Here is a 72,089-nt window from a genome sequence, read left to right as displayed (position 1 = left end):
CAATGCGGTCATAGATCTTTCACCGTTTGTGAAAACGTTTCCAACAAGTTTTCGATGTATTGAAACTTTAAATTAAACTGGACTGGTCGTAATACCGATCTTTTAAAATAGATCGGGAAAAAACAGTTTCAATATTAAGAAGGAAACCTCGAACAAACAACCAATCATGATAAACGTACGCGCACGGCCAATCAGTCTGTTAGGAAAGGAAGAGCTTGCCAAAGTGGAGAAGAACGAAAAATCACTTCCAAGAGAACAATAATGTTTGGAACATGATCCCCTTAATCTTTTCGGCTGAGTTCTACCATCGCTCGCCTGGGAGAAGCTTTTTTTTTATTTGCTGTTCCACAGTTTTGCTTTACGTTTTGGTGTACTTTTGCAATCTCGAGGTGAATCACATCATTTTCAATTCATCCAAAACTTTATGCAAAAGACATTGTACGAACGAGTGCTTTTTTGTTGTTTGGCGTTGTGTTACGGCGCACCCTGTGTTCTCGGTCGTATGTAACATTGATTGATGGATTTCTTTTTGGGCTTAAAGATATTATGTTGTTTGGTTGTTGATTGAATGTTTTTAATCTCATTGCTGTGCTGCCAGCACTCACCGGTAAGCCGAGATGAAATTGTTTCCCTAAACGTGGCGTAAAGACTCTTTCGCAAATGGGTTTGGAGAGCTTTGCTTTGCAACCGCCTCGATGTATGCAAACAGCATGACAAAACCATGGTTAAGCTGCAGCACGTTTGTATGTTTTGCTCGATTAAATATGTAATCGATGCAGCTCCGGGGAAAGGTGATAGTGATTTACACTGCTTGGTTTTATCGAAGCGAGAATGTCGCTAGGAAAAGCGTCTTACCATTAAGAAGTCAGCAGGCAGGTTAGGGCAGGCTTTGCAAAACTACTACGTGCCGGGTAGGGTTGCTTGTTTTTCCCGGCCTGTTCTCTATTCAAACGCGAAACAAACAAGCCTGCGGCGAAGTGGCTTCGTGTACATGCTGAATGATTCATCAAGTGCAAACTACTCGCAACGATGGATCCCCGATAGCAAAACGGGTCGTAAATAGATTATGCTTCGGTCCATACCGGCGGCTGCGACGGAAACGTACCCAACCAGCAGCGCTACCGCTGCGGAGTAAATTCAATTAGGATAAAATAATCAAGTACGCAAGGTGAATTTAATGCTACGGATAAAACAAACGTCAAACGAGCTGTGGAAGTCGAGATACCTGTTAAGTAGAGTTTTGACTCAGAACTCCAACACTCCAAGAATACGCTTCGCATTTATTTATTCGGTAGCAGTTAAGCTTTATTTTTGTGAGTCGACCCGACTACTCGGCCTACCTTTTTGCCCTGTTCGAGATGCGAATAATGTAGGAGCGTGTGCTCGCTCTGTCCTGCGTGGAGACATCTTACGATTTCCGATAAGAAATCACTCCGCCCCAAGTTTGCTCCCCAAAGGCAGGGCCAACTACGAAGGGTGAAGGACGTAGATACGATTTATGGTGTTTCTGCTAGGTGTCGCCCAAGCGATGAGGTTGAAGTTACAATTTTACGGCAAACCAATGCATACACCTACGTCCTTCTATTCTCCTCAGTCCAGCCGACATGTTGAACCGGAAGCAGCTGCAGCTCCACGACAAACCCGCCACGTAGAAGCGCATTTACCAGCTGCCCTTGCGCTGGTGATGCTGGTAGCACATTTGTTCTGCTATGGGAGTTTTATGTTAATGCTGTCAGCAGAACAACAATTCTTGCCTCGTCTTCGACGTCTGCGTTGCGTCCTACTACGGCAATTTCCATTGCCAAGCCCAGCACCATCTGTGTTCGCCCTTCGGCTAGAGTCCTGAGCGTGAGCGTGAGGTGATGTGTGTTCTTTGCTCCTAGTTCGATTTTTACACTCCACACTGCTGGGACAATCTTTAGCACCGGCCTGGAAGCTCGTAATCCAGTCGGTTCCTCGACTGGCCTTCCACCGGTCTCGGCACCCAGACAGCTCTCGGACATCCACAATTTAGGTAATGGCTATCGATGTCACCGTTTTATTTCGCAAATCGACTACTAAAAAGTCCCCGGAATCAATGAACTGTGATAACGGTTTCTGGGAGAGGAAAGACCAGGAACGGTGTGCTGGAGTCGCGGACGGGCTTTTCTTATCGGTACCTTTTCGGGGTGTTTTTTGTTGCGTGAAACGACACCGGAAGCTCTCGTCCGCATCGGGGCGCCTTTTTTCCTTTCTTACTCTTCCTCGTGGAAACTCATGTGGGTTAAGAAAATCGTTCAGTCGTTATATTTTTGCATAACAGATTCAGCCGCACCATGTTTTCTGCTTTCCCCAAACACCCGTCCCAACATCATCCAACGCCCATCTCCCGATCGCAGCTTGCAGGAAATGGCGCTCGCTTGGTGTTGAAAGGGTAGCTTTAGTGCTTTTTGAAAGACGTGTAACATTTAGCATACAAACATCACCACACCACCACGAAGGCACACATGCACACATACACACATGAACAATGAAAAACCGGAGGTTCGTGTGAGGGGTGTCCGAAATGCGATACCGGTCCAGGGTTTTGGGGCTTTATGGTTCACCGTGTGGTGGCTATGGTTTTGCATAACTATCATTAGGGAGTTCCGGCCCTGTTATACACCTTTCCTACTGCTCCACTATGTTTTACACAATGTGGATGATTCTTGAAAAAAAAGGTACGTTACCAACACACAAATCAGGCGCCTGCAAGGTATGCAATGTTTACGTAAAAGATACATTTTAATGCATACGTGTTGTTTCGATTGCATAGATGTAGGCGAAAAATGTTTGAATTTTAAGTTCAAGAGCTATGTCAAAACGATATCGAAATTACCAAATAAATAAATTATTCGATACAAAGCATGTATACACAAGTACGGTTCTATTAAAAATGATTTAGTTAAGAACCATTAAAGCTCATTTAAAATTTAGAAATGCATTAAAAACATATATTTAACTTTAAATACTGGCTAGCTCGGAATGTTACCAAACATTATATTATGCTAATTTTTTTGTATATATTCAATCCTTCTAACCAAATTAGCAAGGCAACATAAACAGGAATAAAAGCATTGATAATTGTCTAAATTCAGGCGTGAAATCACAATGTGTTATTGGCATGCAGCTGGTTCGAGTAAATCAATTTCTTACTACCATGTAGCATACTGTTTCGAGGCTAAGTTGTATCTTTTGCATGAATTGACACCATCCAATAAAATAACCATTTTCGGGTTTTAGTAAAGGAAAGAAAATACAACAGGAAAGGAAACTATGAACGCATTACGCTCGAGTGAAGCGATGTGCAATTGGAAAATGGAACAATGATAGCATGTTTAAAACCCCTACCCGTAGCTAACCATTCCATCTTCGCGGGAGAGAAGTTTCTTAACCTTCGTAAGGCGCCTTGCAACCAGCACGTGCATATAGTGCCCGCTTCGGCGCTGAATAGAACACTCATTACGCTGCATTTACTGCTCGCTCGTCAAACTATTATCGACGCGCGCGCGTGCAATCAAATGCATTGAAGCCGAAACGTGAAAAAACTTTTTAACCAAACAGTTCAGTTCATTTTACGACTGATGCGCACGCTATGCGGGATGCCACCGTTCGGTAGGTGGGGTGCGATTGAGTGCACTTGATGCTTGGTCGAATGGCCGTTGCCGTGAAAGGCAGTAAAATATATCTTCTCCCTTTACCATGCAACAACAACGACAAAATGGCGCAAACACGTAGATAACACAGGGACCCGTAATAGTGGGAAAAGGGTATGTGTAACTTTTTTACTCTCCCATTCATAGTAATAAACACTATGGAAAGAAATAAAACAACAGCAACATAGCGACCGCTCCATACTGTGCTCGAACGCAAAATGTTAAACGTCCGTTTGAAAAGGCAGTAAAGCCAACAATCTAACCGTTGTCCACCAGCCATACAAACACACACACACACGCAAGTACAGAGCAACGCACGGTAATGAGCGTCAAGCTTGGAGGTTCAATTTAATTCCATTTAATAGCTGCCGGGCGGGCTGCATAACTTGCGGCGCAAATAACAATCGCAATCGCTTATCGTACCGTACACGGCGCTCGGCTCTAAAACCCATGTTGGGCATGCAATGGCTAGCAATACGAAGGGTAGAATGGGGGAGGGGGATGAAATGTCCCGTGGGGGTGGGATGAAGTTTGGTGAAATGTGAAAAAAAACCCCGTCTCTGGGCATCGCGTATTGAGGTTTCGTTACGGGCACGGTGCAGTATGTTTGTCCATTTTATTTCCTATCAGCGGTAGGATAGGAAACACATAAACCGTGTGAAACAATACCGTGTGCACACACGCACACACGCTAAAAGGTTCTCGTCACCGAGCGTGTGGGGGTGCAGGGTGAAAGTGCTGTCCCGAGTGCTTTCCTATCGGTTGGCATCAGTCGGCGCAATGGAATCGATTTAAAACTTTATCGTACTCGATGCAGGTTGTGCACAAATTGAAACACCGCTAGGATGTGCCTGCCGGTAGATAGAATTGGCGAACACTGAGGTGACTAAATGAGGGTGTGGTGAGAGATGAAGGCAGAGACTGGGATCGATCCTTCCGAGTGGGCAAAGTTTCCAGCTGGCAAACATTTCCTTGGAGCAATTGTACGACACGGGAAGAGAAGCAAAAAAAAAAACCACCCTCAGCTCGTGGGAAAATGTGTTCACAGATTTCACACTTTTCCCTCCCTATTTTTCACTTCCTGTCCCAACCCCCACCTGGTGTCCTGGTGTAGATTTGCACGTTTGACGACAAATCCACTACGTCGCCTTGTGGTTGTATGGAGTGCGGTAATAAAAAAAAACTTCCAGCAGCAACTCGAAGGCACGAAACGGCAAGGTGTGGTGGGGTGGAGGGGGACCAGGCAAGGCACAAATTAAGTGCAGCTAATTATTCTGCAGTTGTTTTCCCACCCTCGCAACCACCGCCCAATCCTGCCCACGCGAACTAGAGTCGAAGTAATTATTCAACCGGTGTAACAATAAACATTCAACCAACCCCGCGAGTGGGCGGAAGGATTTTTTTTTATTCCACTCCTATCTCAACCACAGCTGTTTAAAAGGGGCTGAAGAACTACATTGTGCGTATGGTGCTTCTCGAGCAAATTAAAGCCCGCGAAGGAACGAATCGATCAAATGTCGAATGTGCGACCCGAAGATTGTTTTTCTGGTGTAGCAAAAGGATGCTTCGGTAAAACCCACGTACCGTCAATCGTGATAAAGAAGCGAAATAAGTGTGGTTTGCCTACAAAACTCTACGGGCAAATGGCAAGTGCATTGCAGCACGTAAATTGAGCGGTGAGCATCGAACACGCAACAGCCGAGCAAGGACGATTTATGAGCGAGTGAAGGAAACTGGAAGCGGCGATGAAAAAGCGTCTGTTAATGCTCATTTTCAACCCCGCCTATGCCCTGCACATCTGTGTTGCACCTTCCACACCCGCGGACACACGGGGGTTTTAACCGGTCACCTTTATTCCGCTACATAACACCAGCGCGTGACTAAGCTTAATCGTGCTCAACTGCTTTTAATTTCTTGATGCTTTATCAGGGACTCGCTTCTACTTGCGCTTGTGCCGTTGTTTTTATTTTGCTTCTAATACCGTCACATCGTCCCGGTAACACCATCTTCGTCTTGGACGGTTGGACTTCGAAATTCACCACCAGTGCGGGAAGACATACAGTGCGAAGAAGAAGCTTTTATCATTATCTGTCCCCCTCGCCCAAGTTGATTGTCTTGGCAGCAGAAGGAAGCCGCTTGTGGACGCTTCTAATGTATTATTGCTTTTTGTGTGTGTGTCTTGTGTTATGAATAGCATAACTTCTGTTCGCTTTACGTGTCAAGATGTCTCGTAAAGTGTATAGTTCGTTTCGGTTGAAAAAAAAACGCCTACATGTATGCAATGCACATGACAAAATTATCTAATGGAGTATTTTTTCATCCTCTATTCCTTTTTAGCAGCAACTGTCATGGGATGCAATCGACCCTCCGATGCTGGGGGTTGTGTGTTCACTGTCCCCTCCCCTCTCCCCCCTCCTTGGGGAGACATTATGCTAAACCCACTTCCCAACAGATGAACGGTGAAATATCCTCTAATGGATAGAAAATAAAACATCACTGCCAAATGAATAGCTTCGAATCAGGTGCGCTGTGGACAACAAAAAGGCCCAGGTTTTGTTACTTCTTTTACTGCGGGTATGTTGTCCACGAAACAGCCCATTGAACAAAAAAAAAACCCCCCGTTATCCTTTATAGCCTCGATCGAAACCTGAATGTCCTCTTTTTTTGTCGGGTAACGACACCCCCACTAAATGTTGATGGGTAGACCCCGAATGTGGACGCGAAGGCAAGCAAAACAAAACACGACACACGGGGAACTACAACCGGAGGGGAAAGACTGAGGAAGAATCAAGAAGAAAAAAAAACCGGGCTAAAAATGCCCCATTCAACCCTACACGCATAATAATGGAAAATAAACATAACCTCACATTTGCCTGCTTCCCCCGCGTGTCGAGGTGTTTCCCTGCGTGGACTGCTACTGTTTTGCTACCGTTGGGTGTACGCTGCCACATCCACAAACGGCTCTCACCAACCCTCATCGGTCAATATTGAACGTTGGTCAGCGTTTCCGATCCGAAAATCCGGCGCTTCTCCAGCAATAGTGCGTATGTGTGTGTGGGTGGATGGTATGTACAGTGGTACCTTGAGATATGCTTTACGAGCAAGGTTTCAGGTACAAGCAATCACTGCCAAGGGCACACTAATCGAAATATGGATTATAGCAGAACATTGAAATATCATTCAGTTGATCAGTTGATTTCATCATATTTATGGAGCCTGTGTATAGACTGTCTTTGATATCTTCAACCTCAGATTACACCTCAGTCTTTGTGCTTGTTTTCTTCGTTTCGCTGTTTGGGAGTTCTGAAAGGATATCTTCAACCTCAAGAGAAGCCTAAGATGGGATGTGAAGATGCCTGAGGCTGTAGCTAAGAGGGCCTCTGAAATTTTGAAACTCAAAGTCTCAGTGCTAGAAAAGATTTCTTCTCTGAGATCTCCGATTCCGAGGGTTTGAAGGTGCATCAGAGGGACGTTGTGTGTACTTGAAGTGGAAGAGTCTCAGGACCTGACAAACCGAGGAGTTACTTCATACCTCAAGGATATACTTCAAGCTATAAAGGGATAATAATAAATCTTAGGAAAATATGCTTTCATCTTTTTATACATTTAGCTCCGATTTTGTTGATCAATTAAACACGTATCTCAAGGTACCACTGCATGTATTTGTGTTATACCATCCGGTTCGAGGAACCTTACGTTGGGGTTAAGATCAGATGGGACCGTTCGTTTAGTGTTTTACTTCCTTTCTTTCCATGGTGTAAGTTTTGCTGCTGTCTATATCGAGATCGGGTTCAAGTTCGAAAATTGATGGGGTCAGCCCGTAACACAACGCACACTGAACCCATGTGTGTGTGTGACAAAATAAAAATAAAGAAAAAGAGCTCAAACAACAACAAAAAAGAAATACATTAAGAGAAAACCTGATCCTGACCCACTTTGGCCTAGATGGGGTTTGAAGTTTTATTATTTTTTCCACTCCTTTTAGCCCCTTTCTTTCCATTTCAGTACGAGAAACCCGAAGAGAGAAAGAGAGAGAAAGAGGGAGAGGGAGAAGGAAAAAAACACTATGAAACGGTATATAACACACACATTATTTCTTCTCCCCTTTTGTTTCGACGAGATTGACAGTGCCCTGGCTATCGGCTGTGGGCGGGCGGGCGTTGGTGGATGTCGCCGGACGCCCGCATCAACTGTGGTCAAACGTCAGTGCCACGGATGCGACATCGATTTGCAAACAAAAGCGTATCGGGGGCGGTCACGGGGCGGAAACGGGCCGTGCGGCAAATGGCAAATCGACCATCAAATAACCGCCGGAAATGTCAACCTGGGTGTGGGTTGGAAAACCGGTCCATTTCCACGTGTGTGTGGGTGTGGGTGCGTGTTCCCGGGCGGGGCATGGGTGTAGAGTTTGAAATAGCTTCGTTTCAGGGCATTCTTTCCAGCAAAGGGAATGTATTTTTGTGTGGGATCTTGGTGCGTTTAGCTCGCGTGTGGCTTCATCCCTTTTCGCTACGAGGATTTTCGTCTAACAGTGCGAGAAAACATGAATTCTCTTACAGGGATTGTGATGCAACCATGATAAAATCACCGTTTTTTTTTTTGGTAAAGAATACCCCTTGCAGAAGCTTCACAAGTTTGCTACACGTAAGCAGTGAATTAAGCCCTTTTATTGGTGACGGAAAGCACATTTCAATCGTACCTATCAGAAATTCCACCCCAAAGTTGCGGTCCGAAGTGTATCAGGGATCTTCAACAGAATTGTTGCGAGAAGCACTGAGTGAGCAAATCTTTCACCGTAAAAGACTCGGAGCGATTTCTGTAAACGCTCCGCGCGCCATTCGCCAGGTTGGTCGATTGGTGTTTGAACAAAAACGTTCCCGTACCAGACCACCTTTAGGGGGATTGGGGGGACTGAGCTAAGCGAAATATAGAAAGGTGAGTTTTATTTTTTACGGAGAACACATTCAAGAATCACCAGTTGCACGGACGGATGTACGCCTCCCAGGGCCGACGGTTTCCCTCCAACGCTTACAAAATGGTTCTGGTTCGCTCGTGCTGAATTGGACGTTATTTTATTTGCCTGCCTGGTTTTGATCGGTAAAAGAGTGGCTGGAGATGGAAAGAGATTAAATTCCAGCAAACGACAACACACCGCACCGGTATAGATTGAATGGTCAGGGAGTGGGCGCAGTGTTTGGGGGAACGGGAGTACGGGAAGAGGTCACAAAAGCGTCACCCAACCACATCGGACGCAATGCGATCAGGCATGGACATCATGGAAGAAATGGACTCTTGAGTGCTTGCGTCCTGTTAGTGGTAGTCATCATTTTTGTGTTTCCCTATTTGGACTTTTTTTGTTCGTCCTTCCCATCGTCATTTCCTTAACCCCCCCATAGCCTTACTTTCGCTCCACGGGACAAAACTGTACCGCAACACACCGGTGAAATTACGAGAAAAAGGGATAAAGCCGAGAGTGTCTCCTGCCAGCAGCAGATGATAAAGACCTACAGTAAGGGTGAAAACGGCAGAGGGGGGAGGGGTTGCAAACAACTTGGAGGCTGGTGTCCGCTCCGCTCGTCTCCAATTCTTTTCAGACCGCTCAAAAAAAAAACCCCCAGTTTTCGGCAAAGGCACAGTGTGTGGCTTGTTTCAGAACTTTTAACCTTCGACCGATCTCCATTTTGGTTTGTCCAGTGTTTTTCCAGCGTTTCCCACTCTTCACTCGCTTCGGTGTTCGTTTGCTGTTTTGTTTCTCGGTTTCCCCCGTGCCGTCAGATGACATCCGCCAGTAGCATATATTTTTCAAATCCCTCCCCTAGCTGTCGGTCAGTTTTGCTTTCCTATTTCTTTTTTTCTCCCTCTCTCTCTCTCTCTCGTCGGGAAACCATAATGCTTTTGGGCAATAAGTTTTTCTCGTTCGACAAGCACCGACCTTTGTCCTTGAAAAAATCGGTTTCGGAAAACTCCTCGCGTGGAACCAGGTGCGTTCGGTGGAAAAGCGAACGGAATTGTTGCTATCCGTACAGGGATGAAATAAATACAAGGGAGCACAAGAAAGGGGGTGAGGGTGGGTGGTCAGAAGGGAAAAGTAGGTGGTTTGTTACAAGATGAAGCCACGTTTGATGCTGCGGTTCACAAAGAAGAAGCGAACGGAAAAAAGAAAATCCACCATCCCAGCAAGGAAAATCATTACGCTTTTTTCCAATTTTTCTTTCCCCTCTGCTCCCTAAATTAATCACTTATCTGTGGACCACAACGAACACAACGAGATGAATTTGCTGGTTCGCCCGGTCCGGGCACACCATTTCGGATGGAAATTGTAATTATTTCATCGTCAGTCCGAGATGAAATGCAAACAAAACGAGCTGCTGCCCAGCGGGAGGAAAAATCGGTGGTGCGGCACAGCCCAGCTGCCGAACTGCCATTTTGTCCGTGTAACAGGTTTGGCATAACGGCGAGCGTGTCCTTACGTAAGGATCCTGCAGTGGGCGGATTCCATGTGTCCTCCGCATTACCTGAACCAGGTCCAGGGTTCTATTGTTTCAAGACATATTACTTTTTATTCGGGATGGTTCTTCTATTCCTCCGTAGTTCGATCTATGCCGCACTCACGTTGGAATGGGTCCTGTCACAACGGTGACAGTCCTTATTTGTCGCACCATATCTATGGTTGAGGGGCGGTATTATTTATTTTAGATTTTCAATTTTCGTGCAGAGTTTGTCCTGTGCTTCTCCGGTGTTGTGGGATCAGTAACGAATTTAGGTTGCTTTATCCTTCCCGATGGACACTGGCTATGGTGTGGTTTATAATCCATATATGATGGTTTATTGGAGTGGATAGCGTAACGCTTCGCTTTCCACTTGAGTCATTGCAACAAGAAGTGGATTTACCCTCCAATATAGTGTAATGTTCGAAGCAGCTTCTGAACCTTACACTTGGTTTTAGTTCTTAAAATAAAGAAAACTCAATCAAACAGTAAGAGTTCTGGAAAATGACTCACCTCATGACTTGCTCCAGTATAGAAGCAAGAGGAGAGGAAGATGCGATTGTAGACAACATTAATTTCCAGAAAATGGTGCGGTGCTGGTCATGTCATGAGAATGATACCGGACGACCCAGCTTATAAAGTCAATTTAGGTCACCCGCATGGACAGAGTTGGTTGGTTGTGTCTGAGAGGTGAGCAAGTAAATAAAATAAATAGTAGACTTAGACCATACGTGGCCATTAGAACATGGCAGAATGACATTGGATGAGTTAGAACGCCTCTGCGAAACTAGTATGTAACAGCCTCAATAGTGCCTCCATGTCTCCATCTGAATAATGTCTCACAGTCCTGTATGCTGCCTGTAAGATCCTATCCCGAATACTCTTCTGCAGACTTGCGCCCCTTGGGAAGCTGGACTATGGACAGGGTGCAGTGCAATTTCACCCGATCTCTCCAACTCCAGGCTTCGCGGATGACATCAACCTCATCGGACGGACATCTGCGGCGGTATGCGAGACGTACCACACGACTGAAACGCGAGGCGGCAAAGCATTATTCAGGGAAATCGTGCCTACTACGGGCTGCACAAACTCCTGCGATGCAGAAGACTTCAGCAACACAGCGAGTTCGTTGGCTGGATCAGGTGGAGTCGAACCTGAACCTGAGGAATGCAGCCCTGGAACGAGTTTCCTGGAAGCGGATTGGCGACCAGGCCATGTCACCACGATGAGCTCAACCCTGAACAGGCCAAGAAGAAGAAGAAGAAAAAGTAGAAGAAGAAGAAAACCTCCATGTCTAAAACATTGATTCTGTTAATAATTGAATAAAACATCACTTCGGGTTGAGAGGAAAAGGTCTTTCTATTTCCATGTCCTCGAAAGGGCATCGTCTACTACGCAGAGTGTCTAGCATAACTTCAAGACATTCAGCTAGCTATGTAGTCACAATGGAACTGGATATGAAGACATCTACCAGATGTTCAGATTACTCTGCTCAATCGCGTTTGACTGACTCACTCATCCTCCTTTATAATGATTTTGACATCTCGTCTATATTCTTCAAGGTATTCGTCCAGGCTGATCAGTCATCTTTCATAGACACCTTTAGACTTCTCTTATATAAATTTGAGAAAGTTGCTGGTCAGTTACAGTGAAAAAATCCAGTCATAAAGTCCTCAATATTCTTCTTAAAAAGAATTTCTTTGATTACTTCAACCTCCTGCTCAAGAGGACTTTGAGCCCTCCATCCATTTGCCACTGCGAGTATCTAATAAATATGTAATTACAATATATTGGGTGCCTTCAAAACCTTCAAACAAAGCTCTTATTGTATCGCTGCCTATGGAAGAAGGATGTATATTTCATTCGCTTTAAATATTGGGATGTTATAGAAGCGCATTCCTCTGGGTACAGCTCAGGTCCACAATGCTTTAACGATGGGGTTTTGCAACAGCAACAACAACAGAAAGAAATCGGGACGGAAACCGCCGCCGGTAAAGCTGGTTCCCCGGACCGGCTTGCTCTTTTCACCAGGACGTTCGGCTTGCGTGCTTTGGCAACCGGTGGCCCAGACTATCCGCCCGAGCATGGCGACCGCAACGGCGCACGATTGCAATGACTACAGATTAGTTCCACGCTTACAGCTGCTGCGCACACGATTCACCGTGGTGAAATTGCCCGCGGGGAAATTAACTCGCGGCTCGGAAGCGACGGCATAACAAAAAAAAAAAAACCAACCACTCAACATCATCCCGCCGGTTCGCTGTTGCTCGAGACGATACTAATTTCAGCATACGCGGCATAGCGCATCGGCGGAATGGTACCGAGCGGGAGAGCAAATAAATATAAACCCAAGTATGACGTTTGATGTAAGGTTTTTTTTTTTGGTCGCTGGTGATTTTGTTCTTCGTTCCTTGCTGCTACCTTCTTGGTTACGATGAAGACATTGGGAGAAGTTGTTGATCGTTGCTCAAATGGTCCACTTCCGGTGTCGGTAGATGGAACACGGTCAGGAGACCCGGTACCACAACTACCCATCCCTTTACGGTTCCGGTACCAAGGGCACATCAGTCAGCACGCCTAATGAGCCTTCGGGGCGGACAAAGGATAAAGACAAAGCTCACCACCAGCAACAAACGCCCGGTGACACCCCAGGGGGACCCATGGTAAAGCCCGTGAGATCCGGTACCAGTGTCCAGAGATGCAGACGGGCGGGAAAATCGGGAAGCGTTTCGGTCCCGGTGATGGTGAAGCTACAAGCGAAAACGTAGTTTTCCGGCGCCCTATGGACAGAACAACGACAAAAAAGCCTCAACGTGGGAGAGGGTTATTCCTAGCTTTACGGATGGTGTGTTTTTTTTACGCACTCCTCAAGAAATGCTCTGAAACGTAACGTACACCATCTTTCTACCCGGATGCCAATCACGAAGGAAGACGGATTTGTATTTGTCAGTAACCTTTGTCTGTATTTACGGCTCAGTTTCGTTTGGGGCTCGCAGTTGTTTTACAACTTGAATGAATGAATGAATATTGTTTAAATATTCAACTTATTTTGTTTAAATTTCCACGGAATATAGCACCGTAGAATGTATGTCGTCCCTGTTCTTTACTTTATTTCATCATCAATGCAACATCCGACATTTTGTATTCAAAAGAGAATTTTCCAACAAAAAATGGAACCTTCCTACAATGTTTTCCATTATTTCATCTACGCAAAAAAGGGACTTTGCTGGGTGACATTTCTTCTGCCATTGGGCTGCTTCCCGCTCCCCCCCATCCCCCACCCTTCTTTCCCCATCAAGTTCTAAACACCAGCTGGTGTGTTGAAATTTCATCGTGCAGTAGAAAAACAAACCGTTTAAAGCGAGCAACAACGCACGCATAAGCGCGTAAATGAAGGCAAGAAAAACTCGACTGCCCGTAGCCAACCGTTTCGCCGTTGCGATCCGCCACCAAACGAAAATGGTGCGATACTGCCGACCGGTCGAAACGGTCCAGTTCCGGTTCGGCGGCTCGGGTCGAATCTGCCGACCATACCGAAAGAGCGCGGTGAAAACTCTCCCGAAAGCTCCGACGTGTGGCCCGAACCCGAATCGGAATTGCGGGGAGAGCGTGACAGGATTATGATTCTTCCGCTCTCGCTCTTCCATCTCGTTTCTTTTCGGTGTCGGTGGTTTACGCGCAACGATGCACGGGCGTGGGACAGAGAGAAAAACTGGGACGAATTTCCATCCCGAGAGCTGTGTGTGTGTGTGCTCTCACGATGCTACGAGGGGCACGCGTATGGTGCGCTAGGGTGAAAATATTCGGAAAATTTCGTTTCATCGATTTTCAAGCGAAGGATGCGTAGCGGAGACACAAACCACTTCGCAGTGGCTAACAAGAAAAGGGGAATTTTAGGCCCAGTACTAATACCGAGCAACAGAGGGCGCTTCACAATGCAGGATCCTTTCGGTATCGGTAACGATTACTGTTATACAGATGAGTTTCCTCGAGCGTTACTTCATTCAAGACAACAGGAAATATTTCAATATTGCAACAGGATTCAGAGCAAGTATCGCGTCCCAGTGAAACGAAGGAAATTCATCGACAAAAAATTAAAAAAGCGTTACAGATTTTTTTCCTAGTTTTAGTTTAGTCATAACTGCTTTAAATTAAAGCTAATACAGGCAGTCTCTGTAATACGCTATTGTAACGGACTAGTATAATCCAGGAATGATTCGCGTATGTCGAATCCTGGTGCTTTTTCGTTCATACTTCAAAATTACGGAGCCGCCTTCCTTCTCTGCACTTTAATTATTCATCAGATCAGGCGACTTCTTGAATGAAAACATTTACAGAAAAGTTAAAACGATTGTTTCATAGGAAAACTGAAGGTACAGGCAGTCCCCGAGATACGCGGTTTCGGAGAAACGCAATTTTTTGGAAAATTGACAGCAAAGTTAGTTGTTTATAGCACAACATCTAAGCAACAAGGTGTAACATAAGTCTTAAATAGCTTCCTTTGCCATATAAAACATTTGTTTGTAGTTTATTTTAATCTATTCTAGCAAAAAGAAGCCTAGTTTGCTGAATAAATTAAGTGCAGGGAAGGAAGCCAACTATCTAACTCTGAAGTAAGAAACGATTTTACTCCCGGTTTTGACTTACGCGAATTTTTCCCCGGGTTATAGCGGTCTGCTATAAAGCGTTCATGGATTCCGCTGGTCATGGATTCATTGCGCAACAGTTGCCCGAGTGCAAATAGCTACGTACAGATCATTTGCACCCGAACAACTGTCAACCGCACTAGGAATTGCTAGCCCTTTTATAGTGAACAAAGGTGTGCTACACATACACTAACTTCCTCCCCTTTGACCTTATTGATTAGTCATACAATATATGGTCGGAAATGCCCACCGAGTTCGTGGAATTGAACTTATTTTATTACCACATTTTATTGTGCAGGAACAGAACGCAAGACAATGCAGCGTCCATGCTGTGATGCACTCGCGCCGAGTATAAAAGCGCCCGAACGGCACAGCTCGGCCTCATTGCCATCACCATCGTCAACACGCATCGGTTTTGAGGTGGTGATGGTGATGTAATATAAAAACTAAATGGTAAATTATGTTACAGCACGTCACATCATTTACGCTTTTCTATCCATCTGCCCAATATCTGTGTAATATGTGTGCTCCGCATAATTCCTCGCATAATTGTACTAAACTTGAAGATTCGTCATCCGGATGCTTAGATCTACTCTGTGGCTGAGGCAAAGCTTTCCTCAAAATCAAGGAAAGTTACCATGAAGATTTTCAGTTTGAAATTGATACTTGAGCACAAAGCTTCAAGCTTCCCTAAGTATGATCCGGAGTTTGATCAGTTGTATCACATATCCATGTCCATGTCGACTCCGATCGACATCCATTTGGAAAATTCAATCGGTTCTGATGAATTTTGGCAGATCGTAGACGGTTCAGAAATTGTATCAAGATGTCCAATTCCTCATTTCAGTTGAAGTGACACAGTGGGGAGGAGCGGTGGCGTATTTGGTAGCTTTACGTGACAGAGGAGGTCCAAAATCCCATCCGGAATAAACTCCCGGTAACTTACCAATAACTATAAAGCCAAAATTGTCAGGTTTTAGCCCTCTTGAGGGTGTTGTTGCCGCTAAATACGATAAAGACACCAAACTAAACTACGCTGACCGTCTTACTAACATAATTTTTGATGGCGAACATCACCCTTGCTGCAACTTTCACCAGTTTTGCAACTGATGTCAGCTCAGACTTGGAGCGTAAGTGATTTGGGATATCAGCTACGACGTTTTTTAGAGCCCTGTATGGCTCTAAAAACCCATCTAACTGACGAGCTAATCCGCCCTCTGCTTGTTCTTTTATACTCCGTGGTAGCGGGCGTCCACGTCTATGGTAGCAGGCGCAATGATGAGCAAGAGGTCGTAAAACAAATGTGCAATCGATTCCAGGAAATAATGCGCTGGGTGCTTGGCATCGATGAATGGAAGCAGTGGAGTGGAGCGCTATTTTTTATGACCCTTCTCCTTTTATGAGCTTTTTTTCCCAAGAAGTCATGATTCATGATTTATTTTTAGACCGGACGTTGTTGTTAATTTAAAACATCAAGGGGTTTCCAGGGTATTTCAGTATGCATGAGAAGCAATTATTAAATGAAAGTAATATCATAAGAGTTACTGAATGTTCGAGGAGGGACCCCGAGTTTCAAGAGGTCGGGAATATCTAAAAGTTGTCGTTTTAAACTAAGTCTACTGAACATAATCAAAACCATCTCATTGTCACTTTAAACAAATATAAAGCGCCTGCTACTTCATTTCAAGTTTCTTTGCTGGCTGTTCTTCTTTTACGAAGAGCTTTGCATAACAACTGTCAATTGTTCTAGGAAATTCTTGAACCTTAGTGAGCCACCAATAAATGCAGCCATTGTGTGGCTCCCTTCCGCGCGCATTGATTAGTCATACAACGGATGCACGGAAATGCCAATCCCACTGAGTCAGGGTCATGGCATTTGCACTTATTTTATTACCTTATTTTATTGCCTTTTAATTAACTGGCGGTCCACTCTTCGATTGCGCAACAATGCAGTGTCTATGCATCGCTAGACACGGTTGCGACGGGTATAAAAGCGCCCGGACAACATAGCTTCGGTTCTTCTTCATTACTGTCGTTGCAAGTGATACATGGACTGCAAGATAGTAATGATGAAGAACCCAATCACTGAAACAGTGGAGACTAATAAAGCGGTCATGGTAGATACAGTCAAATCTCTCTAAGATGAACATTTTTGACAGTCCCTTCAATACATTTTATGTCTGTCAAAGCTGCAAAGTCTTCCTAACATGGCATTCTCCAAGCTGCACATGATGTTCACCAATTGCAATTTACCAATGTCGCTCTAAGGAAGCCGTGTTTTGGGGTTTACTAAAGACAGCTCGTGATGGCTGCGTTTACAGAGTATGGTTGAAGACTTTAGCCATACATAAATCGTATACCAATCAATTGTTTTTTGTTTCCCAAAGCTGCAAGTCTCTCTAAGATATCGGTCCCTTGAGCTTGCAGCTTAGAGAGACTTGACTTGAGAGAGAGAGAGAATATTGACGTCCATCCATCTTTGATCGCTTTCTCTCATGTCTCAATTGGGAACCTACAATCTGTCTGAACCTGTCTGAAGCTCAAATCTACATCATCACTTCGTTGAAAGCTACCTCAAAGACTTTCACTTTGAACTCAATAATTGAACGCAAAACTTTCAGGAAATTCTCCCGGAGGAGCTTCTGGAACAGTAATAAAGGGAGATAGTATGTATACTGTAAAAGTCTCATAAAGAGTGAGTTTCAAACAGATCATCTACGGTAATAAGGTTGAAATCAGAATTTTTACTACCATGTACAAGGTTTGAAGTAGCTTACTGTAGAATACATCCCTTTAAGATGTTTGAATATTTTGAATAGCTATGAGTCATAGTCTCTGTGAACTAAACAAGAGGAGTTTAAGCTTATTTGGTCTAAAATATGAACAGGAGTGAAAGGAAAGCATCAAGCCAATATGGATGAGAAAATACAACACCACCTGTTGGAGAGAAAGAAGAAAAGTTTATCAGAAGTTCCAGTTTTGTGGGGTTCTTACAAGCTATTTCCAAACTTGTTCATTTCACACAAAATTCGCATGCAATTTGAACAGCTTCAACGCAGTCATCAACACTGGGCCGATTCGAAAATCTAAATATAATTTAGAATTCGACCACCGGAAGTCGACAAAGGTGAAAGTTCCTGAAAATTATAGGGAAGTACTGCGATGGGAGGGCGACAGAGGCTGTTGGTTAGTAAACTGGAAGTCCTTGTAGATTATAGGAAGCTGCGATGTATTTTCCCATAAAAAAGCTTACCACTCCTCAGGATATTCTACATATCCTTGAACCCTTACCATTTCTTTCTGTAGTCACCAATATAATGTCGTTTCTTTCACGCGTCTTACAACACAGGCACACGCACCACTACCGTTTCGCGTTCAAAGATTACAAATTAGTTGAATACTTTATTGTCTCGCCAGCACCGTCGCAAACATAAAATGCGATGGCGAATAAATACAATAGAACATGGGCCCCGCCACAAACCGGACGGTAGGTACCCTACTGGACCCTCTTACCAATTGGAAGTATTAAGAGTAAAATCTTACATGGACACAGTTACAGGCTAGCTGGGTTTTTTTTGTTGATTTTGTTGTTTTTCAAACGTTCTGCACCAATTCTGCTGCACGCGTCTACTCGCGTGCGGAGGAAAATATACCGCGTCCTTAAAATACATGTACGCTGCCACCGACAAAGGCAACCACGCTACTCGCGGTGGAACAGGGAATGGGAAATGATTGAAATCGTGCCGTTCCAGCGTGCAAGTGAGGCGTTATGAGGGGTACGGTGACATTGATGAACGGCGAGTAGAAGGTACCTTACGCTGACTTACACACGCGCAACAAAACTGTATCACGATCATCCACCTGGCGATGCACTGCATGAGTATTCAGTGTGATACGGAAAAACCAATACTGCTAACTACAGGTAGTACGTAGATAGGAAAATTATAAATGGTGGAGATGAAGAATACAGCTGGATGATCGAGAAGTTCCACCGTTACAAATGCTGCGTAGTGTGCTTAGCCGACGACGATCTTGCTGTAGTCGGAGTCTGTGAAAGAGAGAGAAAGATAGAAATAGTTAAAGCAACTCAACATCAATACGGCGCTAAAGCGAGATGCACGGGAACTGTCTACGAATAGAGCGACTACGAGACGGGTATTAGCGACAGTGAGAGTCGAACGCCTGAGTTAGTGACAGTTGCAACGGTACAGTTTGACATGCGTGGATTGAAGGTGAGAGCGGAGTGTGTAGAGCGAGTAGTAAGATACAGACGTGGTGAACTGTCAGGCGTCGTATAGGGTGAGCGAGTAGTGTCACGGCGTTTAGTTTAGTTACCTGTGTCATGCGAATTACCTGAGTATCGACGAACGTTCGCTTGCGCACGGTTAAGGCACAAGCTTTAAAGCACAAAAAACAAACACACGCGCACACACACACACACGCACAAACCCACACACACACGTGTACAGTTGCGGTTGTTTGTGTTTCTACTAATGTTCTAAGTCTTTTCTAGATGCTAGAGAACGTGACTAAGTTTGAGATGGCGTGTTGCAGCACTGGAATGCTTCCTCATCACCAACACGTATGTATGTGTGCGTGTGTTTCTGGGTGTGTGTGGGTGCACGTGATTGCAAACATTGGGTCTCTGTCGTCTCTCTCTCTCTTTCACTCTCTCTCTCTCTATCTTTCTCTAGGAAATCGTCGGGTTCGGGTGCCCTGCGCGTGTCTAGCGTGTCTACGTGTTGGTACTCTGCGGCTTGGCATCGTCCTGGTCGGTTGTCGTGTCCGTCGTTTCATCGGAGCGTCGCTTGTGGTGCTGGTGCGTCGCGGATGGGTCTGCGATCTCGTACGCAAGCGACTTCTGCACCTCGATCCCATTGCCGAGATGTTTGGTGAGGTCGCGCAACTGCTGCTCGTGCACCAGCTCCCCGGACGTGGACTTGGGTGGCAACAGCTCGTACGACACACCGCCCGCACTGTGGCCGATCTCGCGCGAGCGTGGGTTGAGCAGCGTGTCGTGATGCTTGTCACCACCAGGACCGTGCTTGAGCGACATCGAGCGGTAGATGTCGTACGAGCTGGGCAGTCCCGGGTCGCTCTCGACGTGTGTCGCCGAGAGCAGCTTCGGGTAGCCGCCCGCCCCGAACGAGGTGGTGATCGAGTGCGAATGCGTGACCGAGTCGATTGGACCGGCCGGCACGCCGTAGATCGCCGGTGGCAGATAGCCACCCTTGATCGGTTTGAACGGCGGTGGGTTCGAGTCGGACGGGATCTCGTATTGGGCAATGACCTTCTTCGGGAACCCGTCCGCATGGTGCGGTATCTTCTGGTTCAGTATCTGTCGCAGTACGTCCGACGCTTCGACCACGTTCGACTGGCCCTTACCGTACGCGGTCGGGAAGTGATCGTGATGGTGTTCCTCCTGATGATGATGTGACGTTACTGTAGGAAAAGGGATAACAGTGATGGAGACTTCCGCTGGGTTAGAGTTATCAAAAACACCGTCGTCTTTGGGAGAGATCCGAAACAAGCTTACGAAGAAGCGCACAGGCAATAGTTGTTTCCCCACGGCATCAAAAGCCCCGTCATCCCAACATTATTGCACATACCCGGTAGATGGACGGGAAGGCTCATCCCTGCACAATAAATGCATGAACGCCCATTCGTTCTAAACCTCACATGTTGTTCACGCCATAATGGTGTGAATTTTGTGTGAAATTAATTTTGTGGCTCATACGCAAAGTTCGGCAAAACTGTTCGTTACGGTAGTGAGTAGTACCAGGCGGAACAAACGGTTGGCAGACGAGGATGTGGTTCCGCTGACACAATGTTCCCCACTGCCCTATCTTCCCCGGGTATAGGGCAGAGTAGAGCACATCAAACTTGTGATGAAGTTCAGCATGCATCAACCGCTCACAGCCAGTAGTTTGAGGTTTCGGAGTGGAAATGTGGGTTTCATATTGGAGCATAGAATATGGTTGTTTGTGGTCCTGCTGCTAGACGTACGAATCATCGCCCGACATTTCGGGAGTTCTGAAACAAGCGTCCTAGTCAACCCGATAAGCCAAATTCTGCCCTGCAAATAAGTTACCCTTTGCGTTGCGAGTTGGCACCCAGCGGCCGGCATTCCCACAGCGGTAAAGGTTTATTGATCGATGATCCGTACCAAGCGAGTAATTAATGCTCGATTTCCGGGCCTTATCGGCTCGTTAGCGCAAAGTTGGACACTCTCGACAGCGAACGACCTAATCTGCCCTCGTTCCGCAGAAGGCGCTGTAACGGGGGCCGAGTGCTCTATCCGCTTTTGTCGGCCGAAAAAGGGGTCGTGGACTGTACCAGCACGCGTGCGATTCGCTACACGGTGCGTGTACAGTCCGACATCAGGCCTCCGACCTTCGGAGCCGAAAGGATGTAATCATTTAAATTATACCCTTCGCATCATGCGTTTGCGTCGCCAGCGTGCCGTTCCCCTGCTCGTGGCAGAAGTCGGTTGACTGTGCGTCATGTGCCATCAGCCAAATGCTCCGCACCGTGGCGTTTGGTGTGGCTTTCGAAAGCAAACACAGACTGCGCTAGACTTTCTTCTACCGTTCCCACTGCCCGCCCTGCCTTAATGGTTGCCGGTCTAGCGACGCGAGGAAAGTGAACCGTTGGTGTACCCAATCACTATCGTTTCAAGAGCACCACACACCACGAACCGTGAGCGTGCCGTGATGATGGGTATAGGCGAAACACGTCGACCACATCGGGGCTTAGCTTTGGTACGCAAACGTGAGTGTGATCCATACCAAGAAAGATTCTCCCACTTGGAGCGATGTTGGATGGTTCTTTTCCATCAAAACCGCTTGTTACCACCCGAGTGTCAGGCTCCCTTTAAAGATGTGTGATAAATATTTCAGCAGGTCGAGTTCACTGTTCCAGCGCGTGTCACCAGTGTTCGCTTGTTCGTGATAGTCGCGCATTGCCGAAACACCTCTTGGCGTGTTTACCCACCAGAAATGCAACACCAGACACGCTATTCGGTGCCATTGCACCGGTTTCCGGTGAGGGCAAGAGCCGGTACCTCGTCACGACCTCGGCGGTGTACCGCGAACGATATATAATTGAACCCGTCACCCGTGTGCCGCTGCACCACTCGCCCCAACCGGTGGACTCGTTGGGCCGAAAAAGCAGAAGTTGGCATGGAGCAACAAAAAAACAACAAAACACCCAGCCTCCCCACCCCAACATTATGCAAGCGATGTTTGCATTATCGAGTTACGGTTTTGCGTGCATTGGGACGCTCATTAGTTACGACATCGATATGATAAATCGCATCAAAATTCGGTACCCTGTACAGATATTGTCGCAGATTCAATTACAAACTCTACGCTGACCCCCTAGTCCGCTGTTTGGCATCCTCACTCGCGACCAACCCGGTTTGTTAGTGCCTGCGGGGTTGCATCAATATAGATAAAATCCACCAACGGACGGGACCGGACGGTTACCGGCAACCGGGCGGTACACCACAAAATGTTTAATAGTGTTTAACGAGCGCTAGTTTCATAACTGTTGACTCGATTTATCGGCTGAGCGGGTTTGGCTTTGGTCAACAGCCGATTATGGGGTTACGGTGGGCGACGGTGGTTGGGGAGGTCCTGCAGACCATCCACAGGTGCTACAGATGGATGCAGAGTTCTCCGTACTGGTGGAATGTTCGACGTATCGGCACATGCACTCCTGCATTGGAATTGTACCCAAAATTCCAATAAAGAGAATCGTAGGAGTTCTGGAATTTATTGGAGTAAATACTCCATTTGAGGCTCACCACATTAAAGGTCTATTGTACGTACCAGTGATAAATTGAGTTTTTTAGAACTAATTCAACATCTGATTGCTATTTAGCTACTTCTACCACTTCTGGAGCTATATCTGAAGAGGCAATTTTGACCATTATCTTCGTCTATGCATTCTCCAGAGCTCCAGAGGGTCACGGCAGCTGTTTCAATGTTCCAATCGAAGAAAAGATCTTGTAGATTGTAGATTGGTTATAAACGTCAGACATCAAGTGCCTTACGGTATGATACTTCTTCGCCTTGAAGTTGACAGTTTGACGAAATCTTTCTATCGTAGTGGCCCAATTGTAATGATTGTGACAGATCACCTTCTAATTGTATCTAAATACAACAGGCAACGCATGACGACGTCTTGCTTAAAATCAATAACAGATGGCAGAGAACTCGAGAGACGTTATGAGACGTTGTACTCTCTTGGTTAGGCAAGGGTGATCATGTCATTAAGGCCAATGGATTAGTCGTTACAATGACGAGCTCTATGAGCTGTACGGCGAACTCACTGTCGTACAGCGAATTAGACTGGCTCCGATGGGCTGGTTACGTCATGAGAATGACACCGGACAACCCAACCCGTAAAGTCCTTTTAGGTCGTCCACATGGACAGACAAACGGAGGCGTGGTAGGCCCAAATTTAGATGGAGTGATGGCGTTGATGCGATTGGCTGACGACGGCACTCGACCCGGTGAGCGGTTAAGAGGACTCCTGAAGCAAGCTAAGACCGGCAGGTTGTAGTAGTGCCCGATAAGTAAATAAGTCAGTACGGTCATGTCATTAAAATAACACCGAACAATCTAGCGCTAAACGATCTTGGTTATAACTAAGTGTATCAAAATAAAACAATCATCTAGTTTTGATAAATACGGTGCAACAATGCACATTATTCTGCTAAATTGTTCAACTTTAAGTAAACAACTATAAAGTATAGACATTCAAAAAGTTTTTTTAATAATTAAGTAAAATTAACATAGCATAATAATCGATAGCAATATTCAGCTAGAGTACAGAAGCTGAAAAAGGTCTTCTTAATGGCAATTAATTGCTATAAATAAATAATCTCAACGCAGTGCAGTGGCGTTGATGCACAACTGTAGGCAAAATGTTACTCACTAGCGCATACCAATCGCTTCCGGTGAATATAATTTATTTAACACAAATAAATTAATTTATCATTTCGAACCATTCAGCACCATTGCGAAGTTCATAAGTCAGCCGGTGGTAGCACACACGGTTGCATATGTCCACTAGCGTACCACCAGCATGGGCCACTATGTAACAGATGATAATTCGGCTAATTGAGATGTAATTCTTATCGGTTTTTCAATAAAACGGTACGCAAACGAGCGTTGCGTGGGGTGTTTTTTGTGTGTGCCAGCAACATTTGCATTCATTGGTTGCACTGAAATCGCCAGCACCACCCACATGAGGTTCCACCTTTCTTGCATGCAGCGTTATATTGGCTTTTATTAAATCGTTTACCCACCTCACCAGATCGTGGGACGGTCGGTGGTATCGCGTACGGCAAACAGTCCAACATTTCCTATTAAAACATTGCCATGCCTTGCCGTCCTATCCTTCGAAACGTCCCAAAATCGTGCGTGTGAATTGGTGCAGTAGAATATATTTTATCACCAACCAACTTATCGCTTTTTGTACCTTACTCTCAACAAATTTTACCACCACAGCAACTAAAATGCCGGTAGACGCACGAAATGGTTTACGTCTTGTTGGGTAAAAAGGTAGCAAAAGGAACGTTTTGCGTGTTAATTTCTTCCACACTATTAAATGGTTGTTACACTACGCGCTCGTCCACCATCTGAAGCTGCACTGGACAAGCCATATCTGCAGATAAAAAATGGAAAACTCCCTTCCTACGCATTTTAAAACATTTCAATCGATGGAAAATCGGTTTCGTAAATCGACTATCTTTGCTTTCAGTGTAAATCCATGTTACCGATGTGCCATAAAAATGCATTTCATTCAATTGCACTTCCATTTTAATTCACCACACCACAAGTAAAGGCCCACGCGTGCAGCTTTCCGGCCCCATCCCTCCCTGGGGGAAAATAAAACCGCCCGAAGCAGATGAACGATAAAACAAAAAAAACCGCTAGCAGCCGGAAACCGAACACATACACCCACCCAAACACAAAAGGGAACATTATTGCGCGGTGCCAATAGTGGACAATTTTTCTGCATTGTTGCGTTACACGTACCGGTTACCGCATCCGCATGTCAACCCATTTCATTTGCCACCCCGAACACGGGCCCGGGCGGGAAATTTATTTCATTAACGATCTATTTTTCATCTCCCACTCCCATTTCGCAGCTCAAAGCAGTAAAGCGAAAAAAAACATCCCCCCTTCCCCACCGCCCCCCGCCCTGCCTGGCACACGCATAAACGCGGGTAAATGATGCGCAAATAATTACATTCCCTTGTGCCGTTCGTAGTCGTATGCAAAAACGTAACCCCCAAACACAAAACCCCGTCACGCAAAACATATCGATTACCAAACCAATAATCTTCCCTAAACGGTGTGTATGTGTGTGTTTTTTTTCTTCTTTGTGTCGTATCATTTTCATTCGTGTCGTCGTATGACGTCGTCTATCTTATGCTTAATGCCACAGCGGACACATGTAAGGGGGTAGAAAGGAAAACCCCCTTCAGCGGTGAGCAATGTAGTGGTACGTTTCGTGATGCGCGGTTGTTATTGTGAGTAGACCGAAGAAAGCCAAACCAAAAATAAAAAAAACAACACCAAAACGACAACACAAAAGCCTTAGCACGGTTGTCTTGCTGATAAGGTATGCGGTTTGAGATGGTTTGGCTGTTTGCTGTGGCTCCTCTGCCCCATCTGCAGCTGCTTCAAATCCGCAAAAGGTAGTACTTACCGTCGGACGAGTGACCGTACTTGCCGGCGGACACATAGCTGCCACCGTGGTGATGGTGGTCATCCAGGTCCGCACCGTACGAGTTGTGCGAGGGCGCCTTGTGGGAGCTCTTCGACGGTGGTATGTAGGACGGACCGGACGGACCGCTCAGAGCGCTGTGGGAGGAGTCGTGTCCGTAGCTGGTTGGTCCCTCGTAGCTGGTGAAGCCTAAAACGAGCGATAAGGATGAGATACAACGGTTAAGTGTACGAATGGGTTTGGGAAAATCGGGTTGCTGAGCACTTTGTGAAGGACAAGCCATATAGGGATAGTTTTCATATGCGAATTGCATACTGTAAGGCGTATTGCTTTATTTAAATTGTAAAAATACTCCCCTATGATCATTGTGATGGAGGACCACGAAAATCCTTGCAGATCTTAATTTGATTTGACAGTTACAACGTGAAGGTGTGTAGAAAATTTGGTTCAAGGTTATTAAATCCATATCTGAGGATTTAATTGAAATAGTGAAACACTAAATACTGTTGATGTTTATTTTATGTTGATTATCAAAATTGTTACGGAAAAAAAGCTATCGTTTTGTTGAAATACTTTCCCAAAAGAGGCACTGAAATCACACCCGACCAGTATCCCCTGTATCTTTGAAATAGATAAATAAAAAGGAAAACCTCCTAAATGTATGCAATCTGCCCAACGAAAGAATGCTTTATAAGGTCTTGGCAAACGACAAATTTGCCTTTGTTGTCTGGTGCACCATTCTAATGGTTGAAAATTTCACAACCGATACCATCTAACCACCGACTTGAAGTTATTGAGGTGCATTTGATGCTTAATCCAACAAGCTAACCTCATACTCGAAAATAACAAAGCAAAACGAATAAAAAAAACTAACATTTCTAAAACTAGTGGCCCTTTTTTCAACCGTCCCGTTCCTGTTGAAAATCAATCGATTTCCTTTTTATCTGCTACGACCCATCAACACGCCAGATATACATGCAGACAGAATCAGAAACACTTCCAGGCCAAAAAAGGGACCGCAACCGTACCGCCAACCTACCAGTGCTAGTGGCAACAAATTTACGACCCAATGGCAGGACGGCGAACAGTCCGAACGATACCTTAATCGAAAATTTTCACCCACAAAATGGGATGGAAAAAACGAGGGGAGGGGAGAGGGGGGGTGGTTTTGCAAACGCAACAGATTAGTTGACCCACGCGTACGGGTAAGATGGTGGCGCGGTAAAATGGAAACCTTCTCGTCCCCCCCCCCCCGGCGACACCCGCACAGTCGAATCGGTGGACACATTTATCTTTATCCTTTCTTGCGGTTTTTGCCCCGCTGGCAAGCAAGGCTTTTTACTCTGCTGCTGCTGCTGCTGTTTGTTTGTGGCTGAAAAAAGGCTCCGCCAGGAAGTGTCTTTGGAGAAGACCAACAAAAAATATATATACATTGCTCAGAAATCCTGCAAGAAGTTGAAGGAACGAAGGTGAAGAATGCGGCGGGGAAAAAAGGGTGGCAATGTGGTGCAACACAAATACAAACGGAAATATCGGAAGCGGGAAATAAAGCACACGGTTCGTTGCTGCCAGTTGCTGCGCTTGTTTGATACATCCTGGGTAGGCCATTCATTTTTTGTGTGTGTGCGTGCTTCGCTTTAGCTGTTGCTTTGTTGTTCATTGCTATTTGCTTCTTTCCTTTTGACCACTTCCGGCGCTTGTTTCCGAATGCTGGACGCATGGGGTGTGCAGATAAACGGAAACTCGGCAAATATCGCCATCATCACGCAACGCGGGCAACGCTGGGACGGTCGGGAAACGGTCGGAGTAAAAGGCAACCGAACCGAACACGACGAGAAGTCGTGAATGGAAATCGGAAATAGTTGACGTTGCTGGTGTGATGGGTTGGGAGCATGAAAGAGACAGTATGTAACTTCCTTGCTTACTCCACTTTAGATTAGTCTCCTTTCGCCGACGCACACCATCTTCTTCCTGGTGGGGGTGGTACCGTTTTTGACAGGGATTTATTTTGTGGTGCCTTTGGTCCTCCATCGACAACGGACGTCGTGGGTGGGTGGGTCGAGATGAAAATTGCGAATTTATTTCGATGCTTGAGTGCTGGCGCTAGTCTACGGAATAGCTTTGTCTTGTTGCGAACCATCCTTAAAACTATAAACAATCAGTCATAGATGATGGGTTTACGAATTCGTATCGTGCGTGCGTGTGATTGGATTTGTTGCGTTCCGGGAATTTGTTCCCATCACGTTTCCGGCAGGCGCTAAATTGTCAAGATGGGTGTCGAATATTGTTCGGGCAGTTCCCGCTGTGCGTTCAGCCACCAACCATTAGCTTCCAATTAATTAGCTAATTAATTATCGCTTTGCTTCACCGCGGAGTACCACGGAGATATTGTTCCTCGAGGGGTCTTTTTTTCTACATCCCCCCCCACCCCCCCCCCCCCCCCCTAATTTTCATTTCCATTCGGCTTAATGTCGCCAGAACAAGCTGAACCAGCAGCGTGAAAGATGGGTTAGGAGTTTGTTCCACCGTGTTCCGCGGAGTGTCAACCGAGATCACATGGAGGGCAATTCAGTCAGGAAGTAGTGGATCAAATTTTCCCGACAAGAAGCGAGGCTTAACTCCGCGTCCAACTGTATCAACCCCCGTGGACGGAGATGCGCCCTCCGACACGTCCCACAATAAACCGATGTGCAGGGCAGGGTGGCTTGTACGGCATTCAAACTAACAGCCAGAACAATCCAACCGGGGGAGGAAGTTTGTAATAATTTGCATCGCTTGTCGCCCAGATCCATCCAGCCGGAAGACGATAGGAGCTTCCGGTTGGATGAGAAATGGCACGAAGAATTCACCATTTGTTTGTTACCCACCCCCCTCACGCCAAAGGGGGGACCGGTATGTGGCGGCCTGGGCATAAAATATTACTTCCCACGGCGGGAAAACCGTGCCGCACGTTTCAGCATTTTCACATTCGATTTTACGTCCAATTAAAGGACATGGTAAGTCGTACGCAAGACAATACTTTCATTACGGTTTGCTGCGGCATGGCTTGGGACCCGGGAGCGCACGGTTGCGGTGCAGCGGTTTGGGTTTTACCCCGGAATGATTCAAACGCCGCAGAAATATCGCGTCCCGTTGAGCAGTTTGTCGTGCGCGATGGGCTGAAAATGTATAATGGTCGACCGGTCGGCTGGGTTTCACTTACTTTCACCGGACGAGTCACCGTGGTGGTGACCGGATGACGAGGACGACGAGGACGACGAGCCGGACAGACCGGAAAGGCCAGACGACGAGGACGACAGGATGCCGCTCAGCTTGGCGAACGGGTGGGACGCGTGCTTCGGTGGGATGAGATGGGCGGAGAGGGCGATCTTTTTGCCGACACCGGTGACGGCGTCGCCGCCGGAGGCGATCAGCTTACCCGCGCCGCTCACCAGATAGCCGGAGCCCTTGATCAGCTGGCCCTTGATCGCCGTCACGCCGCCGGTGATGGCTTTGACCGCCTGGAACAGTGTGTTCAGGATCGACTTTTTCAGCGACCAACCGTCGAAGTGTGTGTCCTCCTGTTGGGCGAGAAGATACAGTCAGCCAATTAGCATCGGAATCGTGCCTGATGTCTCGGGTCGCATTTGCACAGGAATGTAAGCTTTATGTGTTTTTCGGGTGGCTGGGTTGCCATGATAAGTCGCCGATCCGAATTTGTGCGCGGTTCTTGAAGCGAATGAAATGCTTTTGTAAACAAAAACATAAAATAAATTCATAGCTCATTTCACGACACATCGAATGCTTGCTGAGCAGATCGGGGGATGTAACATAAATCAAATGGAAGTAATGGAGGGATTTACAATATTCTAAGCGTTATTGTGGAGAGAGAGAGAGTTTTCATCCATCAATAAAGATTGAAGGACCAGGGTTGTTTGTTTGATTCATGCAGAAGGGATTGAAGTTACATTTAATTGTTAACAGAAAATGTTGCTAAGTTATGGAAATTCTTGGTGTCTAATAATGCAAACCCTACTGAAGCAGAGAGTTGGTAGAAGATGACAGTTGTTGGAAAAATAGTGACAGTAAGCCTTAGAAATGGAACCACTATCAGAAGTTTGAAGTGAATGTCTGAACAGAATTGAATCGATGAGTAGCCAGGAAATGGGTTACTTCATCCAATTAGACCGCGTCGAGAGTAGGACGTGAATGCGCGCAGTCCACGAAAGAAATGCAAACACGGTTAAAAATGCGAGAAATGAAGGATGATTATTATGATATAACTGAAATGCTGGACACGAATTGATGGTTGAAAAGGATTTGCCTTCCAAGCGAAGCTAGCACGGCCGAGCGGTATGGAGTCATGGAGTTATCAAGGAACGGTAGAGTATGCAAAGCAAAAGGAGTAAAAAGCTTTTGGGCCGTTGACTCAAGCTAATGCTTGAACTAACCAGATTACGTTGGTTTATTCTCCTCGTCTAGCTAATAGCCAGTGAAGCTGTAAAGGGTCTCTTAAAGCATTTTTGATTGATAAAGTTCAACCAGAAGATCTTCACCAGCACAGACTCTAACTAGCTGTGTGCAATAAAGATGAGTGAAAAAAATCAAACGATACCGATTGAACATCTATCAAGAAGACTAGTAAAGGATTTGCACTAAAACTACCAATTCTTTTCACCATTTATAATTCGAGAGTACGTTGACAAAGATAGTAAAATATAAGAGCTGGATTAAGTTTTAATAATTTTAACAATTTATACTTCATGACATTTAAGTAATTAACTATTAGAAAGTCAAGAAGACTAGCAATTTATTACATGCATTTTTTTTTAAGCGAAGAAAAATAGTTTCGAGAGAATATTAATTTCCATGGAGACGCCCAGTACTTTATACATTTTGGATTGAATTATGGCTAGTTTTAAAGTTATTATTATTATTTATTATTATTATTAAAATTATTATTATTATTTAAAAAAAATAAATTTCATAAATTCTTTATAAAGCGAAGCAATTTTTTCTTTCCTAATTGTGGCGTTTAAAAAAGATTTAATATTATGTTGTATTCGTTACTTTAACTCGTCTTTAAAATTCATTTTCAACGTGTGTCTTTATCCCTTTTGATGATGCTTTTTCTTTTTCGTTTGTACTCGCGTGTCGGTAAATTCGGGAGGGTGGAGAGGGTAACATACCCCGCTAACGATACATCGACGGTTTACATTTATAGTTGACACGCGACATCGCATTTACTTCCGACCCGGCGCTATTATCTTGTCAATTTTTTAACGCGCCCGCGCGCACTTCGGCAGGTAGGCGCGTGTCACCTTTCACCAGGTTTCGGTGGTAATCATAACTTATTTAGGCGGGCGCCTTCGTTGTGTTTGCACTGCGCCAACCGACCGTATGCTTGATGAGCCAGTTCCCGGTCCGGGACACGCCACCGTTCAGAGGCGTTCAACACGAAACGAAAAAATAAACTGACACAACAACAAACTCATTCCCGGTGCATTGAAGCCTTTTGGATGGGGGTGAAGTAGGTTGTTTTGCAGGATATTAATTGAAACACATGCGACCTTGCTGGGTTGGAAAACAGTCGTCAACACATTTGTTTACCGCCGGTAGTACGTGGTGACAAGTCGTGTTCTCACCGAACCGATGACGAATTTTTCTATTCCAAAGCCAACACTAGAAGATTTTTTTTCTTGTTGGAATCTTTAAAATATGGCGAGAATTATATGTCGCTGAACTTGGCAGCGATAAAGCGTTTAGAGTTCCTGGTACTTTATCGTCTAGACGTCACCAACGCAACCGACGTAAAGTGAAAGCCATTCTGCCATTCTCCCGCATACTTACGTGCGGCTTGTCGTACGAATGTCCAGATGAACCGTAGCTGGAGCTACCGCCGCTACTTCCGTGTCCCGAACCCGAACTCAGCGATGAGCTACTGCTGCCCGCCACCAGCGAAGCCGAAGCGGATCCGATCCCCGACAGGAGCGTCTGCAAAATGAAAAATATAGCCACCGAAGGTTAGGACTGTCGGCGATTTTATGCTTTTTGAACCATCGCGACCACCCACGCTTACCTTCTTCAGACCGGACAGCAAATCGAACGAACCGCTACCGGACCCAAACCCGGACCGTTTGATGCGCGACACGTCCTCCGCCAGGTCCACCTCGGCCAGGTCGGTCGGGTCCAGGCTCGATGTGGCCGGTTTGCCGTAGGCTGCCAACGGCAGCAACACCGCGATCAGCAGCAGGATCTGTAACGAACGAAAATTACACAACGAATGAGCACAATGTTGTCAGTGGAAGAAAAAGAAAAACAAACACCCACGCGCAAAGTGAACGCTCTGGAGGAGCAAACTAGTACGCTCCAGTACACACACCGAGTGGGAACTTTGCTACCTCATTGCCGTCACGGGCTGGCACTGTGTTGTGTGTTTTAATTGATACTCAAGCTAATTGACGATAATGAGTGCCGCAGGGGTGACGAGGAGAATGACACACAAAAACAAAGATTGAGAGTAAGTACACAAATAAAATCGGATAAATCTTCCCTTTGCCGGAACGGTGGCTTTAAGACAAAAGCGAGGTTAGCTTGCTGCGGCTATTTGGGGGCTCTTGCTTGCTCTCCTTCCATTTTATATTTCCCTTTATTTTTTTGTCTCTCTCTCACGATCACAAAACGCTGGTGACACGGTGACACTTCGTTGACACCTTTTCCATCATGAAATGCGACTACTTCACACGATACCTCCCCCCCCCCCCCCCCTCCCTCCTTCAACACTGCACCTCCCTTACCATGGTAACTCACTCACCGTCGAGAAGAAAATGGGGGAACTAATTGTTACTTCTCGGTTTTGTTATTTCCATTTTGCCTTCTAATTAGATTCGCCCCGGTCCGGATGGAAGGATTAAAGAGCATCGAAGCTTGCGCCATCAATCGACACCACAGATGCTAAAGAGGCCTCCAGTGAGTGGTTGTTTGCACGCGACGCACACCGGTCCGTGGTGCACAATGGGCTCTTGCTGCTCGCTGGCTTCCACAGCAAGGAATCGACAACAATCACGCCACATTACAAATCGCTTCGCACATTTCGCACACGTGTTACGCGGACTCGCCAGCGAGGGGTTGGGCGTGTTGGTAGGCTTCGGGACAGCCCACACAAAAGGCCCACACGGTTCAAAGTTGTCAAAGTTTAATTGAAATTTAATTATTTCGATTGCCGTTGCGCGGGAAAGCTAAGCCCATCCGGGTGTGGCCTGGGTGTTGCTAGTTAGTCAGATCTCAATGCCGCGTCCGGGTATCGCCGTCAACGAGCTGCGGCGGGTGTAAGATTGCAACCAAACATGCGTGCCCCCTCGAACACCGTTCGGATGCGCCCTCCCGCGGATGCCACACAGGCATAGTTTTTGGCCCACTGTTGCAGGCAGGGCTGCTGTAATTAAATTCCTTGAGCTGTTCGGTTTTTGCGAAGCACCGAGTGCACGGGCCACAATATGCACCGGGGCGCAATTTAGACTCGTTAATTGAATGTCCGGCGGTCAGGGTACTCTTCCGCATTCCGACCACCAACACACAGACTGTGGCCAATATCTGCACGCTGTTTTGTGGGTAATGTAACCAATTATTGGCACTCATTATCGGCAGCGGGCACAAATTGCCGTGGCCGAAATTTTCGCTACTCCAGAAAAACCGCATCGAGCGTAAATTAATTGTGCAGAGCGAGGGAACAACTTTGCCACCATCCAGTGCGGGATCCCTGGGATGCTTCCGGTGAAGGTTTCGATGCTTCTCCTTCGGCATCAAAAAGGAGCCATCGGTTCGATTTAGCGATACGAAACCTCCTCCCCAACCATCGCCCAACAACATCGATGACTTCGGGGCGTGCTCAATGGGTTGACTGCAAATGCGGAAAATAACCGTTCCCAAGCCAAACAATGCACGTACACGTCGTACGGTTAGCCATAATTTATATGCATTTGTGTCTCTGCGTTTGCTTTGTCTCGCTGTTGGTAATGCATTGCGATCTTTCATGTGAGTTCTTGCTGCCATTAAAAAAAAAACGCCATTTTCTTGCCACCGTTAAGAGTAAAAAACCGTAGCTGGGCTGGTTATCGCTTTGCTTTGTTGCGAAGTTAGCGCCGGTTCCGCTAGAGGGCGCAAGGTCGAAGAATCAAGCACCAACTGACAGGGGCCGGAATCATACTCTAAGCTAGTTTTTTTTGTATGCATTTTGACGTTTCCAGGCTTATCCGTTTAAGCCTAGCAAAGAAGGATTAGATTGGTTTCCTAATTAAAGCAACTAACCCAAGCTCGATAAATGTCAAAACAAAGAATTTTGCTAGCTGGTCTGAGTCAGGTTAGGCCATGTTTCCTGTGTGCAAAAAATATAATAAAAATTTTGTAACAAAAACAACAGAAAAAGGATTATTTTAATAATAAAACTAATATATTGTTTCAAATGGATTGAATTAAAACTTAAATTTATGAACTTTAATAATTTTTTCTCAAATTGTAATACCGCGAAAATGATCGCTCGTGTCATTCTTTATGTCAAAATGCTATGTCCTTTACGGGTCTGTACCAAATGATGCAGCTCGGTAGCTGGATTATTTGACTGATACAGGCTAAAAACTTAAGCTTTCTATCTTACAGTATGATCTGACCCAGGAACAGTTCTGGGGAATGGATTTGTGTCTTTCTTCTTTTTTTACTGCTAAAAAGTGTTGAAGTGTTGGATGCCGATTTACAATTCCAAGATATTGTATCCTTCCAAATGGATGTATCGTGCATTTTGCGGAACGTGACGTACTCTGTGTATGTCCACCGGTCAGCCGATTTAGGGGAACATTGGCGACGAACGGTTGGGCTGTAGATTTTCCCAACGTTGAAAGGAGGATTTCTGGTGCACCATTTGCATGGACTGGTGCAATATCTGGATTCATCCTCACGTTTCCTTTCCAAAAAAAAAAATCCCCCACTAAGGTGTGTATTGGTCCAGGTACCCATGCCCACAGGTGCCACGAGCAGATTGATTTTTTATTGCCATATATCGACGTGCACAATGCACCGGTGCATCCAGCACCGAACACTGGGAAAATAGATTCGAATTTCGAGGCAGCAAACATTCAAACTAGCCAACAGCTCTGGAATGAGGGGTGCTCATCGCACCGGCATATCCGTCCGGATTGGGAAGCGATGGTGACCATCTCCCAGAGCGCAAACGATGCTACAACACCACAACCAAATAACATCGGTTTGCAGCTGCAACCCAACGAACGCTGATGGTGCAATCGTTGCGCTCCACGCCGTGAACCAGAACACTCCCTCCATCGAACAGAAAAACAAAGAATCCGAAACCAATATTGCTGTTTTATTGGCCCAACAGCTAATATTAACCAATAAATATTTTTCACCCAACTGCTTCGGAACCGGAACAATCCGATAGATAGGCAATTACGGGGACATTTATTGTCTGTGCTGGCTGGTTCTTCGCTGTGCTGCCATTCGTTTCCAGGCGAAAGGCGCTTTAAGGATGCGTTGCACCAGTGCCGTGCAAGAAATTCTCGTCCAATTCGGACAGCTCGAAACAGAGGCGAGTCGCGCTGATAATGACATTACGCATTTTATGCCGACGAGCACCCATCCGGAGCGAAAGTGTCGCTGGGTGTGAAAAGTGAAATCAACTCCTAGGCAACGGTGGGTCCCCGTGTTTCCCTTGTTGGGGGATATTGCTTTACTACCCCCCAAAAAAAAAAGCCGTCACAGCCAACGCCGGTTAAAGGCCGATAAAAGTGAACGCGCCGACACGAACTTGGGGAAGCATTTTTGTTTGCTTTGTTATGGGTAAGGTTTTTTGAGTATCGGTGAGCATAAAACCCAATCGATTGTTTATGAAGCGTCGGTCGGTGCGAGCTTTTGGGTGGCTTCCGTTGGTGTTGTTTGGGAAGAACAAGAGCAGCAGCAAATGATAGCCTGCATTAAGCACGGTCCACAAATGTTGAGCAGTTCGTTAAAATCCCGATCGACTGTGGTGCGGGCTGGCAGAAATTGGACGAGAATTTGCCGAGCTAACGACAGGCATCATTCTATTCCGTTTTTCGGTTTTATGTTCACCTCCGCCTCTCGCCATATGCTCGTCTATTTCGTCTAACCTGACCCTCATCTTTATCTGCTGGAAAGCAAAGGAAAGTGGAGATATCTGTCATCGAGATTTGGTTGACTTTCAGTCGAACCCGGAGCAGAAGTTGAAGGGCAAGAAGGCGATGCGGAAAAGCTGTTGCGTGTGCACAGCAGATACCACTTCTCGGGATGGACGATTATTCTCGTCACCGTTTATCAAAGCAATGTCCAAAAATAGCTCCAGGCATAACTGGAATTTTCACCCTTTCCGTGCGGAAATTTTACGGCAAATTCTCTTACACTCGAAAGATTGTAAATCACGCTCTCAAGCGTGGATGTTAAGGGTTGGTTTGCGGACCAGAAAGATGCAAACGCTCAAAAGCGGCATTAATTACTTTGCCGAATAATTAAGTATTAGCCTTTATTGGGTGCCACATGTTCGACTATCTCCCGAGGGTTCGTATAACCTCAATATCTCACGCCTGAAAGATGACCCAGTACCGAGAACGTTCTCCACTGCCAGGCGAAACCATTTGCAAACAGATCAAAGGCTTTAATATGATGTCCGGCTCCGATGCTTCATTAATGAGCCAGTCGATTATTGTGTATTCACCGAATGGTGCAATTAACCAAATAACTCCGAATCGCGCATTATCTCGCTGTCCTCCTCCCGATGCCATACGTCAATTAATTTAGCATGCAAAATGTACGCGGCACGACCGGGGGGGGCTTGTTAATGCGGGGTGTGCGGTGTACATCGCCCCACCGGTGTGGCGTGAGGATATTGGGCGATGCCCGGCTCATATTCACCGTTCCCAGCACGGCAATATTTTATCCGCCGGTTGAGTAAGCCGCACCGTGCCCGGTACGCAACCGAATGCGATACGCGAGATCGAGTGATTATTTATTCAAACGCTTTCATCGTTCATCGCCCGGCACCGGGCGCCTTCAACCAACCCGCGATGGTGGCGGTGGCAAATGGTGATAAAATGCAGTTGCACCGCGGCGATAAACTTGGTCTAAAGGCTTCCCGGACGGAAACTTGACACCGGTGCGAAAATTGCCCTTTCCCGAAATGAATTGCAGGAAGCTACGTCGCAGCAGGAGATACCCGAGAACGTCTGGAAAGTTAGGCGTCGCGCTTGGTGGGCAGTAACTCTGGGTAGTGGCCAAGGTACACAGAAGGATCCTTCTGGCGCACGGCGGGTGTGGTGTTTCGGCAGGGACCAACCAAACTGATGCTCCCGAGAATATTCCATCGCGCACCCTAATCATCTTCAGGGACGTATGCAACGGACACTATCGTCCTTCCCAGCATTCCAGTGCGGGTTGAGTGAATTTAAATAAAAATTGAAGCATTACAGGGTTTACGATGTTTTTTGGCGACCTTTTTGCAAAATCGATTCAAACAGCTCAAAAAGATGCGGACTGTCACTTTTGCAACGCTTCAGCACGGTAAGCGTTTCACGATGATTTTGCCCGCTGTTGAAACGCTTGCCATGACGAAGCGCTACAAAAGTGTCAGTTAGTTTGGCGGGAAAAGAGTCAGCTACTATTTGAGCTGGTTCCAACTGGTGCGAACGATTCAGAGTGTATGTTGTACCTTGCTAGTTCTGTTTGAATCAATTCAGGGAAAAAACTCCTCGCAAACTCGTAAACCCTGTATAAGGACGACTCCTTGAGCACCGTACTTATCATGTTGTCATACGAACCGGAATAGACGAATCCGCTCCACTGCTGTTCATTGATTTGCTCGAAAGCGACACCGGTAACGGACGGAGAAAGTTTTGCCGTCCGAAATCGGGTCAGTGTGAATTTGAATTTTCTTCTGCCCACGGGCCCCGAGCCCGGGCAGTGGATGCTTTGTGGTTGTGTAGCGTGAGTTAATTGAAGTTTTATTTATTCTTACGACAACGGCAGCTTGAGGAGATTTAACGCCCTGCAGCCGTCTTGCCCCATTCCATCCATTTGCCCACCAGTTTGAGGTTAGAAACTTTTCTAATCTAACGCCTGCACCGCCCGGCAATAAAACTGCCCCCAAACACTGCGAACACGGCGAGTACACTAGCGCACAAATGTGTGTGCGTGTCGAGTAGGGTGGGGGGTGGAATATAAATTCCAAGTATCTGGTGTCGAGGGCAGTCACTACACTTACAACCAAGCGTGTTCTGCCAGTGAATGCAAAATTGTAAACCCGTCCAACTAGACATCACGCGTAATGGTGACAGAATGGTGTTTCGCCAAGATGCAGCGAAAACTTCTGCCTTCCTGGTTTACCGTGCGCCCTGTGCAGCTGGCAGCAAATATTACGCCGAGAAAATGGCGCGTACGAGGTGAAGATTAATGTGCGACCGGGACAATTTGCACGGCACTTGGCGGTGCATTAAAGCGACTAAATCCTGTCCGTGCGTGTTCAACCAACACTGGCACAGATTAGCCTTAAAAACTTCCACCTCCGAGAAAGGAGAACTCTCAAGTCGTGGCCAATGTAGGGCTCTGCAGCTGATGCATATATACCCGTCGAATGAATCTTTGTTTGCATCTTCTCGGTTTTTTTACGACTTCCAAACTGTTAAACTTCAACGTGCTCCGACGGCAAATGTGTGCCGAATCTGTGCGGGGTTTTGCGTCAACAACAACGCATTTTAAACCATCCCCAAACAGCTTCTTCTCTACGGTGTCGACTGGTTTCGGTGGGTGTTGTCGGGGTGCTCTGGTGTTATTTTTGGTGGAAGTAAGCCTACATTCCGGTGCTCTGGAAGTGCGTTTGCCCAAAAAAAAAAAAGCACTGTTGATGGAAAGCCTTTCCCATCCTGTCCACCCCACCACCACACCCGCCTGGTGTCAAATAGTTCGCACCCAAATAACAAAAAAAAAACACAACTTTAAGCTACCGTATGGGCAACGCTTATCGGCACGAAAGGATCGGTGTCTCAATCAGGCTGGCGGGAAATGGATTCGCTTTACCCGGAAACGTGCACCGGAACATAAATTTTCCTCCCCACGTTATCTTAATTTATGTTGTGCTATTTTTTGTTTTGTGTCTTTTTTTTGGTTTCTCGTGCCCTTTCGCCTAAGGGTAAAGGTTCACCGTAGCTTGTATTTATTTGCGTGTTTCATGTTCATTTCGTCTGCTGTTGGCCGGCTTGTTTTTAGCTCTGCTGGCATGTACGGTTTGTGTCGCATGCTGCTGATGTTGCCCCTGAAGGGAAACCTTTGTAGCGACTCGCTGGAAAAATAAGAAGGAATACAAGGTAACACCGTCAACGACCACAGCGATTTCCTACCGATGAACGGAAACAGATTTTTAACTCACCCGTTCAGGCGAACGCATTTTGTGCTTTCATTTCATCGGAAAACAATTTCACCCGAAACGGGCCGCTGTTCGCTTTCTTCCACGGTTTCGGTCCGCGTGAAGGTGTCGGGAAATTGGTTTGTTATCCTGTTGCATATCCTGCACCGGATATTTCTCATTGATATTCCAAGGCACCGTGTTCGCATACAGCTTAGTCTATTTTAATTGCCAGCTTTGTGTGGCTTTCGCAGAAGAAGTGCGAGAAATTTGAGCTAAGAAAGCTTTCTCAAGTAGTCCACTGCAAACTCCATCGTCTTTGCCATCGGCATCCGGACCGACATTTTGTAGTAATGCCCACCCACCACAACACAATGTAATATCTGTGTGTTTTTTTTTGTTCTGTGTATTGCGTAAAATTATCAGCCGCCGGTGTTATTTGCTGTTTTGCTCACACCATAACATACATTCACAGTTTTTGGCTGCGTAAGACATACGTGGGTAATTATAGCCAATACACCAAACGTTCTGCAAGGTTTTTTTTTTATCGCACCAAGGCAAGGCATCCTCTATCGGACTGTCGTTCCAATTATTCTTGTTTACATGGTAAGCCTCCACAGGCACGATTCATCAAGCCTGGCTAGGACGCCCACGCAGGGGACGACTACCCCCCGATTCGATGAGGAGCGTCAAGGTTAAGGGAGACGCCCTAAAGAGCATTCCCCAAATTCCGATAGCTCCCAAGGTCCCATCGATCACGAGATCCTGACCACCGGCGGTGGGTAATTATTCACCACAGGTCACCTGCATTAACTTGCACAGAGGTGGACAAATAGAAAGCGACGACGTAACAAGTTTAGTTGTCTTTGGAGAAAACAGCTGCAACTCGCAAGATCTGGGTTGGGGAATTCATATAATATTCAATTTGAGAAGGTTGAATTAGGTAATTCCTTATTGAGGTATCCGGAGTGAGTTATCGTGATTGCTCAAAAATATTCTTGGAGGAATGTCTAATCTGAATAATTTTGTATTCCACCAAACAAGTGCTTCAGGTTGTTGAGGTTATTGCATTACGTAAGGTACAGATACAGGGGTTTGCTCTTTTGTTTTGATTGGAAGCATACATTTTTTTAACGCGTCGCACTCGATTTTTTATCACCGGCACAAATTTTTGATTGTCAGCACTGGATTTTTGATCGAGAGCATTTAATTTCATAAGGCCCAAAGCAGCATGTAAACCGTGAGTTTATAACCACTGAATTGAAAGATCGATTTAAATGAATGTTTACTTATAATTATTATATTATAATTATTATTGGCAAAATATTTTCACTTTTTTTCACAAATTAAATTTTCCACATCGAAAGTGTGTGAAGAGTTTGTTAAAATTTGTATGTAATAGCAAAACCAATTAATAAAATATAATGTGCAAAAAAGGATTCCAATAACAGCAGTAATGGAAAAATTATTACAAGTGAACCGTTAACAGTCAATTTAAAACAATCTTTCTGCTGGGGGGTTATAAACTCGTGGTTTTTAATTTGTTGTCATCTGGGCTGTTGAAATTAAAAGCTATCGATCAAAAATCGAGCAAAAGGCAGCCAGTCAAAAATTAAATGTAAAACCCTGTAACATCAGTTCGACTCATAGCTCAAAGTCTACTCCCCCTATCTCTCTGTCTCAATTTAAGAAATTTTTTTTATAATATATAAAAAAAAATCTTGCCTATTAGAGAGCTCGTAACTCTAGATAAGAAAATAATAACACCCATTTACCCCTAAGAAGCCCTAATAATAATTGATATATAACGTTGTGAGATGCGAATAAAATTTCACAGTATTTTTTTTTCAATTTTCATTAATTTTCATTATTTTTACAATATCTTCTCCTAAATTTGAAATCAATCGTACGAGTGGCAGCACTAAGTTAAAAATCGCATCAATCAAACCTCGCTTGAAAAATCTTGAACGATAGCGAAAGGAGCGAACAAACAGGAACAAATAACCATTCCTCAGCAAAACTGGTTCACCGCTCACAATCTCGCGCGCACATCAAACGTACGATGCACAGCACGGAAAAATCATTTCCCCCTGCGCATTTGCACACCAAACATGCAATTCATATTGTATTGTTTTATCGCATACCAAGGTTCACTCGGTTCCCCAGCAACACGAAACATTCCAACGCACCTCTGCTGGGCTGGGAAAGAGCTGCAAATGAAAAAAAACCCCCCCCACTCGCACCGGGGCAAGATTTATCTCCACCGTACCTGTCCACCCGGTGCAAGCGACACTTTTGCCCCCGTTTGCCGCTATGGGTGTACTTTAAACACACAATTGAAAAACCCCAATTCAGCGCATTTTCGTACGGCACGGGATGATGTATGTACATTCAAAATCCGTATCAGCTTCGTTCTCGCCGGCACTCGATACGGGTATTGCGTTCATGGGGAGGGTGTTTTTTTGTTCGCTCTCTCCAGGCAGTGGGTTAACCGTACCGTACAGCGAAGAACCTGCACTATGTTTACCATCTTGCAACAGTTTTGCAACAGCTTTTCGTTCTCGTTCGTTCCACGCGATCCTTACAACTGCGCGCCACTTCTGCCACTTCACATCCGGGCCCGGGATTGGGTCTTTCGGTACGAGATTCGCAATCACAGGTGTTGGCATCAATATCGCTCCTGCCACTGGAACGGCAAGCGTTCGAAATGCATTCCCCCTTGCACTGACGTACAATCGTCCGCTAGTCGAGTGCAGCAACAAATGCATTCGTTTTATCTTGAAGAATGTTTCCTGTTCTTTCCACGAGCATCGTTTGCAATCGTCGCTGTTCCGATTCAAAAGTGCATCTGATGCATTTTCTACACCCTCTCAACCTTCTCATCCGCTTATTTTCCATTCCCTTCCATCGCAGTAACACCAACACCACGTTCGGTTCCGGTTGTTTCAGGTCAACGGGTCCAACCATCGATAATTGATGCTTCCAAAATGACCATAGTTGCCCGTGCACAATATGTTTGTTCGGAAACACGACGAAATAATAAATGAAATAGGAGAAATTCATCCACCCCCCATTCCACCCCCGCCGTACGAGCGTGTGTCAGATTTGTGTCGGGTTGTGTCGGGGGGGGAAAAACCCCGGAGGCAATGAAAATGAAAATTGCCACCCATGGATGCCCCCGTTTTCCGGTCTACTTAATGGTATCGCGCCGTGTCGCGGTGCGAGCTTCCAATAAAAGCCGGTGTACCGCAAACGTGCACACAACAGCAATATAACAACAACAGAAAAAGCACTCGAACGTACTCGAACCGCATTGCGCGATTATAATGGTGATTGATAGCGTTCAGAGATGACAAACGGGTTGTGAGGGAGAAAAATACGAGGAGGGGATGAGGTGGAAAGGGTTCATCATGTTTTCAGGTTTCCATTGCAAATGATTCAATGTAACAATTCACACTGACCGGTGTGTCATGGTGATACACGTTCTGGTTGATATGTCAAAGTTGATAATTAAACGTATTGAGTGGTTTTGCGACGGTAACAGACACACGCAAGAGCGAGCGTACAGCATTTAACACATCGCTACAGTATTGCATAAGAGGTCGTCAATTAACCAGCTTTACGAAGATGTACTAATGAGGTGAGTCTGATTACGAACGCCACGTATTACTTAAACTATCTTCCAATATCTTCTCTTTTACACGAGTAGATCTCCCACGTGTTTGAAAGCAATACACTACCTTAGAATGCGGCAAAAAAGCAAAGAGATCCTGATAACAAAGACATTTTTTCGTCAGAGAATTCTTCAGTATAATCACCCTACATATCAGCAAGTACTTTGACATCATTCAAAATTGTCAAGAATTCAGGTTGACATTATGGTTATAGTTCAGAATAGCCTCTTAAATGTCCAGAGACAACATCCAAATCCTGGGAAAAATTCAAGAGTACTGAGGATAAACGCCAATACCAAGAAGTATGGTTTGATGTTGAGTACTTCTGGAAGATATTACTCAGTATATCCTCCAGATGTCAATTCTGAGATTTATATTGAGGAAGGCATCCATGAAGTTCCCATTATTTACACCTTTACCAGCTTTACGATGGTGAACTGTTAAGATGAGCCTGATTAAAAACGAAGTTTTCGAATTCTTGGAACTCTTAGAACGAATTAGGGTAGATTCTTCAGTATAGTCCCCCTGCATATCAGCAGACCTATTAAGATTCTACAAATTTGTCGGAATTCTGAGGATATTCACCCTACATATCAGCAAGTATTTTAATAATAATCAGAATGGTCAAGAATTCAGGTTTATATTGTCGTTATAGTCCAAAATAACCTCCTCAGTGTCCCCATCACCCTACGAATCTTACAAGTCTTTTAAGAGTCTACAGATTTGTCGGAAGTCTGAGGATATTCACCCTACATATAAGCAAGTATTTTAAGATCATTCAGAATTGCCAAGAATTCAGATTTATATTGTCGTTATAGTCCAGAAGCCTCCTTAATGTCCAGAGACAACATCCAAATCCAGGGAAAAATTCAAGAGTACTGATAATAAACGCCAATACCTAGAAGTAGATGTGATGTTGAGTACTTCTAGAAGATATTACTCAGTATAGCCCCCGAGATGTCAATCCTGGGAGATATATTATGGACGGCCTTAATTAAGTTTCCATTATTTACACCTAAAGTGCCCAAAATAGACAACAGCATTCAGCGACACTTTGCGGCAAAACTTCAAAGCTCCGTGATTTGTCGACGGATGGGTTTTTGGACATTGAACGTGCCTGGTGAATATCGTCAATTCTTAGACTGTACTTTCACCAACACTGAAAGCAGAGCATCACAGCTGTACGCTCACTTTTGTGATGTACTGTAATTTATGCTTGCGACTCCTGTAAAGAGAAAGTGTTCGCGGACGAGGGATAAATTATGATGGTATCGGATCATGTTTGAAATAATTTGGTTTTAAATAATTACTCATTTCAACATTGAATTGTGTTTCATTTGCAATGCGTACCATGATTGCATTTGTCACTCGGCAAATGACACGGGTGTGTTTCGGGATCGTGCATACACACAGCAAGCAAAGCAAACGCAATTAACCTGTCTGTGTGGCTGTTGTTACGCTAATACGCATTTCAATCCATATTTTTCTAATGAGCTTCAATAACAAGAGCGTGCTGTCGTAACCGAGCCAACCGATCCAAGGCAACGACGGAAGCTCGTTGCGCAATCTCCCACCAAATGAGCATTAGTTCCGATTAGTTTACCGGCCATATTGATCCGAACCGAAGCCATTTTTTTTTGCTGCTGTTTCGTTCCACAGCGATCATCTCGTCAACCGAAACAGCCAACTGAAAACGACCCCAAGAGAAAGATGGATGATGAAGTGCCGGTGTAGAAAGGAACAATGGACTTCGCCTTTCACTGCAACGCGAAAATCGCATTCACTGCATCGCGCAGTGCGAAAGAGAACGGCGTGCCGGGCGGTGAAGGGTGAAGCGCGCGGGCATAATGGGTTGCATAACGTGCTGAGTGCAACAGAAAGGCCGAAACAAAAATAAAATGGTACCTGCAGCACGGCACGGCACGTGCAAAGATTGACGTGGAATTGGTTGTTTTCTTGCGCGAAGGTGTAACAAGGTGACACACAGCCGACGGAGTTCCCAATTTTAGTGGAGCAGTGTCAGTAATGCGGGCACGTTGCACATCGCCCAATAGACGCCGAGGCCGTTGAACTTCAATCTATCAATTGCGGAACAATGCCACCAATGAGATCGGACATCGCGTCTGTGCGTTTTATTTACCGAACGACACGCCACACCTTACGCAACGGCATTCAAACACTGTCTCAATTCTAAATCGTCCGCAAAGCGGGTAAAATAGCTGAAATCAACCGCACAACGATCAAACCAACGTAATGCGCCCGACCGGGCAAAACTTTCACGGCAAAACCACCGTTCCTATTTGTTCACCAGCGGAATCTTGCAAATCCGCGTGTTTTTTTTTGGGGGGGGGGGGGGGGGGGGGGGGGGGGGCAGATCAGCCAAGTGAAGATCCCGCCAGCTCAGATATTATCTCAGTTGAAACTTTCTGCAAACAGAAGAAACTAATTTTGGTGTCCCTGTGGTGTGCAAGTTAAGTTACGATTTGGTGGATGGGATTATGATTATGAGTGTTTGAAAGTCGAAAGTCTCATCGGTGCGGGAACTATAACGCGCTAATGGCCATAGATCGCCACGTAAGTAATTGCCTGCAAGTGAACCTTTCGCTTTTTCCACCTTTAAAGCAACCACCGTAAACGCACGTGACCGTTGACAGCGCGGGGAATGGGGCACCGGCATCAGCAGCGCAAATAAAAACGAAACAAATCAAATTGCTTACACGGCGTCGGTAAGTAATTGCGACCGGACCGAAGGTAAGATGATAGCTGTTCATCGGGGAACATCCCTCGATATGTGATGTGATTTCAGTTGACCCAGTTACATGTGAATAAACCTGCGGGACTTGATAAGGTGTAAGGAAGTTTGCTGGTAAAATTCCTGCCCCAAAAGTTTCTGACGGCATCTCGTGAATAATTCAATGATGCTGTAAGTAGACGTACAACTCATTACCGTTTACCAACGAGTGTCGGTGTTGTGTTTGTGTGTGATCGCAAACGAGAGCGAAGTGAACACCGAAGTGTCGAAGTGTCGACCGATTCACCCACACACACACAGCCGTCGTTATCTTGCTCTCGCTTCAAATGATTGGAAGTGATTCTCTCCCGGCACGTTCCCCGGGTGAACGCTTTCCCACCAACACCCTGATAGGCTCAATTACAATCAACTTGGTGTGAAGGTACTTTTGATATCTGTACCATTGGCAGGATGCCATCCGGTAACGTTATGCATGTATACATGCACGTTCGCATTCGGAATCCGATTAGTGTGGCAACAGTAGCAGTGCACTGGAGCAATGGTGATGTACTTACTGCTCCAGAGCAGCAAACAGATGGTAATAACCCGGAAGGATGTTTGACTGTGCGGAAGGTATTGACGGTCGCGATAAAACAAGGCCCTTTATTGGCTCAATTTAATTTCGTGCGTTGTTCGTTTAAAAGCCCTCTGTTTGTACTTGAAAGACTTATCGACATCGGGCAAAAGGGAGACATTAAACGTTTGTCTTTAAAAACAAATCGTTTGATATGTTTCCGCGTTGCAGCTCGATAGGGATTTCTGCGTAAGGGAAGAGTTAGCTGCCACATTACGGTGAACTCGCACTCGAGAAACCAATCAACCCTAAACATTCCAACTTGTGATGGTGATTTACATGCAATATACACCGGTTAATCTGTCACTAACATCATCACTCTCGGAGGCACACACACGCAAAGGGCCCGCTCAAGTGGTGTTTGCTGCGGGCGTAATTGCTGCGTAATCTGTACAAGACGATTACAACCGGACACTGCGGGTGACACTTGGGCACTGGCTGTCACACGCGAAGCGATACTTAAATCCCCAATTCCCGTGCACCGTCAAAATTCCTGCCGAGCAATAGGAAATGGGTTCCATTCGATCCGTTCGGCGTCGTGTGGCTGGGTTGGTTCGCACACCACGATAACCGTTGTGCCGTACCCCGGGTAATCCGGCCATTGTGGCGGTTGTTGTTTCTCTGCAACCGATCGATCGAGGACATTTGCATACGAGTACGTTTGCTTTCACAGCCCCTGTTCGGTAGCCGTGTTTTTGATGAGTTTGTTGCGCATTCCTGTTTGTGCTAATATTGCCCCTTCCGCCCCCTGGGTACACCGCTTTCCCCGAGGGCCATCCCGGTACGGCGTGGGTGCTTTGGTTGGATTTGGTTTATTGCAATCGCTCCCATGTATTATTGCCACTTCTGTACGTCCTACGGCTAAAACGATTGATAAGCGTCACGTACACGCACGCCCGGGCACGTGCGATGCGATAGAGCACGGGAGTGAAGAAGTGGCGATAAATGGTTCACCGGCACGCAACCCGACCCGGGGCACACCGGGCAAATCACGACCCGGTCGATTGCAGGAACGCGACGTTCTGCAAACCCAGAACGTTTCGATTCTTGCTGTGTGGGAGTGGAGTCTTTCTTTTCAGACCGTGAGTGCATTTCCAAGCGATTGCGATTTACCAAGAAAATGTCCGATCCCGAACATCTATTGAGTAGATTAGAAAGGGTATGTAAGGACATTCAAGTTCTTTCAAAGTTTGACTGGGTTGGAAATAGATCCGATTCACGTTTCGGAAATGTAAGATCAATAAGGGAATCTTATCAAAAGATAACTTCTATGTATGCTATCGCCGTGGCTATTCGTGGTAGGCGCTTCGGACAGAGGACTTCCCGACATTTACAGGACATCGAGAAGCAGTAACTCAATCCATCCATCTGCGGTTACTGAGCGGTTAGTTCACCTTCAACTTTCACTAAGCCTCATCTTTAAACTTTTCCCGTATTCGGGACGAATCCCGCAGACCGCACCACCACAGCACAGGAAAAAGGGGAAAAACTCGTTGGGCAAAAAGTTTTCCAATAACTCAAATAGCGCTCATAATGAATATCACGGTGTTGCACGGTTCGGTGGCTTTCGCCACACCATCGCCCAACAGACCCCAAAGACGCTCACCTTGATTAAAACTTAATCCCGAATGGGTACGTTAATGGGTACCGTTGCGGTGTGACACTGCCCGGATCACCCGTAGCCCGGCAATAAAACCGGATCCGGGATCCAGCGGGCTTACGAAACCGTGTGACGCATGTAACGACGCCATCGAAGTGTCACTCCATGGCGAGTGCCGTGCATTTGAGCAATCCGCACTCGCTAATGGTAATGCTTGTGCGAAGAAATGATAGTGCCGGCAATAAGGCCACTACCAGTGCATTACTACCCTTAAAACAAGGCACCTTAATAAGAGAAAATTGTAGGAATTACAACCCATCGCATAATGCACCAGTGTGGGTACCGCGTGTGAGTGTGTGTTGGGCGGAGTGATAGATAGATAGGGTCGTCTGATACAAAGAAAACCCGAGAAGGAAAACTTTTGCCCATGCTCGTACCGTACCGGCGTTCGGACTGCAAGGCAGGCACCAAAAAAAAAAAACAAGGACCGCTTTGCTGTGTTGCGCTCTACGTACGCTGATGGCATCGTTGTCGCTAACAGACGATGACATGCTGCGCCAGGCATTTGTCACCCTGCAACCGAGGCCTGCAGTGTAAACCGACCTACTATTCTACCGCTTCAGGTGTCCCGATGCGGCACACAGGTGTGCATACAGCGATGAAGATCTCTCCTCGTGCTGGTAATGTAAAATGAGCAGCTATAAAATATACACCATCACATGCAAAAAGAAGACGAGACAGGAAAAGAACATTCCGTACCAGGAATTGCCAGGGGATTACGCCCCCTGGCAAACAGCGCTAAAGCCCCTGTACGGCGTGCGGACACGCTGGTGTCGTGTGGGAACACCAATCAAACCGAATCGAACGCTATCAAGAAAACTCATCAAAGACACCAATACGACCATGCGCTACACCTATTTGCCAAGAAGCTGTAGGTAAGGCCTGTGCGGACGATCCAAGTCGACGAAATCGGACGAAATACACTGCGTCACATAAACATATAAATGCCATGCTTCTGAATATCTGAGTCTATTCGAGAATTTAGTTGCATGTGGTTAAAAAAGACTCCAAAATAAAGGGACTGTCAAAAATGTTCATCTTAGCGAGACTCGCTACCTTAGAGAGTCTTGGCTGTGGTTGGAAACCCCTGAGAAATTAAATCCACCTCCTGAAGCAGCTCACAATACAATACCAGCTGGATGGTCCCACCAAAAAAGTCCCAGCGGCTAATAGTTGCTGAAATTACTTCTCATGGTGTATTGTTTTCTAAAGTTCAATATTGGGGTAGATCATACTATAAGTTAGAAAGTTTATGCTTTTATCCTTTATCTGTCAAATAATCCAGGTACCGGGCTGCATCATTCTGTACAGATTCGTAGGACATAGCATTTTGACATAAACAATGACACACGGGATCATTTTTGTGGAATTATAATTTGACACATATCGCTGGTTTAGCTATTTATCTTTAAATTCAAGTCAGTTGAAATAATATAAAAGTCTGTTTATTACAAAAATCTTATTTCAGGCCTACATATCCTACAAAAAACTGGCTTAGAGTATGATTCCGACCATACTTAGTACGCCAAGAAGTAGCAAACTTCCACCTTCAACTTAATGGCAGTTACTGGAATGAGTTCCTGGATGTCTTCGAAATGATGATGTTGACAGATGGAATAAATGCATAATAAACTACAGGAGTCAACTAGTGGACACTATCTACCACAAAAACGACATCTCTTATACTTTTTCCCGTAGGTGTATTTGCCTCTAGACAATAATGTTGGTAACACGTGTCTGGATTTGCTGTAGTACGATGGTGCTCCGCTCGCAGAGGTTGGGCAAAGGCATAACAGCACAGTCTTCACTATACACTACCACACTGCCCAAATACACTAAACAGCACGCAATGATCAAACAAAGCAGAACGTGTGGCCGAAATCGGTTTTATTGCAAATGAATTAAGCACACACCCGGTCTATGTCGGTCCGTCTGCTGTCCGGTTTGTGCGTCTGTCGTGCTCGAGCTGGACTTCCGGGGACTTTTGCGAGCGCTTGACCGTTAGAGGGACAGGTGCGACAAACGAAGCGTAGTGCGTCCCGAGACCGGTTTCCGTGCGCGCCAGGTACTCCAGACGGTTCGCACTGTCGCATTAAATCAAATTTCTCGTACAAAAGCAAACATACTCCATCACACAGTTGGCGGTGTCGGGGGGATTGAGTACCATAGTGGGGAGTGTTGGGATGTAGGAATGGTTGGGGAGGGACAGTTTTTTCGACGGTAATAAAATTGAATCCCTGTTTGCTTAACCATCTACCCGGACCCGTTTGCCATTTGTCGATAATACACCACCGACATCACCGGTTTGCCGGTTTTCGGTCCGGTTGAGTTGCTGCTGAGGGAGATTAGTTTGTTTGCTAGGTATTCGGGTTCTGTTTTTCTTTCGTCACCAGGACGGTGTATGCGGTGCGCATATCTTCGCATCTCGATTGTGTCATACCGAGAACGTTTTCTACTGTCTGTGCCTTTTCAGACCGGTAAGGGAATCCCGGCAGAGGCGCAAACTCCTACTCTCGGCTAGTGATTGTAGACAACGGTGTGTGCGCACCGAGTGTATCGAAATAGAAAATTGATACTTCCAGCGTGTTTGTGTGATGCTTGCACTACTATTCGCCACCGGAGGGTACTCGCCTGGCGGCACGGCCATCAGTGTGATGGCCGGACGCCAATGGACCATTGCTTGTCATCGACCCGATCGACTACAGCTACAGGCCGGTTGTGGACGGCAATCAAGATACGAGACTTGAGAACGCACGATAGTATGTGGCGCGTAGCATATTGGGGCATGAGGCACTTCATATCCCCGACGCGATTCTCGGTACGTGCTGACCAAGCCGGAGCTTCTGCCGGCATCGAGACTAGGCCCGTTACACCTGCCCCGCCCATACGGTGCCGATGAATGGGTGAATATTTGGGCGCAAAATATTTGCTCGCCCGAGCAAACATGCCCACGCAAACAGCCGGACCAATGGTGGGAACGGTTGGACGTACGGGATTGCCTTGGAGTTTTGACCTTGTCCTCAAGGCGATGGCATGTTGCGGGAACTCCTCCATGGGGGAATTCTTTCGCTCCCGGTGCTAGATGTGACTAGAAACTCAATCCGGCTTCTTCAGCGCATCCGGTAGCTTAGGAACAATCGTCTGTACCAAACCAAACCGAGTGCTGGCGGGTAGAGGTGTCCCAGCACTGCCCACATGGGCTATCTATGCCCCATAGGTTCACCTACTTCCCATACCGCTTCGTTGACTGATTGGTCAAATGTGACAGACTTTTTGTTTTTTTGTTTTTTGCTATCCTGTTCACTCACCCTTCCTGATTTGCCCCCTTTTTATACGCCTTTTTGCCACTCTAGAAGTGACAATTTTCGGACCAACAGTACTCGCCAAAAACTCGCTGAGACTATCAGGCGAGACTTGGCTCATATCGCCTCGTATTTGCCCTACTTCGAATGGATGTGAGTATAGCCCCAATCATATGGTGACGGTCGTTTCTTATTTGCTGGTGCGAGGTTTTTCATGCCATTTTCCCACCCTAAGTTTTCCCTTTCCGCTGTACTACTACCCCGTTCTTCCGAGAAATTGTTAGTCAACGCGGGACGAACCCTCGGAAAGCGACCCATAAATCGTATCTCTCCTGACGTGTGGCAACGGGAAGCCATTATCGTGTTAAGCACTTTTTTTTTTCCTTCACTCCCGCACAGTTTTTGAAGGAAAGCTTTCAGGCGATTTTTTTCCCCCTGGCGCGTGGCATAGTCTGTTTTCCTGCACTCCTTTTATTTTTCGAGTAGCAATTCTGGAATATCCAGGCCATATATCTTCGGGAGGGCAAAAACCGCTCCGGGGGGGTGTTTTTTTTCCTCTCTTGTGCGGGAGTATCCAAATCAAATACATTCGTCACTAGAATGTCGCACGGCTTGATGGTGATGTTGCATCCTTTCCTTTCGCGCGACCAGAACGATTTATTTATTTAGCTTTTATTTATTTTTTTTGTTGCTGAGATGAAACGATGTACTGAAGCTTCCCTTTTCAACCCAATTGGAGGGTTTGGAAAATGGAACAGATTCGTACCATAATTTATCCAGCAGCCGAGACAGTATTGGATTTCCGAAAGCAAACCCCTTTCTGTCATCGACGTCCAGGCTAATGTTGGCGTCCAGAACGTCAAGATTCAGATTTGCCTTCGCGCAGTAACGTGAAATAGCATGGATTTTTTTTCCCCGTCAAACCTTAACCTATATAATCTTGTCCAGCTTCCCCAAGCTAGCCCGGGATATTCGAGATCCTGCGTTACCGTTTGCTCAAAAGATTTGTACTGATTCGCTTTAAGGGATAGAAAATAAATAAACAAAAAAAAAACGGATACACAAAGCCACCGTAGGGAAATCTTCCTTCCAGCGCCAAACCGTAAACAGTGGCTAGGGGCCGTTTCAGGTCCCCTTGGCAACAGGTGACACAGACCGGCAGTACCACATTGATCTTTGTTCGCTTCCCGGAAACAGTTCCACGGAACGGCCAACCGTGCCCCGCTGGAATTGATTATTGAAGGTTATCGCTGCGCGCACGGCACGGTTTGGCGGGGTTGGGCGCGGATGTAAAAACTTTGCCGGAATTGGCAAAAAACTACGAAAAGGTGTAACCGATTGCCCGGACTGCAGCTGGAACTTTACCGTATTTCAATCGTTTCCTTCTGGCTGCACTTCCATCCTTCGCAGCAGCGTTGCATCTTTCGCGGAAGGTTGCCGGCAGCCGGTTTCCTTGCGTTCGGATCGTGTACAGGACGAAAAAAAAAACATTATCCCCCACCCGTGTGCCCGCTTGGCACCAAAACGAACTGAAAAAAGGCGGACTCCAAACTTTGTCACCCGGTTCGATAAAAGCTGGTGCTGGATTGACTTTTCAATTGAGAATGGAAAGTGGATGAAGCAACAAAAAAAAAAAGACAGCAACAACCACCGTGATGTATATTCTATGCTATCCCAGGGGAAAACATCCCCTTCAGCCGTATTACGCGGGATAAACAAAGTCTGCCAGCGCTGACGTTGAGTGTTTATCAAGGTTGAAAATAAAGATGATCGTTCGCTATGACAATCTAAACAATATTCAACCCTGCTGTGCCATCGAAGCTGACTGATCGAAGTTCCACCCCGTAGCAAGCAAATTATGAGCAACGTCGTGCTACGTCACGCCACCACTCACACACACTCACACCTGTCCTAGCATGAACCGGTGGAAGATGAAGAATCGATTTTGCTTCTCACACACGACGCTGCGTACTGCCCCTGCCACCAAACAGGTGGAGTGGATAAATGAATGAGTGCTCGCTTTCGCTTATTGACAGTAAAAAGACACTTTGACACGCGGTAAATTATCGTTTACATCCTAATGCTGCTTAAGCGTCTCGCGCTCACCGGTTCCAGCGTCACGTGCAAACGGTGTACCGGAGAAGGCGGACGAGACACAGTGCCTTTTTGGAGCCTCATATAATAACCGGCTTAAGAAGCGGCTGGCATCGCACAGAATTCCTTGAGTCGTTTCAGCGACAATCGCATTACCACCAGAAGAATGACAAACGCGCAATCAGCCCGGGGGGTGCTTTTGTTAAAGTTAGGCGGGGCTAGAATTTAATACGCAAACTACACACTGTAGACGACCGGCTAGAACTCTATGGAAGTTTGCTCAAAGCGGTGCGTATGTTGGTAGGAACGTCTCAAAACGTTTGCCAATCACTTCAAACGGAAGGTGATGTAAGTCGCTAGTGCAGATTCGTCAAAAATTCCAAGAACTCCTGCAAAACGTTTGGGGATTTCACCGAAAAACCTTAAATTTACGTCCGGAACTAGCACCGAGGATTAGTTGCCAGGCTCTCCACCCTTTTGCAAGCAATTTCCAAAGCAATCCACACCGTATCAATTGCCTCTTCGAGGCCGGCTGTGGGACGGCAAGGCAAATAAATTAATTTCTCATTCGTGCCGGGAAGTGTACAGCGTGCGTACGGTAAAAAGTTTATCCCCGTCACGCGGAGCTGGTACGATTTGGTGCGTGAGTAATTGCAGCCAAAACACCCATCCCATGTACATCGCGACACCTCTACGCACCAGAGTAGGGCAGATCTGCCATGGTGCTGCATTATCCAATTACGGAGCTCAGTAAATCAGACGGCAAAGTACCAGCACCGATATCATTTCCCGGAAATGCTGTGGATGCTGTTTACCGTGCGCTGTTTGCCCAGCGTGCGGTGATCACCAATTAGGTCGCTTGTCACGAAATGACTGGGTAAGTTGGAAAAAAACACACAGTCCGCAAAAACGAATCTAAAACCGAGACAGTAGATAGTGTCTATTGAAGTACTTTTAATAACTCACCTTTCGCTCCCGACGAGCTGCAAGCTGCCCACCGATGACTTCAGGGCATGATGAATTATTTTCCAGCGAAAAAACCCCCCTTCAAAAGCGCGACACGATCCGGCTGCGTGCCGGATGTTCGAGATACTCTGCTAAGACATCTCTCACCCACGCCCACCAAGAGTGGATAGGGAAAGAATGTTTGCGCGCCACTCCACCCCGCGGGGAAATGGGTATGATAAATGAATTGCCACCATTTCTCCGTCGCCGTTCGGTGCATTAGAAGCACGGTACGGAATAGAACGCGAATGGAACCAGCGTTCCGCTGATGTGGCGTGTGGCTTTCGACTGGCTGTCAGTGGGCTCCCCGAGAAGCTCACCGTACTTGGCAATGCCGCAGGGAACCGAAATGGAGACGACATTCAGATACCGATTGGAGCTTACAGCAATGAACCCAGCAAACCAAGGCTTGATTTTTGGATGTTTTTCAGTTCGTGTGGCGTGTGGCTGTGGATGGGCAGGGTAACGGAAGCGGACTTATCTACCGCTGCTTTTCAACATTCATCCTGGCACTTTTTTTTTATTCTTGTCTTCTTGTCGGCAGGACCAAGAAGTTACACTGCTCGTGTCCACCCCCGTAGAATCGGCAGGTTCGAGCAGAGGGTTTTAATGAAGATTTATTAGAACCGAACGACGGGCTGGGTACAGCGCGACAATACCGAAAACATCCCCACACCGACGTACACCGGTGACCGTGGACTGCTGCTGCGGTCCATTTCCGTTGAATTATTGATTTCGTTAGCCTGGTTGCCTTGTCGCTTGTTATTATTACAACGTGATTGCCGATAAGCGATTTCGGTGTGTGGTGGGGTAGGTGAGGAATGCAGGCTGCATCCTTACTAATGGGCAATGTTTTGGAGGGGGGGGAGTCAGCAAGCAAAAACAAAGCTCGAGTCGCTCAAAGCGACGTGACAGTACACGGTTTGATTGGCGCGGAATGCTAATCAGACCGGCAGACATGCAGATTCAACCAGATGTTGACCATCGCGTTTGCTGAGAGCGAAAGCATAGTAGTAGCTTACTAGTAATTTTCAATTCAATTTAGATCAGCTATGATTCAATGGTGAAATGATTGATATTTCGGTTACCAGATGTGCACAAAATCGAAATATTTCTATCTGGTGCGTTACTCCCTACGCTGGATGTATTCTACTTGCACTCACGTTAAATTCGCAAATAGTTAACTGCGACAGTATGACAGCCAGAGTTATGCGAGTTGCAGCCATTAAGAGCGTGGAGCCGGTGAGAATACTCCCATTAATACCTGCTCACTCAGAAAGCTGGTCGCACCAGTGCTGCATAATCCTTTTGTCAAGTTGTACAATGAAGTTTGCCGTACCGGGCTTAGTTCTAGGTGCAGAAGTTTTGTTTTAATACCACCACAACTGCAGGTGGGCTAGCATAAGCAGTGAGGAAGGTGGATGGAAAGGAGACAGTGGTCAGCAAACGTTTTCCCACCATCGGTGGCGTTCTACCTGAAGATTTAATTCATCATCCTGGTCACGGCACCAACATATTTTCCGGCATAATGTGGTGAAACATTCGAACCCAACTGTATTTCCACGAATCAAAATTTAAATTATGATTTAATACTTCATAAAATTTATACTGGAATTCTATAAAAGCAATAAATTCATTAAAAAAAGTGATTAAAATTGCTACAAAACCATTTAATTGCATTCCACTGACCTGCCCACCTAGGAACCTTGGGTTGGAGCTATGTAAAGAAATAAACTCAAACTATAATTTCTATGCACAGAGGTATGGAAGAGATTCTTTTTTTCCTCTTTTCAACATGTTTTGGAAGAAATGCTAGCGGTAAGACGTAGCGTAGCCAAACCAACCCATCCGGAACTGTTCACCCACTAGACGTTTGGCACTAGCCAACCCGCCACAAGCGAAACCACCACCGACCAACATCACTGCGAAACTATTGCAAATGTTCGCTGTGTTCGTTTTTGGCGAATAAAATGGAAACGAAAGAGAGAAAAAAACAGCAAATAGGAAGCGACAATTATGAAGCCTATCGCCCAAGTGTGGCCCAACGCGGACGCCTTCCCTTTGGGGTGCGCTTCTGGCAGGAGGCCGTGGCATCGCATAAAATATTACACAATTGTACGATTATTGCTCGCCAACCGTCCGGTAACGTGCGTGGTACTTGGCGGCACGGCGTGTACACCGTGTGCGCTATTGGTGGCGTTCCCTGGAAGTGAGGCGCTGAAGGATTGCAACAACTTCGGGTGGTTCGAGTATTCTGAGTGGGGTGATCTCCTGGGTGGAATTTATGTCTTACCGCATCAAAACCATCAATGCAGCAGTGAAGTTTACTACGCAAATAAAGAGGTAAAATATCCCATAAGAGGCCCGTACACCGGGCATGTGACAGGTACGTTTAATTATCGTCGTCGATATTTTCTTCCTGTTCAAGTAAACTTTCCAATTTGTCCAAAAATAATCAAAATCCCTTTATTTCGGTTTTGTTATTGCATGCTTTACACTTGTTTGCTCTCTCTCTCTCTCTCTCTCTCTCTCTCTCTCTCTCTCTCTCTCTCTCTCTTTCTTGCAAACTCCCCCAAAACGGCCCGTAAACGTCGGCAAATCCCAAAAACTTTCAATATTACTTCCGTTCTAGCCCGATACGATGCAATGGGTTTGGATTTGATTACTTTTGGGTTTGCCCGTTTTTTTGTACTTCCTTCTTTTGCCCTGCCAGTCTACGGCTTACAAACATCAAACGGTGCGCAAGCTGGCTGCTGGCAGCCAATCCCTGCAAAGCCGATACTATTATTGGTCCGTTAATGCTGGATTAAGCAAGCAAACAAGCGCTACCGGTGGCCGGAACGCTACGACCGGCGGGAAGCTTTCCATCGAGGATAATTCAATCAATAACCACCTCCCATTACCAAAACTACCATTAGCCGAAAGTCAGTTTGCGGAACTTTCGGTTTGCGGTCCGGGGACTAACTTTATCGGCGAAGTTTACTACCGTCAACCATCAACAGGCTGGCCGGAACGGACATCAAAATTGGAACGAAACCACAAACAAAACCCCAAATATAGCCACCCAGTTAAGCTGTCCTGCGTGCTCGTATCTGGTGCGGACTCGGGATTTGCAAAAGCATCCTCGTCCGCGGATGTATTATTCATTCCGCTTGCCGACAGCCAACGTGCGCGCCCCCGCCATTTGACAGCAAAGCCCGGGGAATTACAGCAAGCGCGGAATCTAAGGTTCTGTTCATTCTTTTTTTGTTTGTTGCCTTCAATCACTTCAAATGCGAGCTTTACGCGTCGATTTTATGACGTACCGTTTCGCCATTCTTGTCGCCGGTTGCCTCCACCATTTTTTCCCCGTCCGTCCGTCAATCACTGGAAGAAAACGGTTTGTTGCCATTTTTTCGATGCCGACGCTGCCCATCAACCGATAGCACGTGCCACGGATGTTGCGTTGCAGAATCGATAGCACTTGATGCTTGTGGGTACGATGGTGATAATGGTTCGAATTGGGTGCCTTTACCGAGGCGGGGGGGGGGGGGGGGGGGGTTCTTTATTTTTGGCGCCGGCTTCAATATCCTTGATCATCTCAAGACCGCACCTTTCCGAGTTCTTGGGGGGATTCCGTTTTATTTATTTATTTTTTTTTGTTCGTCCTATCACAGCGCTCGGAATTGTTTGGGATGCCTTCGGTTGCCTTGAAATAAAAATAACTTACCGAAAGACCATCCTCTCCGTGTATGTGCGATTGTGTGTGAGACGAATCAAAAGTTATCACTGACCCGTATCGTCCAATTATTGTCCCAGCGAGTTCAAGCGTCCATCAAACGATTCCACTTCGTCTGGGATCTGGGCGATTTTGACTGTGGTCTAATTTTGAGTGAAGCTGATCGACTCAACTTTTATGCCCTCCGCCCACTCCCTCGAAATCAGCACACAAAAAAAAACCCCACAGGGTTACTGACGATGATGGCTTGTGTGACGTGGGTTCCGTGATGTCCGGTGCTATTACAAATGGCCTCCGTAGAATCATGGCTGGATATGGCCCTCGGAGTAGGAAGATGAGCATTCCAGAAATCCCTGAGCTTCTGGAAATGCAGGGTTGTGTGTGTGTGTGTGTGTGTGTGTGTGTGTGAGTGTGTGTGTTTTTTTATTTATTTACAATCCCTCATGTCCGTACAAAATCTACTCAAACTATATATTTGTGAGGCAATGCTTACTCCACCACGTTGTTTGCTGGAGAGCCTTCGAGCCACACCGTTTCGGGCGTTGCGTAACAGTTGGTCGCCACTGGGACCACTTGCAATGAGAGATAAAAACTGGAAATTCTTCCCCAAACGCTGGACGCATCCCGATGTAAGGGGATGCGGTGGGTTCGTTTTCCTTCCACGGCCGGCCTTGCAACGTTTGCAACGTTGCACGTGTATCAGCCCATAACGTAACCCGTTCGCCGTGCGTTGCGCCTGCCCGTGGTGCACCGGAACCCGAAGAAAACACCTTTCCAAACGTTAAGTCACCAATGCGCTATCGGCCACCAGATGGTGAATGTCAACGAACACCGATCGGGCCGGGGTTTTTTTTTTTCTACAGTTGACTGCATCCGTTCACCCGGCAGCGCTTTCACCGGCTGGACGGCGGTGCGCGGTGGGTGCAGTGGTGCGCTTTGAAGCTGAACTTCAAAACACCGGTGACGTAAGGAGCTCCACCAGGGCTGAACTTGAAGCAGACGTCCGGGGCACTGCGTTAAACCGTTTCAACTCACCGTTGCGCACCGTTGGGATGACGATTCCCATAATAACTTTTATCTCTTTAACGCCACCGTACGAATGTCTGAGGGGTTTCATGCCAGTCGTGTTGGATATAGGCTTAGAAATGTGATGCTTGAATAATGGACTTCCACAGGAATCATTATCGTGGAGTAACGCGCAGAATTACTGTTCTGTAATCAGGCAAACACATGCACGGATCGATATAACGAGCATCGAGAGATTGCAAATACAAGACAGTTTTAATGAATTGATATCAGGTTTCATTCCTTTAATGAGGCGACCAAGCACCCAAATACTAGGAATTCGCAGCCAGTATTTTTCCAAATGCAGTAACGGCGAGCGATTCCGAAGAAAGCTTGGGCGGAGATGTTTTTTCTGCTGGTAGCAACTGTTTGACATTAATCAGTTTGGATTGTATTGGATATTGGCAATTTTGCCGGTTTGCCATTAGTACCCCCGGACGACCCTGGACACTCTGGCCATTAATCCAAATCGTTTCCAATCCATTGCCGCACGGTAACGTTCTTATCACTATCACCGTGCGGTGCTTTGGAGCATTAACTTCTGCAGCTGATTAATCGCTTTATTGCTGGGGAGTTTTGAATCCATCGTGCATAAACCGAACGCAACACGGACACCTCATGATACAGGCACCCACGCACACACACACACACACAAACACACACACATAAACGGAAACACGGATACGCCGATGATAAGCGGGCAGGCGAGAGTGAAACTTTCTCCCGACGCATTTAGACGCAATAGATGCGAGTTCCAACCAAACCCTTTCGTCCCCCCCCCCCCCCTCCACCGAGATGACTGCGTGTGACGGACGCCACCAGATTGAACCCGTCGGCGGGTGTCCATCCGTGATGGATGGTAATTTGTTTGAAGAAGGTAAAACCGGCTCTCCGCCCATATTGCTGGTTGATTGGTGATGAGCACGTACGTTTGTCGAAGGGAGGAGGGTGGGCAGGAAGATGGGAGGGTATGGGGGGGTGGGAAGGGTGGTGGACAGATCCCAACCTTACGTCACACACGCACACTCATTACGTGCTGCACGAGGGGCTCGTTAAAGGCGAAGGATATGGTGGAGTGCATCACCGTTTTTGCCACTGTTTATGCTATTGAGTTTCACTTCATGCCGCGATCCGTACAATCTGGTCGGTGACCCACGGTGGGTGGGGGGGGGGGGAAGGGGGGAGGTTGCCTTATGGTTGAAGATGCTGCACGCGTAACCGGCACGGGACAAGGACGCAAAACAAAAACCAAAAACCAAAAAAAAAAAGCACAAAACCGGAAGCGGATCAAGCGGAGGCTTAAACCGCTTTCATGACCATTTAGGAGGGGTTTAATCTGGTCTTGGCGTGGCGGGTACCGCTTTCGCAAAACATGTTTATTTATTATCGTTTTGCAATTGATGGCTTCCCGATTTGTGTGTTGGGGATGATGTTTTTTCATCAACAGCAAGCCAGGTGCTGCTCCAACAAAAAGGCAACATAGCCACACGAAAAGCGCTCGCTTTCCGGTTTTTTGCTGGAGCCGTCGATTTCCATTTGATGGGCGGGCGGGGCGGATTGAGCGCGTGCTATGCTGATTGCTTATTCATCGCGTTGAAGCATTCTCGAAAGATTTTTAAGGGACAACCTGGCCGCCCGAGTCGCCTCAAGACGAGGCAGAAGTGTCCCCTCACCGTTATTATTACCCCCTGAAAAAAAAACCCCCGGATGTGGAGCAGAATTCTGACAATGCCCATCACCAATTACCTTCATTGTGCGGTACGTCGGGCGGTTGCACTACCACGTCCGGTTTGAAGTGTTGAGGCTCGAGCGCACGAACGGCTCTGTTTTTCTTTTTTTTTGGTACCGATTCGCTGAACGCTGTTTACTCCGACCGGTGACACACAAAACGGCGCGAAACGCAAACACTTTCACCGACCAAAAACGACCCCAACGCGACGATATTGCCGACAAATACACAGACGAACTAGCGGTCCACACGGGTCACGGTACGTTACGCGCTGATGTCTTGTTATCACTCAGCCTTTGGCACGGGTTTTTCTGTTGTTACTTTACCGGACAAAATGTCCACGTGCAGCAAGACATTTACCACCGCAAACACCGACACATACACTCACGCACCGCTCAGTCGCCCTCGTGCACAGCTGCGAACGATGAAATTTCCTGGAGGGGTGGAAAAGAAAACGTGGTTAATGGCGCGCTGCATTGAAGGTGTTGGGCACGGTTGGTATGAACAACAATCCAAAATTTTGCGAAGGAACCGTATGCGTCCCCGGTGTCACAAAGGATGTCGCACGCTTTCGCCCACGGCGCACATCCAATCCTCACGAAATTCTCACGACCCAGCGCGGCTGATGATGCGCGCGCGCGTGTCAATGTACTTGCCCGACTGGCTGGTACGGAATGGGCAGCAAACCGTTCCGTACCGGTGCGGGAAACCCCGAGGAGAAATCTTGCAAGCGTATCCCCTCCTGTCGGCGAAAACAATATCGGCGCCAAGCGAGATGCATTTTAATCAACATCCAATAAATATGCTCCGCTACAGACGAATCTGCATAAATCTCGAAAGATATCGTAAAAAAAGAAGCGTCAGCTCTACAATTCCGATACCGCCGTACCGTACCGGACCGGAAACACCACCGAACAGATGGGTTTTCACGATAAACTAAAAGCGCTGTTGTGGGGCTCCGTACACGCAAACGTCAGCGGTTACGTCACGCCGGCCACCGAAACGTCACCGATCGAAAAGGAAAGTTTATTCGTCACGTTGCTTTTACACAAACTCCCCCCTGCACACACACAACCGGACCGGTTCCAACGAATAATGTAAAACGGAGGCGCGCGGCGAGCCATGATTATTACTCAACGATAAGCGAAACGTAAGCGTGCACAAGACCCAGTTCCTCCCATTCAAAAAAAACCGCAATATGGCCAATCTACCAACGAGGTGAAAGTACGAGCCCCACCGATGCGGGAGCGGAGAAAGTTCGTCCCCGCAGTGCGCGCGGTGTGTGTGTGGGGGGGGAGAGAAGATGGCGCGAATGCGCACCACAAAGCGGAGACGCCCGAAACCAGCCCGATCGTATCGTTTGCCGTCCGGAAGATGTAACACCGTTCGGCGTACACGTGCGGCGTGCGCTGGCGCAAACGCGAGAACAAGATTCACACGTGCCCGGTTGCGGAGTTGCGTTGAGGAGAAAGTACATTGTGCGGTTTGTTTTGATTCTCGTCTCTACACACTCTCGGTGGTGTTGGAAGTTGCGAAGATTATTTGATTGCTGCTTTAGACAATTCTGACAGTTTGCGGGAATAGCTGAGGCAACTCGGGAACTGACACGGACAAGTGGCACAAAACTGCACCTCACCAACGCCAAACTTTGAGGTTCACTACAAACCGACTTTTGATGCTATTCGCATTCCCGAACTTCCCAAACACACTGATATCTCACTGTCCTCACTATCAACACTAACCTGTGCGCTCAATGCGTAGCGTTGGCCTTTGATTGCTGGTACTGAGTACTTTGAGCTTGCACAGAGTATGGTACCTGCGAGGGCGTACGCAACACAACAATCCTTCCGTGGACGACGGTTACCAGCGTTCGAATGACTTCCCAGCCACCGGTGGTACATCGCTTTATAGACGACCCCCTTGCGCAGCGCGTGCATGTGGTCGGGTACCGAACATCCGGATCGCGATCGGTTCTGCACCAGCCGGCGCTCGGGTACTCGACCGATCGGTACCACCACCGTTGAAGTCCGTAAGGAAGATCATTTTTTATTGTTTGGTTTTTTTTTTTCTCTCTCTCTCTCTCCCTCTCTCTTGTTTTCACCTCACCCACAGTGGATTAGTGCTGCAGTTCAGGATTTAGCAATATCAGTTACCCAGCTAATGGAGATGGCTGAGTCTCGTGGCATCCTTGTGGTGAAGCGGGACCATGTCCGCTCGGCACAACGGTGCGGGTGTTGAGCAGCCGGTTAAGTAGCCGCATCCATCTTTTTGCTCACCTAATGATCCGTGTTCTTGCTGCTGGTGTAATTGTTACCGCGCAATGAAGATGCGATGTGTTTTTTGTTTTCATCTACCCACAGCATGAAAATTAGATTCTTCACTGCGTGTGGGAGCAGTTTTTTGGGATTTTTTTGGCGTTCCATCTCGAGGGCAATACCCTGCGGGGTGGAAAATTAAAATGGAGCACACAGCAGTGAATGGTTTATCCGAGCGGATCGAATGGTTGTTCTCGGCAAACTGACGTTGACGTTTCGGTCTTATTTTAATGCAGTCGGTCTACAGCTCGGAGATGAGATTCCCAGGAATCGAGGCTCATCATTCACGTGAAACGGTCGTAATTGGCAACATGTACCATGACTGGAATTTTGTCAAGTAGCTTAGCGAGGCACTTGAAGGTGAGTTGCGAACAGGCTCAGCTGGAAAAAAGGACAAATAATAAAACCTCAGTAATCTCCAGACGTCGTAGAATATAAAATCGCTCAAGTTATTATTAGTAATGGTCAGAGATATCGTCTACTAGTGCGTTATATTGACATCTTTAGTCAATTTCCAACTTTCCAGGAATTTGACATAAAGTGGTGGTTGAGGAAAAACTTCAAGAATTCTGTCCTAGAAACACATAAAACTTATTGCAAAGCATATAAAGGTCCGTGAAAAATATTCTCCTGAGATAAACATCTGGACATCTCAGAGAGGTTGTAGCTTAGGAATACTGGACTCTAGTGCAATTATCAGAATTCCACAAAGAGAATGTCCATGAGAATTTCAAGCATTGCTGTACTCCAGAATAATTAAATTCAACACCATTGTCAATGTTACATTTTTTAAGTTATTGGCGAACTTTATCTCAACCAGCGGAGTCTTCAACAAATAAAAAGCTTCGGGATATTATAGTCAATTCCGACATTCAGATGCTATTGTACACGTTTATGCGCTTGATAACTTCAGATTGTTTTGCAGTAAAACAACACGACAAATCAAATGTAATTGGTGTGCAGCGCTGAACGAAAGCGAGCTAGCGCACTTGCGGCGTGCAGGTTGCTCGCCTGCGAACACAAGCACCTGATGACACAACGCCAGTCCGTGACGTTTGACACCCGCAAACCCGTGCAAACGCTAACGGTGCGGACCGTAAAATATCCGCACCGTTAAAGCGGCGCACACAAAAGGTTGGGCCCTCGCCGGCCCCAATCATCGTAAAAGTAATGCAAAATGTTCGCCATAAAGCGCAGGTGTTGATCGCAAAAGATGCACAAAATCGAATTGCCCCGTTTGGCTGCGCTGGCACACTTCCTGCGAACGAACCTTGGCGCGATTGTTTCTAGCGGCAAGAAGCAGCACAGCAGACGTTTACGCTAATACGCGCGTGGCACGAGCCAACTTTTATAGATTCCCTTGAATTCTGACGCGTGGAGACGGTTATGAATGAATGGCAACCGGTTTGGTAAAAAAGGGTTCCCTGCTCACGGTTTATGGCATGTTAGCACATCTGCTGAGAGTGCCGTGTAATACCGTAAAATAGACGCCGCGACCGGAATCGCTTTCCAATGCGGCAATAAAATCAGAAAAACACTACACTAAAGCATTAATTAGGTACCGATGGGGCAAAGACACGTGCCGTTACTGTGTAGGTTGTCACATCAGACGCTGTTAATTTGTGATAATGTCGAACGTCGTGCTGAATTGGAGAAGTTCCAGGAAAATGGAGACACTCCACAGCTCCTATCGCTTGCTTCCATCTGCTTCCATAAAACCCATACTACTTTTTTTCTATTAACTTCCTGTGTAATCCTAATTCCTTCTTGATAAATTTAAGGCCTCACTTTCAAATAGACGTACACAGGTGGGGAGGAAAAAAATCACCCTCCCCCTTGTTACGTACCGTATCAATAATACCGCGAACTGGGAAAACGAAAATCGGGCCTGCTTTTACGTGGAAAGCAAAGAAACATGGCCGATCAAAAAAAAAACCCCGAGAGGGGGTGGAGTTTGATAAGCAAAACAAGCAAGAAAAGAAAAACAACAGCCAAACACTACCGAAACGCACTGTCCAATCGACCGAACGCACGGTTTCGTAAGCTAATCTTGGCAACGGTCCGATGCGTTTCATGCATATAAACGCAGGAAGCTGATTATAGCTCGCCCCCCACCAAAAAAAAAAAAAAAGGAATAGTATCACCCACCACCATCCACTGGACGTGGCTCTTTCTCCTTCAGTTTGCACCCGCTTTGTATCGCTTTCTGTGCTCCCATTGTCATATATTGACAGTTTAGCGTTGGAACCGCACTCGTCGATCACCCGTGCTCTACTATCTCCGCGAAAGTCTATTAAAAAACCCTGTGCAAAGGAGCCGTAAATAAAAGGCGAGAGAAAAAGGTATCCATTCGGATAGAATTTGGTACGGCATCGCCGTGCACCGGAACGAATTCCTTACACCGCTTCTTGCAAAACCAACGCCGCGCCGCGGGATGACGTAAAACGATAGCCCGAAAGCACTGGTCACAACAAGAGCTCGCTGTGGACAGGGTGGTTTTTTTTTTGCACCTTCGTCACCCTAGCGAACCAGCGGAGTTCAAGGACGGTGTACACCGCCGGTCACCTTTCACCTGTGCCAGCGTTTGGCGCTAAGCTGACCGGTTAATTATTCGCGACTCGCCCAGCCACGAGACGTCCATTCGTCAACGGGCCTAATGGCGCGTCTCATCAAATGTTTATCGACCGCCGGCGGTGCTCTTACTTTCATCCGAGCTTCGTGCGCATCAACAAGGAAGAGAACAAAAACCACACACACACACACGCATCCCATACGCGTCAGACCAATTCGTACAAGTGACGATCATCCTTCGGTCGGTGCGCACGCACAAGAACATCATTAGTCGCTGTAGTTAAAGCTGTTTAATGAGGTTACATGAAAATCCATTATAATTGAAGAATCACCGCCCGTACGGCTGGGAAGCTGAGAAATGTCTCGGCTGCAATGCGAAAAACCGCAGCGAACAGATCCCAATTTAAGCTGCTGTATGGAGCATCGCTCCAGACCAGCGCACGAAACGAAGGAGACACGATAATTATTTGGGCACACCTCACCACTGTAGATCTCGCTTTATATGATGTACTCGGTGTAACTTAAGGCAAGTCACTGCGTGCAAGATGTCGTCTTTTTTTTCGGAGACAGCTCCAGACACCAAATACAAAAATATGGCCGCAGGGCGATGGGTAAGTTTTGGGTGACCTACTGGGCGCGTTTTAATGTCATATCTGTGCGTTATCTAATGCAGGTTGTACTTGCAAAGATCACATCAAATGACACAGTTACGGACTCATTATGCGTGGTTACGGTGGAAGATCCAAGGCTTTAGGACGTACGGGTTTTCTCCAAGAATTGCTGGGCGAGGCGAATCTCATCTCGCGCATGACGTGGTTTGAAGTTGAGACATAATTACTACCGAAGATATTCAGACATGGGAGCGCTTTCCAAGAATTCTATGTACCTTGGTTTGGGAATTTTTGGGAATAGTGATAATCCGGTAGAATCGAATCGTACAAAGGGCCTTGCATCCGGTACAACCTGACAGCAACCCTACCGCATACCTTCCGGTACAAGTGCGTCCACTGATGGAATGTCTTCGTGGTCCGGTTCGGTGCACCCAAAAAAGGGGGCCAACCTCCATTGCGTCACCCGGTCGGGCGGCTCAGCGTGTACGCTTACCTTGACTTTCGCAACCGGCCGCCCGGCCCAACATAAACCCAATTTTGGAAGATGAGGTGCGGATGTGCAGTGCTACGTCGGACACAAGGTGGAACCGGTCTAGCAGCAGCACCAGCAGGGGGGATGCAGCGGTTTCTTACTACTTCACTTTATGGAGCGCTTACTTTCATTTCTTTCCTTCCACCAGCGTCGGGTGGCTTGATATCTCGGTCGGGTGTTTATTATTGTGGGTAAAACGTTAGCACTCGTGAAAAACCCCTGCACGCTTTAATGTGACGCCCCTAAACACTGGGGATGCGCTTGTAAAACGTTCATCGGTTTTAATTGCCCGCAGTTTGAACTTTCTGTGGCATTTTGTCGGAAAAAGTTTGACCCACCTCCCACCTCCCTCCCACCGCGGCCAGAAACGCCCGGGTCGCCCAGATGTCGGCGGTCCACTAGCTCCCGGTGTGCGACCGAATCGTATCAGTGGAAGCCATGATAAATGCTCGTAATTTATTTTCCCGAGAGTTTTGACCGGATCGGAGGTGGAAGTTTGTTGAACGGGTTCGGTGCTAACCCTGCTAGGATGCAGCTGCACCGTACGATACAAGCGGGTCCGGGTCGGCTAGGTATTCGTTTCTGAGTTTTCCACCGGACTGAGTGTCAACCTTCAGAGCACAATAGAGCAGCGTGAAAAGTGTCCACAAGGAAGTCGGAAGGACAATAGAAAACCCGTCCGAATCCGAATGGAGTGACCGGTCCGGTGCAACCCGGCGACCACAAAAACCATTCTCGACCAACTTCGTGGATGCTTCCACCGCACCAAATCCACTTCCGATCGGAGCAACTCCTGCTCCCAACCGATGTTCCGCTTCGGAAACGAATAAATCTTCTAATTTGCTTTAAGTTAATAAATTATCCAACACCCCCGCACCCTGCCGGGTGGCTGCTTCCCCGGCGGGGGGGAGAAAGCCCTTTAGGATCCGACCAATTGGAAGATATTTATTTAGCTTTACGGTGAAGCACTCGGAAGTGGTTTCGCTTCCACCATTTTCAAACATCCCGCTAGCGACATGTTTGTTCCCCGCGTTGGTCTTCGTTTGCGGTTCCAAACCGTAAAACTAGCACGAAGCTTCTGGCGTTCCTCACACGTGCGTCTGGTAAATCTGAGGTGCTCATTCACAAAAGAATGCGACATTCCTACATGTACCGCGTAATGAAAACCGTTCCGGTAATTACTGATCGTTATCGAAAATTCGATCGAAGGAAACTCATTTAAAATTCTGCTTGATTCATACCTCCTTTGAGCATGGGGTGAGGTAACTCGATAGTTAAATGACTTTTCAAACGTAACATAAATCTGCCTGTAAGTGTCTAAATGAATTATTGCTAGTAGTATTTTAATATAAATAGGATCGCTTAGAAGGATTGGTACATCTTTTGAAATTAATTTACCTTTCCGCATTCAATGCTCTAAAGAGCCATTCTCACTCACTCCAGTTGAAGCACAGGTGAGCCAAGAAATAATTTACCCCCACAAGTAGTTAGTGAACGCGCTAGTGAACCTGAAAAACGCTGAAACTTACACTCAAGTTCACGTACAGAATTTATGGCATTTTCCTGGGCGGCATCTCTACTGCACGTTATCTGCCACCGAATCTGTACGAGGCCATCCTTTGTGTGGCTATGAGAATGATTAGAAAGTGAGGTTGTGACACAAAAAGATTTAAATCCGATGCACTTATTAGATTCAATAGAGCGCAATCGGCAAATGGAATCGCTGGTGCCCTTAACCGAATCAGGGTTCGGCGAATGCATGCATGTATCCAGGGGATGTATCCGCCTGACACTTGTTAAGGCGGAATGTATTCAATCTGCTGATTCACAGACATACCCACGAAGACAGCAAACCTCCCGTTGAATTTCATCACAGACCCTTCTTTTTTTCTTGCTGTTGGTTGGGGTGGAATATTCAATCACCATCCGCATGGCGGTGGCACATAAGATACATTTTCCGTTTCGGGCTGGAACAAAGCTCAAAATCATTTCGTCATCCCTCCGGGCAGAAGAGAAACTAAACCAAATAAGAGTAGGGACAAAAAAAAACAACAAAACAACCAGGCCAAACCAGCAGAACCAAATTGGAAAATCGACACGGAAAATGGACGGGTTGCGAGACACAAATATCCAGCCGAAAGTTAGCGCCCGCTGCGGAAACGACCGCTTGGCAGTGAGGCAGGGCCTTTAATTGAGTTGCACGTACGCATCTTCTGGGTTGAGGGAGGCTTTCGGGTTTCGTGGATCGAATCGAAGAACACAGACAGCGCAAAACAAAAAAAAAGGATAACAGACCAAGATGGCAGTACCATAACGCACCGGAAGTGGATTGCACTCTGTTGCCCGGGGCAGCGAGTTCCCTGTCAACCCGCCCGGGCGGGGAAGAATATTGTCGCGTGTCATTTTATGCTCGCGGGTTCGCCTTTTGTTGGTGTTGTTGTTCACATCCATTAAAGCTGAACGGTAACGCCGAGCGCTCGAGAGGTATGGATGGGTGGGTTGTGGGTTTAAAGTGCGAAACTTAAGGGTTATTTAATCTAATCGTTTTTCACTCTACCCGCTGTCGGTTTTGATGACACCAGCGTAGGCATCTTCGGAGACATTGAGGATATTGTTTGGGGTTTCTTTCAATATTAACCACACACACACACACGCATATAGCCGAAACTCGTATCTCTCGATGACGGACAGTTTTGGGAAGCTTTCATGAACACTTTTGCTGGAAAATCCGGTGAGCACGCTTCATCAAGGTGACTGGACAGTTTATTGATGTTAGAATATAACCCTTGAGTGGAAGCCCCACATTCACAGAACATTGAGAAGATTAAAATTCTTCAAGCAAGTGCTACTGAGCAAGGTTGTGTGAGCTGAGGCTCTTGAGGCTCTTGTTCCATTTGGCACTTTGGCAAAGACACTACTTGTTGGCTTTAAAATATTCTGAGTATTCTATTGTCCCACAAGCTTCAGATACCTTCAGATGTTCAGAATATTGAGAAGATTAGGGTTCTTCAAGCAAGTGCTACTAAGGCAAGGTTGTGTGAGCTGAGGCTCTTGAGGCTCTTGTTCCATTTGGCACTGTGATCTCCGGAGGTCTAAAACTACCCTTCCCGAACTTCTTGGACTTTATTTGAGTGGAGTTGAATAGTAAGTACTCTACACAATGGAACGATGCCAAAGAAACTACTGATCGGTGGGAACATATTCTGAGTATGCATGAGATATCAGCTCTAATTAATCATTCATCAATTATGAAATTCGTCTTTAGTCTTCATCTTTGCGAGGTAATCCACTGATACGACTGGGGAATAAAGCCTCCTGGGTCTTCCCTAGGTACTCCGCTAATTTGGACATCAGGTGATCAACTATTTCTATTTGCTATAGGTAGCTAGTGACGGAATGTCCAAAAAACTTACATCTAATCTTTGGGAAAGTTATAATTTTTGAGACACATTTAATAAAAAGCAGTTGTCAGTACGATTTCTGACAGCAGTTTAAAGTCCTTTTCCTGCAATAATAAGAATTCCATTCGGAGATCTCGCGTATTTCTTTGCTGGATATATTATTCTTCAAAGAATTCTGCTTTATTGAACTTAAAGTAACTATTTCCATCGCCGTAACTAACACTCCATGATTCTTATACTTAGTTATGAAGAAATTAAACTGAAGGTGCTTTATTCTTCATCTACAACAAAAATTCTACTGATGACTTTACTGCGTTGGCTTGTTGGTGATACTATTAGTCAATATATCTCGTATCAAACCAGGGGATTTCATGCAAGAAAGAACCATTTTTACATCACCAGAAAACATAGAAAGCATTCAATCCCTTAAGGGTTGCCGTTTTTTAATTTGGTATCATCAAGAAGTAAACCATACCAGGACCAACAACAAAAAACCTAGCTCATGGACATTAAAAAAAGGTAATAAAAAAAAAACACACCAAAATCAAGTAACTCGATAAGTTTGAAGGATCATCTTTTCTATCCCATCGGCAGGCCAAGTTTGGAGGTGAACAAAAACAAATTAAGAAACCATTGGATGACAGGATTTTACAAGATATCGCAACGCAACGCTCTACTCCACACCTTCGTTGGCCGGGTGAATAAATAAAGGCAACAAAAAAAAAAAACAAGCGAGGATAGGCCATTAACTAATTAGTGCAGAATTTCGTCCCCATCATTTCCCGGCAGAGTATATGCCGGACCCGGCGGGGGAGGGGGTTGCGCAAAACGGGAAGAAACTCAGAAAGAGAACGACTAGCACCTGAACGCAGCTCACACTTTAATGATTTCGTTTTTGCGTGCGTATATTTGCCTGCCAGTTAAATTTAACCGTCCAGCATTACTTCTACCACCCGGTGCTGCCATTTTTTATTATTATTTTAATTTGCCGGTGCTGTTTTTTTTGTCTTTCGTGCTATTTGCAGGGTTTTTTTTTTTGCTACCATATGCCCATCCTTTTGCTAGGCTCTTTACAATGTGTGTTTGTGTGGGAAGTGTCTTGGGTCAACTAGTGCGGAAGATATTTGCAAAGTGATGAAGTCTTTTTTTTTTTTTTGCTGTTTGCTCCCATTTTCTTGCCGATGCTGCATGAAGCGCCATTTTCTTTTTATTATCCATCTTTGTGGTACCCTTTTTTTGGTGCTGCAAACTCACCCGCAGGGTGCAATGAGATGGCACAAATATTGCGTAAGCGATGGCGCAAGGTGTTTACACGAGAAACGTATTTGACGCCTGGAAGAGTTGATCAACTTCTGTCTTCTTCTCCAAAAAAAAAAAAAAAACAGTCGTCTACTTTCACTGACTGACCTTCACTCTCCACTGGTGGAAATTGTATCAACCTTCGGTCATAGAACACACTAAAACCCGTTCCAATACATTAGCGTTCGCCGGCGTGTGAGGTGTTTGTGTCCTTTCGGGTAAGATTGGTTTGTCGCACGTGCGGGCAGAACCGGTTTGTCCTCAAGGGCAATCTAGGACTAGCTGTCATGGCTGCACACCCCGCAAGGCATCTATAGATAGTGAAAATACCGAAGGTCCAGCATCCAGCCGCATTGTGCTGATCGAAATTCGTGCGATCGAATCGAACGCACCAATCAAACGCGTCCGAACAGCACATTAAGAAGGCCAACCTAACCTTCACCGGAATGATTACAACTGTCCACCCCGTCCCGAAGGAAAACAGCACCAAATCGGGCCATTCATCAACCATCTGTCCTACCATTTCATTTCAACGTCCAAATGTCCACTGAGAAAAAAAATCACACACACACACGAATAAGCGACAAAAACAAAACACTCCAAATGTAGCCCGTACTCGACATGCCCACTTCGTAACTGGACCACTTTCGGAGCGGAGATTAGTTTCGCGCGTTCGATTGTCGCAACGGCATACAACCGTTGCTGCTGGTCGCTAATCGAATTGTTTGCAACGTGTGCGAGATTTGGCCGCTAACGGTACGGGTTCGGTGCGCAACATAACAAAACGAGCCGATTCGTGACGGA

General features: G+C 46.3%; 1 protein-coding gene across 1 annotated transcript; it reads right to left on the bottom strand.

Annotated features, from left to right (window-relative positions):
* Positions 1 to 19,543: 19,543 nt before the first annotated feature.
* LOC128718989 (atrophin-1) lies at positions 19,544 to 57,385 on the bottom strand. Its single transcript, XM_053812613.1, has 6 exons — positions 57,350 to 57,385; positions 31,610 to 31,786; positions 31,381 to 31,524; positions 28,754 to 29,111; positions 25,534 to 25,740; positions 19,544 to 20,250 (listed from the first exon to the last, which is right to left on the bottom strand). Exons 1-6 carry the CDS (start codon positions 57,383 to 57,385, stop codon positions 19,544 to 19,546), a joined length of 1,629 nt encoding a protein of 542 aa, XP_053668588.1.
* Between the last annotated feature and the right edge of the window lie 14,704 nt (positions 57,386 to 72,089).

Source organism: Anopheles marshallii, chromosome X (genome assembly GCF_943734725.1).
Source record: "Anopheles marshallii chromosome X, idAnoMarsDA_429_01, whole genome shotgun sequence".
NCBI classification, from domain to species: Eukaryota; Metazoa; Arthropoda; class Insecta; order Diptera; family Culicidae; genus Anopheles; species Anopheles marshallii.
This window is presented reverse-complemented; position numbering and strand designations above follow the sequence as displayed.

What these genes read in the sequence shown, in the direction of transcription:
- LOC128718989 (XM_053812613.1), bottom strand. Translation starts at nt 57,385, where the DNA reads ATGGTGGAGGCAACCGGCGACAAGAATGGCGAAACG. An exon ending in GCGACAAGAATGGCGAAACG is followed by an intron (nt 31,787 to 57,349) that starts GTACGTCATAAA and finishes CGTTCGTTACAG; the next exon opens with ATCCTGCTGCTGATCGCGGT. An exon ending in TGCTGTCCGGTCTGAAGAAG is followed by an intron (nt 31,525 to 31,609) that starts GTAAGCGTGGGT and finishes TTCATTTTGCAG; the next exon opens with ACGCTCCTGTCGGGGATCGG.